The sequence below is a fragment of the Falco biarmicus genome, chromosome 13 (assembly GCF_023638135.1).
Source record: "Falco biarmicus isolate bFalBia1 chromosome 13, bFalBia1.pri, whole genome shotgun sequence".
In the NCBI taxonomy this organism is placed as follows: Eukaryota; Metazoa; Chordata; class Aves; order Falconiformes; family Falconidae; genus Falco; species Falco biarmicus.
In genome coordinates, this window is record NC_079300.1 from 4300397 (window position 1) to 4372485 (window position 72089).

At 43.4% G+C, this 72089-nt stretch overlaps 1 protein-coding gene across 5 annotated transcripts; it reads right to left on the reverse strand.

Moving 5' to 3' along the window:
* Positions 1 to 26246: 26246 nt before the first annotated feature.
* On the reverse strand, positions 26247 to 41556 carry SLITRK3 (SLIT and NTRK like family member 3). 5 transcript variants are annotated; one of them, XR_008825255.1, is made up of 3 exons: positions 36160 to 41556; positions 28731 to 28798; positions 26247 to 28074 (listed from the first exon to the last, which is right to left on the reverse strand). XR_008825255.1 is itself a non-coding variant. In XM_056359027.1 (2 exons), exon 2 carries the CDS (start codon positions 39184 to 39186, stop codon positions 36367 to 36369), a length of 2820 nt encoding a protein of 939 aa, XP_056215002.1. In that variant the 5' UTR covers positions 39187 to 39204; positions 40867 to 41556; the 3' UTR covers positions 35133 to 36366. The 5 variants fall into 5 exon arrangements, 3 of the variants coding, with proteins under 3 accessions (XP_056215002.1, XP_056215000.1, XP_056215001.1); XR_008825254.1 differs by having other exon boundaries at positions 26247 to 28798; XM_056359027.1 differs by lacking the exons at positions 26247 to 28074; positions 28731 to 28798 and having other exon boundaries at positions 35133 to 39204; positions 40867 to 41556.
* Positions 41557 to 72089: the final 30533 nt, after the last annotated feature.

Sequence of the window (72089 nt, forward strand, 5' to 3'; positions counted from 1 at the left end):
GTTTATTTCTTACAGTTATAACAGATAACACTATTAATGTTATCTGTAAGTAGGAGATGACCATGGTTCACCTTTGGTTAATAAGAAAAATATAACAGTAGCACTGAGAGCAATAAATACGTTGATTTTGCAAAGGGCAGCAGAGAAATGCTTGTGCTTTTTAAATTTTCTTTTTCCGTTCTCTTCAACTGAATGCCCATATACTTGCAAAGTTTGAATCAGTGACAGAAATGATGCCAACAGGTAGTTCCTGATCTCTGCAACATTTACAACAACCTCACCAAGCAGAGCTGAGCAGTTCCCACCCAGGGTTTTTGCTCTGGTCCTACACCAGCAGCAGCTACTTACCTGCAGTTTTGACACCGGATTCTCCTGATGCTAAAAGCCCAATGAGGACACAGGCTATGACTGTCACCAGGCAGACGATGACGATCAGTGTGATTTCCAGCCCACTGAACTTCCTCTTGCCCATCTAGACCCAGGGAAACACCGTTAGTCAAAGGAAAACACAAGGAACAGCTTTGAAAACTCATGAATTACAGTACCAATTTATTCAATTAGCAAAATTAATAAATGATTCAGGCTTTAAACCATGCCCCCTAATCCCTGCATTTAAACAAAACACTCCTCAAGGGCTACGTGCAATAAATCTCCTATTTATTCAACCATGTTTAACGATAAATTCAGAATAGTTCACACAGCACAGGTTACTGCAATGTTACACTAGTGGGCAATCACTGTGAAATGTATTTTCTTCCATGTAAACCCACTTTATACACAAAGATCAATTTTCTCCTGAGATTAACTATGGAGTTTCTTACATGCTACTGAAATGCCTGAAACAAAAAACAAACCTCTTTTTCTTTCTTTTATTTTCTTCTTTACAAGAACACAAACTATATTTTGTTTAATAAAGGAGGATGACAAAAGTATGACTTGACAAATACCTCTCATGAGCTCTAATAGCATGCCCATGACATTTGAGAAAAACAAGACATAGGTAACAGGCTAAGTTTCTTATTTGTGAAGAAGCAGAATATATCATGTGTATAAGCCCATGGGATTTCACGGGGGCTTCAGTGCAGTGAAAGCAGAACAAAATGCCATGAGAGCTACACTGATTGCTGCTGGAATCACAACTGAAATGAGGAAGCGTACGTCACTGGAGTCAGTGCCTTAAACTGCTCTGTAAAAGTCGTCTTTTTCCGGTATTACTTCTGTTTGTGAGGCACAGAGGAGCAAGGCACGCTGCGCCAAGGGGCTGCGCTGGCTGCACAGCCAGCTGCTCGGCCCCGTGAGACCAACGCCGTACCACGAACACTGAACTGCACACCAGCAATAAAACTAATTAAAACTAATCTCCAGCATCCAGATCAAGATACATTGACAGCTGCTACTGCATTTTGCATTTGGTTAAGAATATTTAACCTTATAAAACAACCTTAAAAATACATAGAAATGGTGGGGGTTTTTTAGTTAAAGCAAGAAAGTGTGGGAATACATGTGCATTGCACTGACACATCAAAATACGCTTACCTGTTTGTTTCAGTTTTCTGCAGCAAGGTGTTTGCAGCAGGAGGCTGAAGCAGCATCTTCTGTGAGACAAGACCAGCGCCTGCCTCGTATTGGGCAAATCCAGTCCCAGCTGGCTCCAAAATGGACCCATCTTTGGGCAAAGATGAGCCCACTGGCACTGCTGCTGGTGCCTCTGCAATAACATTTGGGGGGGGGGGCAAAAAAAACTTGCACAGCTGCTGTGAGAGCAAGATGTGAGGGAAAAATGTGAGAGAAACAGGCTTGCAGACACCAAGGTCAGCAAAGTACAACCCATCACCCCCCTGCATCACCCCACAGCCAGAGGAATGAAAAAAAGGTTAAAAGTAACATTAGCCTTTCAATAGTCCCAGAAGAGTAAAGCTAGTACTTACATAACTAAGTGCTTTTCAGTATGGTGATTAGTAAAGAAGCTTTTATAAATAGCATAGTGTTATTCATAATTTCTCCATTATTACCAAATTCTGTAGCCATTTTTAATATTAAGATTATTGTCATTCCCCTGGGGAATACTGTATTTAAAGCCTGCAACCACATTGCACATGGAAAAGCATACATCTTAAGGCCTGGTCTTTATGAGGAGGAAACGGTACTCCAGCAGTTCCTCTCCTGAGTTCCCTTTAACGTTGCCTAAATATATATCGACTGGGAGCCTTAAAACGCAACTTGTATGCGGTAGAAGGAATGACACACCTTAAAGCCCCCCTGCTTCCTTCATCTGCTGCTCTTGATTGTAAAGCTCAACACCAAAACCCACCATGCTTTACGCTTCAGTGTTATCAGCTCACCCTTTGCTATCTGCCCTACTAATGGCAGGCATGTGCCCCCTCACAGGCTGGTTGTCTTCCCAGAGATAGAGCTGAGCCTGACCAGCCTGTAGTTCCCTGCTTCTCCCTTCTTGCCCCTTCTGAGAGCCAGGGAGACATTTGCTGTTCTCCAGCCTTTAGACACATCTCCAAAGCCAGAGTCCATTCTGTCAATCCTGTGATCCCTCCCTGTCACATCACCCGAGGCCGCGGCCTGTTGGCCCAGCCTGTCTGTCTCCCTCACAGGGCTTGTGGCTACTCCCTCCCCGTCACTCTCAGTTTAAAACCACCTTGTTGGCAAGCCCTGCGGCATAGAGCCACTGCCAAGCCCAAGGTGGCTAATGGTGGCCTGGAGCCAGCTGAGACCCCCTTCACACAAACCCTGCGTGGGGCCTGGCACTGTGCTGGCCCGCCGGCCCCAGCCAAAGGCACCTGAGCCTCCCCGGCTGGGGGCAGCGGCAGGGACTCGCCAAACAGCTCCGAGTTTTATTAAAATGGTTATGAGACTATGAAATCTAGGACAAATAAATGAAGTTATTAATTTTAATATTCATATAAACAGACGCAATGGTATTCTAAAAATCAATGTCAAAAGCATAAGACAAAGATGAAGGAATACTGTGGAAAAGAGTTCACAGGGAAGAAGTTTCATTAATAATCGAAATATAAAACCTTAATATGTAACTGGGTTTTGTCCTTTCCTCACAACACAACTAATCTTAAAATTAAATATTTGTTTTCCAGAGAACAGACATGGAATAACCACATGTGCCATCTCCATTGCCACAGTCCCCTCCATGTCACTCATCCTACACAGTGACCTCGAAACTACAGCTTTGCAACTAGTGGCAATGCTTGTATCACTACCAAGAAGGATTAAATTCCTGAAATGTTAAATAATCCCCATAGATTCCTCTGCTTTACAAACACATTTCTCACAAATCCTTAAAGATTCTGATCATATTGATTTCAAAGTTTTCTGTTCAAAAAAAAACAGCTGGAAGCTTTTTTTTATAAAAAAACACCAACACAAAACAACAAAAACCTGGTATTTTTACTACCACTTGTAGGGGGAGTTGTATATATATCCAGTGCAGAGAACCTTCAGACTTGCTCTCATGCAAATATGTATGCATTGACTGATTTTGCTGAACTGAATTGCTTTCTACTTCCTGAAGATCAGGTATGTACAGTAGGAGGTTACAACTCACTGTCCCTCTTCCAGATGCCCAGATTAGAAAATGTGATCCTCTTCTTCAGCCCTTTGGATCTTCTTCTGTGAGCTCCATAGCTACGCTTATCCTTCCTTGAGTCCCAAGTCAGTTCAAAGACAGAAGCGGCAAACAACACCAAGGTACCTGGTGCAGAGCATTTGCTGGGCTGCTGTTCTCTGCCAATGTTTATTTCTTGACACTCCGGTTACATCATGGGTACTGCAACCATCACAAAAAAATGTACAGAAGCTGAAAGATATTAGAAGCAGCTCCAAAAATCAGAAGGTACAGTTTGCATGTGTTCAGGGAAGACACACCTTAAGATATTAACACCATCATTCATTAACCAGAAGTTTTATCTATCTTGCAGCTCATCTGAGATTCTTTAAAACCACTGTCACCACAAGGCTCAGCACCATACATTTGTACATTGCTCTATCCATTAATATACGTTGGGTTTGTTGGGTTTTTTTGTTGTTGTTTTTTAGGGCGTTTTGTTGTTTGGGTTTTTTTTCTTTTCTTTTGTTTGTCTGTTTTACCTTGATCTTAAGATGTGTTTACACTCTCCACATGACAAATCTCCCAGCACAAGTATATTACCTTGTGGCCACTTTATTTCCATCCTAAGGTGCTCTCTCATACAGCCTCCTCTCCCTTCAACGCCACTACAAAATCCTTGACTCAGGCTCTTGCCATTACTTAATATAAGCAAACAGGGAAGAAAATACCTTTTGAGTCAGTCTGGGGTAGGAAGCTGCCGGGACCGGGAAATACTCTCCTCTCTGATGGCTGCTGGGGAGCAAAGCTCCCAGTTTAGCCTGCAGCTAGATGATTTTGCAACTTGAGTGACCCCATGGTGCACACAAGGGTCTGAACAGAGTCAGACACTTACCTGGCCCACATCAGCACATCAGCAGTAGGCAATGGCTCTCAAAAGAGAAAAAAGCAGGGGAGACACACAGAGAGAATGGAAAGACAGAAACAGGGAACTAGCCAAAACCAAGGGGCAAAACCCCCCTCAATCCCATCGCTTTTGTAGTTTAAAATCGGTGTCCCTACAGGATGCAAAAGTGGTCATAGAACATTCTGGGAACTTTTGCCTGAGAGCAGGATAACTTTTAAGAGAGGTGCTTAGGCATCACCCATAAGGAGCCAAGGCTGCTACGCTGCCAGCAGAGGAAAGGAGTGTCTGCAACATCCTTGGGTGCACAGGAAAGTTATGGGTTATGCTGGCGCCAGGATGAGCTGGCAATTACTTTCATAGTGACCAGCGTGCAAGAAGCACCCTAGGAAATACCCCTTAAATTACCAAAATAACAGCAGCAGCTCTGTGAGAATTTAGTTATCTTATAGTTATATACTGCTTCTTTATCAACACTTTCTTAAAAAACTTTGTTCAATCTGTTTTTAACTCTACAGATTTAATAATGCATCACTCACATTCACAGAAAACTTTGTTTCATGGAAGGAGTAGCTTTACTGCTGCTGTAACCCTGTTGCGGAAACATTCTTGCTTCCATCAGATAAATTAGTCTTGCATGTATGAACCAAGATGCCTTTAAAAAGTGGAGGATATTACAGTGCCCTTTTTTTCTACTGTGACATTACTGGAAAAGCTTGGGTTTATGCTAGGTACCACACTGTTCCCTTTGAAACTATTATTCTCATTATGCTAATATCTGAAGAGACATATTTCTTTAAAATGGCCCCAGAACATTGCCTAAATTCTTTAAGGGCTGTATTTCAGGAAATGCGTGACTACATATTAATTTTTTTCTTTTGAACTGCTATCTGTTTTCAGCAGAACTTCTAAAATATCCTAGAAGCTTTTCAGGTACAGTGATTTTTTAAAAAAGTTATAATAAATCAAATTTAGTAAATTGCCATTGTAATTAGCCTATTTATAGTTTTATCAAAACAAACATTGACCAAATTTTCATTCATTCAGTTCACATTGAAACTGATGTTAAGCCATTGAGACCTAATCCTTGAACGAAGCCTTGAACAGAAACCCTGATATCCCTCTTCCCAATATTAATGCAAAAAAAAAAAACCCATGAAAGAGCTTCTAAGTATGCATTTATTGAAATGAAGGCTCTTACATAGCATTAGCACTGTACTTGCTCTGAAAGGTTAGTGGCGGGGGGAGGGGGGGGAGCCCAACACAAAAGACTCTTCTATATTGTCTGAACTTTTGATTAAGCTTCAGGTTTCGCACAAGCAGTTGAAAATAAACCAATTTTTGAAAGAAATGTTATCATCAGTACATTTTGCCCAGTGGCATTGGCTATTTGAAATCTGCTTCACTGTACATTTTTTCATATTTATCCGTTACTTCTTTACTTTCTGATCTTCTAGTTTTATTTTCACTGATTGGACCTACAATATCAGGTGCTTTGTGTACTCATTATTACTAAAAGGAGGATGAAAGACAGGCTGACACTTCTAGCTACGTGATGTTTTCTGTGGGGGACATGTCCTTTGGGCCTCAGTGGAAACAGTCATGGAAAAACCAAGATGCTGTCTTGGTTCAGTACAAACATATTGCGGTCCTCACTTGAAATAGATACTCTTTCATTGAGTTTTATATGTTATTCAGAATAAGACAGTAATTGAACTCTTTTTGCATGAAAAATAAAAGTGAAACACAATACATTCTCCCCTTCAAGTCACACTTTCAAGTCCATGGATAGATAGAAGTTGCAATATTTTAAAATTACACTTCTGTGACAGCAAACCATAAGCTGTTTTATTCAGTCCTTGTGATTTTTAAGATACCGCTTTGTATGAATACTACAGCCACTGGTTCTGCCTATACATGTTAGTAACATAGAAATAGGTCAACAATTGTATGTCTTTACCTATTAGCACTGCCCAGGAAGCTAAATGTGAAAGCATACAAAGTTTCCTGGCTTTCTTCACTGCAGACAGCATCTTGAGGAAAACATAGCTGGTGATTAGCGTGGGTGACAAAGTTTGCAATCCGTTAATTTCTTTGCTGTGAACTTAAAATCCCCAGACCCAAATTTTCAAGTTCAGGTACATATAAAATGCAGATTGCATGAAGAAAATACCAGGAGAGATGTTACAGTGAAATAAATAGGATCGAAGGGAAATCTTAATTACATGGAGAAAAAAAAAGGGGGACAAGGCATACCATGGTTCTAAATAGATGCTTGATACATATGGTAGGGTTTTGGTGCCCCTACTACAAATACAGGATAGCTTTAAATGAGAAAGATCTATAATAACCAAAATAGGAATGAATTACTGTGTAGCTTTCCCATTCTCTAATGAGAATTCAGATTCTGATTTAGAACTCAAATATATATATAAAAAAGTTGTTAACTCACACCTCAACCTTTCAAATCAATTAAAATACTGAGGTAGGAGAATATTTTCTTTGATGGCAAGGACCCAGAAGGAGTTACTCAACCGGACATGAACATCATGGGTGCAGACTACAATTTAAGAGCCTGAAGACAGCTTTGTTGTTTAGACCACACAAGCCCATTCCCTGCACTTTCCTGGTAGTCATCTAGGAGTGAACACATCTGGCTTCTGGGGGTGGGGGTTTTGTTAGAACAAGTTTCTACAATGCCAGAATACTTTCCTATACACAGCAGTCTTCACATACGACCTAGGGGACAGCACTGAAATCAGCAGCATTATTAATACCTTAGGACCCTTCGCTGCAAAAGTCATGCTGAACCAGCTCATAACTCCATGGACACCACAACAACCTTCAGCTGCTGCAGCTGCCTCCACACTGAAGGGTGAGCATTGCCTGCTGACTCAGCAACAGCCACCATAGGGAGGTCCTGACCATGCATTTCCATCACCCGGTAGCAGAAACAGGTCATCAGAAGGAACAACACAGGCCATCGAATGCTGTTCTCCAGAACTGCAACACACGAGTAACCATTCAAAAGCATTCTTGCAGCTAGAATCTTGTAGATTCTAAACATCCACAGAATCCTTTTGACTGAAGACCTTGAAAAGCTACAGCATGCCACAAGTAGAGAACCCGAAGCTGTACAACACCTAGGTCCTACAGCAGCAAAGAACATGTTGGGTTGAACAGCTCACATGAACCTGCTGAGCACATTCCCCTTCAGCACCTTAGTATTTCAGCAGAAACCTGGAGCTCAAGGACCTCGTGCCTAGACCCTTGTTGGCTGAGTGACCACATGGAGCCTGACCTGCTGGTGGGTGTTTATGTGCATGCCAAGTGGCTAGTCAGGCAAACTGTGCAATCTGATTGGCTGGGAACTGGGTGTGTTTCAATTTGCTGATGACCTGCAGCTTCTACAGACCAGAAGCCCAGACACAAAGGTATAGGGTATTTAGTTCTTCTCAAGGCAAGCTTGTGGTTTTAGGGGATAGCCAGATACACCAGCTTTGCTCACCCAAGAAGAGGCAGATACATACCCAGCACCTACAGATATTTTAGTGCATCCACACATTTTGCTATCAAAGGCAATGGGGAGAAAGATTTTAGAGATGCTTTCCAAACCCCTAAGGGATGTGGGTAGCCATGAAATAAGGTGAACTAAGCAATGAGGACAAAAAAAAAAAAAAAAAGACTCGCATTGAACACATTGTGAAAGAAAGCTTAAAGAAAGAAAAAGGGGGAAAAAATCAATTATGCTTGGTATCTTTCACCTCTAAAGCTTAAACAAGAAACTGAAGAAAGGACAAGGAAATATTTAATATTTCACCTGACCTAGTTATTTACTGAGTTGATGTTTGAAGACTATTGGAAGGAAAAATTCCATTCACCTGTAATTCCTGACTTTCACCCAGGATTGCAAGTCAGGGACCAGAAACTGCAGCCCCCAGAGGCCAGCAATATAATCGCAAATGAGATTATTTCTTAGGCACTTTGATGACCTGTGCTTATATATCCCCTTTTCCTGGAAAGATGATAAGGTAAGTGGTACCTGTCACCTGTGCTGCCACTAGTCCATGGTGCTCTGGCTCATTCATGGTGCTTCTGATACTGCATGAGAATTCCCGATTTTCAGAGCTGTCACTCCTCTCTGCGGCCAAGGGCTTACTGCTGCCAGCTTAGTCTACAGAAACATCCCAGTGTCAGAAACGTTCTGGTGTGATGCTAGACTAAATGAGACATGTCACTAACCTCCTGCCTGTCATCTTCCCTACCTCTTGCACAAAGAGGGCTTAGCCTTGTCTTTAGATTTGCTATTTGCTCCAGGTAAGGATTCAGACGTTTCTCATACCTTCAGCTCTCACTTTTCATATCGGAGCTTTCGGCTGTCTAAGGGCTTTCAGAAAGCTGCTTTTCACACCCAGGGAGCAGCCACAATTTGTAGTATCACACCTGCAGGCACAGAGTTGAATGACCTGGCCCTGAACTGGTGACATTGATGGATCTTTTTCTTTAGTTGCTGCTTTCTCATCCCTTTCTTTCTTTCCACACTAAAAGGACCAAGTGAAAAACTGGCTTCCTCAGGGTGAGGTGAAATCCGCACATCAAATTTGCTGGTGGCTTGCTCAGCTGAAACCCCGCAATGTGCATGGCACTTGGAGAAAAAGTGCTTGAAGCCTGTCCTGCCGGCACCCCTCCCAAAATGCTGTGGCTGCTGGGGGAACTGCACAACCAAATCAATTCAAAGGGAAATGATAACATTGTAAAACACTTGAACATTCAGTTGTTTATCTTGAAACTACTCTAATGAAACAAAGGGAAAAACCCAATTCATTCTTGCTATTTTGCAGTAGCCCATTAGGCTGAGATTTGGCATCTGCACATAACCAAAAGCATAGCAGAGACCGGCTTTGAAAATGCAGGGACGGTTCAAGTGCTGTTTCCACCTTTAGCCTGTGCAATCACTGCCAAAAGGCATCGGTTAGCACCAAATGACAATGATGGTGTAGGTACTTGGTCAGGAGGAATTTGACCAAGGCCAACTGCTCTAGTCACACAGAGAAAGATCCAGAACAACTCTTTGACCAGTCCTAAACTAAATTTAAACTTCAAAAAGCTGTTAAAAAGCCTAATTAACATGACTATTGATCTGAAAGTGAAAAGCATTATGTAATTGAAAGTTTTTAGGCAATGGCTGGTTCTTAACATGTAATGTTTCCTATCTGAAGACTAACACAGACTCTTTTTTTAATTTTCTAAAATAAATCCTACCACAAGAGTGAAAGCTGGTTAAATGCACTGTCAGAGAGGAGGGAGAGCATGCCTGATCCATATACATTTCCTGAGTTTACCTTGCATGTACCAACAGTTGAAGTAAAGAATCACCAGGGTCATGGGACAAAACTACCTCTTATTTTTCCTCACGTGAAATGTCATCCAGGAGACAGTAACAAACCTTTTCCTCAGCAACTCCCATCTTGGTTGCTTTTCTTTTACATGGATGTTCCCCTTGGCCCATCCCATAATTTCAGCTTGCACAATGGTAATCTCTTGCTGGGGTTTGGTCTTTTATACACACTTAGTCCTGGACTGTGCGGCCACAGCTGCTTTGTTTAGGTTGCTCTTGTCAATGAGTTCAAGCTCTGGAGAAATGAAATTCATGGGTTTTTTTCCCCGTCATTCTTCCCTGGCAGCAGAAAGGGGACATCTGGGAGTTCACAAGGTCAAAGCTTTGTTGCTAGTTGATCTGAAAGACATGCAGCAGCACGAAAGCTCAGACTTGTTTAAAGCACAAACAATACTGCAAATAAGTCTTGCTGGTATTTGAAATTGTTCTTTCACCTTGCTTTTAAGGTGACTGTAGTCTGACCTAAACAGTCATGGTCATCCATGTAGGGTTGGGTGGGGCTGTTACCTCTGAGGTTTGTACCTGTCTTTCCACTGTTAACTCAAATGTCTTTAAATTGGGTTTCTGCTCCTTGATGAGGAATATTGTTTGTCCTACCCACAGCTGGCAGAATCACCTCAAGGATGGTTGTTGTCACTATGCACAGGAGCTACATCTTCTGGCAGAAGGTCTGGTGGCATTGCAGCAATTGCTAGAGAAGGCAGATTTTCCTCACCCTGACTGCTTGTGCTGGTTTGCAACATGATCCCGTTGCTTCCCCTGAAGGAGTTGTTGTTGTTAGCAAAATGAATAACTAAGTTTTGTTTAGAGACTTGGAGGAACATCAAGTTCTCAGTTAGCATTTTAAGCATTTGAAAATAAGGAAAAACAGCAGATGCAAACAGATAAGCACACTCAATTGCCTAAGGTTTTAGTTATTTCTGTTGATTTAATAAGTTGCTGCTTGGTCAGCTATTGCTGCAACTGATGAGCTAGATCTATCTTTCAGGTATATACTTTTACTTTTCAGAAAAGAATATGCAGTTTAGGTCACAACATTGCTGGAGAACTGTTTTGTTAATTACCATAAGTCCTCAATATATATTCAGGATGTTTGCCCCTGCCAGAATTAATAAATTAATTGATAAAAAACGCTTATAGTTGGATCTAGTTTTAGGGAAAGATTCTTGTCAGTTCAAAAAGGATTAGGTTCTTGCCACCTCTTCAAGCAAACTTATATTGCATCTTAATTAAAAAGGAAACAGAAGAAATGTACTGAAAAGTTTGCAGCATGAGTCTTGGAAGAATCAGTCAGCTATTGTCCAAAGCCAGAAGGACCTCTCCCACCTGTCCCTCCCACACAGCAGGCCTGCTTTCAACAAAAGCTCTACAAAGCCAGGAAGCCCTTCAGATGACAGCAACCCTGACAGAGACACGGGAAGTTCAATTTTTGGAGAATTTTACTGCCCGTCTTGATGTTTTAGAGTTCCCTGTCAAGATTCAGATCTTCAGTTTGAAGTTGTGGCCTGGAAACTATAGAAATCTTTCAGGCTTAGTGTTTCTTTGTGTGGTTTTGGGGTGCTCAAAAAGTTATCACTGCAGCTGAAAAAGCCCCATGCAGACCTGCCTTAATCCATCTATACTTGCACAAATTCTTCACTACTGGAGTGTTTTACTGAGTGAAATATTTGATGTTTGTGCTTTAGAATCTCAATTCCATTCAGCTTTGCCCTTGTGTGGTACTTGCACAAAAAAAAAAAAAAAAAAATCTTAAGAAAATGACTGTTTGTATGTAAATACAGCATATGTGTTTTTTAAACATGTATTAAACCCAAGATATTTCCTATAAGTGCATTGAAATCCATGTGCCCAAACTCAAGGCTAGATCCCTGTCACATTTCAAGTTTGTGCTAAAACCACTTTTTAATTAAAAATCTGTTTTCTCTTATGTTCTATGCATGCTTATCTTAGATAAAAACTGGAGCTTTTGGGGTGTCATTTGCTTAAGGCTGGAAAGGGAAAATAATGATTTGAGAATAAAAAATTTCAATCTGAAGACTGAAGAAAAAGGACCTCTGGTATTACAACTGCTGCACGCTTTTGATTCACCAGCTACAATGAGCAATTCATTCACATCCTTTGGGAAAGATCTAGTTGGAAAATTTCACTTGTTTCTGACCTTTATTTCCTAATAAAGTCAGCCTCTAACTCTAGAAAATATATGAAGTCTTAAATAAATAAATAAATAAATAAATAAAAGGAATGATGAGGAGACATTAAGGTGAACTCCACTGAAAACCCGAGTTCTGCAATTAGTTCCACCAGCGAGAGGAAAAGCTCAGGTTTTTTCTGTATACTAATGCTATCTTAAGAGAGACATCACCTGTCGAAGATTAAGTAGACAGTTTCCTCAGTATGATTTTCAAGTAGGGGATTAGATTCCCTTCTAACACAAACCTATTTATGGCTAAACTCAGCTGAACATATGTTTATTTCCAAGGAAAAATGTTTGATGACAATACAAGGGTGTAAATGCGGTGAGCACTCAATGCAACAAATGCCTGTTTATAAACCAAGACAGCACGTTGGGAATTTTCTCCTGACAGTTCAGTGCTTTGCCTCAGTTACATCACCTGAAAATTAACATCAAAGTAATTCAGCTCATTATAGTGGTGTTTCAGTGAAGGCAGTCTGCTACATCTCTGTAAATTAAAATGGAATAACTGTTATCAATTTTATATTGACTGTGTTACAATTAGATTGTAAAATATGTGATCCAATGTAGAGAAATCTTTAAGGATATGCAAGAGAAAACTGCCTGAAAAAGACAAGAAGTTGGTTTTACTTTCCTATTATGATATTTAAAAAATAATGAAACTACCATAAGTACAGTACTTGAAGGAAAGTAGAGAGTCCACAGCATGGTCCTAAAGACAGTAACATAGGGCTTAGCCAGTACTATATAGTATTTTCTTTAGTTAGACAAAATGCCCAGTCAGGGACATCAGGAAACAGTGACAAATCTTATAAGATGACAATGAGCAGAACTTGGCTGGCTACTATGAGCCAAAAAGATTTTGATCTTTCTGGAGAACAGTTGCAAGACCTACAAGACCTACAGATGTTTTGAGGTCCTTAGGACATCTGCAAAATTATTGCAATAAGTACGTTTTATATATAGTTATGTATATATAAATAAAATTTTAAGATTTTTTTATACATAGTTCACAAATAAAAATGAGTGAATTTTGAGAAGTGTCTAACTTTTCATTTGATGGAAAACTGCTTCAGTGTTGCTGAAATGGTCTGGGTCTTGTGTGGTTACTTTTCCTGAAATATCACATGACTTTTATGTATTTTTTTAATTTAGTTTCACAATTCCAATCAATAAACAAGTACAAGACTTATCCATTGATACTAATGGAGATTCTCATGTAGCAAGATATTACTGATTCATAATCGTGACCTCACTGTGACAGCCTTGATTTGGCTGTTTTGTACTTATTTTATGATTTGAAAATCAGTCTAAAACTATAAACATAAGCAAGACTTATTTTATAGGCATATTCTCCAAAAGATATTTGCCCAGTATTTCTGAAAGCTTGCTATTTTATGCTTCTATTTCCTGGAGATATTTAAAGAAATAATCAGAACTAGGAAAACGCAAAACTACTACTTTTATTAATAATGCAAGAAATTGTGACATCCATCAACTAGTACACAGTTACTTAGAGCATCCAAATGCTCCAAAAGTACTCCACAGGTTTTACATTAATATTATTTTCTTGAAAACTTTAATATTCTGGATTTTCAGCCAGTCAGGTTCTCTCAAATTATCACTACAAACTCTGATAAAAAAAAAAAAAAAACAACAAATGTGCAAACTTTGTATGGACTACAGTTTTATTTTTTCTTCTCTATGAAAGAAAAATTCTTCTCTATTCTCTAGAAAAATGTCTATGCATTTTTCTGCTGAATGCATGCTTTGCATTACAGTATATGCTTTATTCTGCTCACTGAAATATAACCTTCATGGTCAATACAGCATCAGTCTTTTAGTCACTCCGCTTACTTACCCTCATTGGAAATTCTGATCACACAAGAATCCACACCATCTATGAGGTTTTCCAACCCTGCAGATGGAAAATTCTATTGAATAATACTAAGTACTATTACAAAAAAGACAAAACCAACTGAAACCTGACCTTTAGTATTGCAAACTTTTAAAACACAGCTAGTAATTTTGGGCATTTTTTTCCCCTACATAACTTTTATTAATTTTTACTTTTTTCATCAGTAACACGCACAATCTGGCACAATATGATAAAATGGTAAGCAAGTCCACCAGGAAATAATTTTAGTGATTTTTCTGAATGTTGCAAACTGCTTTATTGGCTTTAAAGAAACTAATTTCATTGAAAGGGTTCTTCTTGCATCCTGTTTCTATGAATTGCTATGCAGCAGTCAGACCTCACTTTGCTGGGGCTTTGTGTGTCCATAGGGATGTGCCCCCACAAAATCATGTGAGGAACCATGCCCTAGAAAAGCAATAATCTGAAGAATGTCTTTCTGCTTGTAACCCTACCGTTAAGTGGTTATTGCTTCTCAAATAAACAGAGAAAGAGGAAATGCATCACATCTTTGTTCCTCTTTTCAAGGGCTGTTCTGCCGTCTTCAGTTCAAATTTACTTGTACAAAAGTATTTAAAATAAACCACAATTATCCACAACGCCTTCTAGCCCAATTTCATTCAGTGTTGACTGATGATGCAAGCTGACATTCACAGTGACTGAGGACTAAGTTTAGCCTCCAAACATGCATGTTGCATGCAGTTTTATCAGCATTCCCTGCAGACATGTATTTGCCTTGACTTAGAGGGATGTAATCTGTTCAGTCTGGCTAAGACATGCATGCTGTTTCTACGACACTGGAACAAAGATCATCATCTGTGGCAGCACCTCCAGGCTACGGTGTAGACCTGTATGTGCAGTGCTGCTGCTGCCTGCCAGCCATGCTCCCCCATCCCTTGGCACTGCAGGTGCCCGCGCTAGCCCCAGCCCTTCTTTTTGGCACCCAGAGAACATACTGTCGCTGCACAGATATTTCCCATAGGGTATCTCACAGGTGGGAAAAATAAAGCAGACACTTTGGCCTGAATGCAAATTTCAACCATGGTGGGAGGGAATCATTTTCACATTGATTTAGTTTTAGGCTGAAGAACAGGGACTTTTCATCTCTATCGCACTTGAACACAATACAGACACTTTCAAACCCCTAAAGACAGGCAAAGTTATTAATCAGATCCAAAACATTCTTCCCCTTTTAATTTCTTCTCACTCCAGCTGGCAGAACACTGTTTTGAATACAAACCCCCATCCTCTTTCTCACCATCTTTCTTGGTGGACATTGTTCTTGTAGGGGACTTCAACCTGCCAGGTGTCTGCTGGAAAAACAACACAGCCAAGAGGAAACAGTCCAGGAGGTTCCTGCAATGTGTGGAAGATAAATTCCTGACACAGCTGGTCAGTGGGCCAACCAGGGGAGATGCCCCACTGGACCTGCTGTTTACAGACAGGGAAGGACTGGTGAAGGAGGTGGTGGCTGGAGGACATCTTGGCCACAGCAATCGTGAGATGACAGAGTTTTCAATTCTCAGAGAAGTAAGGAGGGGGGTCAGCAGAACCGCTACCTTGGACTTCTGGAGTGCCAGCTTTGGCCTGTTTAGGAGCCTGGTTGACAGAGTCCCTTGGGAGATAGTTCTGAAGGGCCAAGGGTCCAGGAAGGCTGGGCATTTGTCAAGAAGGAAGCCTTAAAGGCACAGGAGCCGGCCGTGCCCACGTGCCAAAAGACAAGCCAGCAGGGGAGACAACCTGGCTGAACAGGGAGCTTTGGCTGGAACTTGGGGAAAAAAAAAAGGAGAGACTGTGACTTTTGGAAGAAGGGGCAGACAACTCTGGATGACTATAAGGATGTCATGAGGTTATGCATGATCTGGACAAATGGGTCAAGTGCACCCGCAATAAGTTTGCAGATGACACCAAGCTGGACGTGAGTGTTGAGCAGCAGGAGGGCAGGGGGCTCTGCAGAGGGGTCTGGGCAGGCCGGACCAATGGGCCAAGGCCAGTTAGACCAGGGCGGTGACTGTGCTGGGCACTGGTGGGGCCGCCCCTCGCACCCTGGGCTCAGTGTTGGGCCCCTCAGCGCAGGAGGGACCCTGAGGGGCTGGAGCGTGTCCAGAGCCGGGCAGGGGCTGGGGCACCAGCCTGGCGGGGGGCGGCTGGGGGGGCTCAGCCTGCAGAAAAGGGGCTGGGGGGGATCTTACCGCTCTCTGCAGCTGCCTGGAAGGAGGCCGTAGGCAGGTGGGGGTCAGTATCTTCTCCCAGATAACTAGCAACAGGACCAGAGGAAAGTGTCTCAAATTCCACCAGGGGAGGTGTAGGTTGGATATTGGGAGACATTTTTCCCCACAGAAAGGGTGGTGAAGCATCAGAACAGGCTGCCCAGGGAGGTAGTGGAGCCACCATCCCTGGAGGTGTTTAAAAAACCCACATAGATGCCATGCTTGGGGACATGGTGGACTTAGCAGTCCTGGGTTAACAGTTGGACTTTATGATCTCAAAGGCCTTTTCCAACCTAAATGATTCTTTGATTTCCCAGCATTTCTGCAGAGCCGCTCTGGCCACTGTGTCCCCACTCCCTATTTCTGTACCTCTGCTCTGTGGTGGTAGTCAGGTCCACAGTATTTATCTGGCTCTTGGGGACCAGTGTGTCCTCTTTAGAGCAGATGTGACTGATTCCCAGCTTTTATGTTACACTTTCCATACACTGATTTTTGCTTTAAAAAAGGTGTTAGCAGCGTTCTATAGACGAAGAGCAAGAGGCATGCAAAAGCTGCAGGATTTTCCCAAGTAGCTGATGCAGGCTGAGACCTAGATCTCCAAAATTCAAGTACCTCACCCCAGCTTGGGCCAAGCTGCTGTCTTACTGTTTTCCATCTTGCAAAACATCTCTATTCCTATTTGCAGACTTAAAGCAAAGCAATGAGCTATTGATACAAGGAAGCCAGTGGCTGGGATGGTAAATAAATCTTCCATGCCATACTGCTGCCTCTGAAATGAGAAACTAAACATGACATGTCTCTCATTACTTTGTGTTGTTTCTTATATAATTTATGAATCTACATTGCATGTGCTTTGAGTCATAAATGTGATCTGCATCTATATTTGACATACGGCATACAAAGGACAGTTCCCAATAACACTGTTAGTCGTTTATGTGCAGCATTACAGTAAATAACATTTAATGTGAAATACGTAGTGTCATAATAAACATGACAGTGGGCTAAGGTTACTTATCTGAGGATGCTGAGACTACTGACAATGAGGTGCACTGATAAGGAGCTACGTCAATTACTGGGGACCAGGGTCCATGGATTCTTTGCAAACTGCCAACCTCTTCCTGTTTCTAAAAAGGCACTCAAGGTAAAACACTACAATAAGATTGTTTTAACACTTTTGTTACAATAAATTCTAAGAGCTCTGTCTAGATAAAATAATATCCATAAAACTCCATTAAAGCTCCTCAGAAGCAGCTCCAGGTAATCGAAGCTAATTAATCAAATGAAAATGTGGACATACCTCATACACTGGTAAATATGAAGACATCTCCATCCAGGGAAATTTTTCACCAGATTCAGAGACTGGTCTCAGCATTCTCTCTAACTGCCTCCTTAAACCCAAACAGGAGCGCTAAGCAAGAGCTTGATCTTTTCTTTCAGGGTGTATTTGTGTATCAAGGTAACGTGGGACACTAACCACTGCAGGATGAAATTCTCTACGTAAGGCATTGTGCATAGTAAAGAGCTTCATCTACACAGCCTGAACTGTAGAAACCACAGGAATCAATTTCAATCCTAAACCAGAATTAAAATGCTATTTTTTTAATTTCAGAAAAAAACATTGTAGGTAAATTCTGCTTTAAATTACACTCATATGAACCTATAGAAACTCAACATCTGATCCTACAGTTTCTGATGTTTCCTGAGGTCCACTGGGAATCTCCTCTTTATAAAGCTGTGCCAGTGCCCAGCAATGGTAATATTTATTTCCCATGCCACATAAGATGTGTTTAAAAGGTCAGCTGAAAGTGAAAATACCTGTATGTGACTGCACCAGTGCCGCTTTTGATAAAGGTATTGCCCAGCTCTTCCCTGGTGCTAACCTTTCAGCAAGTGCACAACAAGTCTAGAGTTTGTTTATTTGGGGATTTCATTGCAAACATTTAGCTCAGTCTATAATATATTATAAATATTTCTCAAGACAGACAGCAGCACTGTATATTTCCACCATGCCTCCATGGTACAGAGATAAGCATTCTACAGAGAGGTAAACTACAAAAGCAATATTAAAGGATTTATCTAAATCCATACAGCAAATCAGTATCAAGAGCTGGGAGGGAGGCAGGAGGTCCCAGTTGCCAGATCCTCGCTCACTTCATCCGGTCAATAGCAAGCACTTGTGTATCCTTTTTTTAAGTAATTATGGAAAAATCATTGCAGCAATTTCTGATGTTGTCTACGCTTGCTATTCTGGTAACAGTATCCATCAGGAACGGAATGTGATTTTCCACAAGTAACATCTCTCCTGAACACACCCAGTCCTCCACATTTCAGCCATTATATATAACCAAAATAGATGTAACGTCTAATCACAGTTTTCAAAACTGACTGTCATGACTTGTGACAATATGTCTCATTTCACAAGATCTTTAGAGACTGGATAAAGAGAAACATGTACCAAGCTGCCCATCATAAAGCCTAGTCACTGCCTTCCCCCAAAACTATAGTTATATTTAAAAATTTTGGCTTCTGATCCTAGTTTTATGTTGTCAGCCCATTACTTTAGCCTTCTTTGCAAAGCACCTGGTAATAGCTTAGAAGCACCAAATCCAATCTATACACATCACTTTGAATGTGTTTTTTTTCTCTGCCTTTCTCCAAAAGCAGGCCATCAGCCAGGTTCATGCCCAAAGATATACTACATCTCGTCTGAGTTTAAAAAAGGCCACATAATTAATAGAAATGTGCTAATGCATTTCTTTTTCAGAACTTCTCTTTGTAGTAGCAGTTTCTCTTTTCCTCTGATTCCTGAGCCTGTATTTAATCCACTTCAGTACTTCCCCTAGATTAAATATTTTTTATTCAAAAAACAACTTGTTATTGACACAAAAAGTAATTAATAGCCTTCTCTGAAAAACCCGTTTGAGGATTTTGGAGGTAGCCTCTCTCTCAAACATAATAAACTGCAGTCTTCTTTTATTGCTCTGCTATGTGCATATCCAGGGTACTGTGAAGGTTTTGGAATAGATAGTAATCATTACTTCTTTTTTCTTTTAATTGCATACAAGAGGGGCTAGTCTTTAAGAGCCTGCACTTGGCTTCCACTTTCCTACTCAAGAAGTGTTGTAGAAGTACTTGCTCTTTTCAGTTCCATTGAAAAAAAAAAAGTTTTCAAGGGTGTTTACTCAAAAAAAAAAAAGGAGTAGAAACTTTGGTTTGTAGTTTTCAAAAATACCTGATTTGGGCCACTCAGCTTAAGAAGACATCTAGTGATTTCAGAGCTAAGGAATTAAATGGAAGTAGCCACCAGCATTGCATGGACCACCAGCTGGCTGTCGGCTTTCAGTTACCAATCACTCAAGCAGAAGAGAACTTAAAAGGCTTAAAATATTACTAATTTCTCCCTGAAGAAGCCAGATTCTACCTCCTAACCAATAAACAAACCTTGTTTATCCTCCAGGTCTGAACTACAGTGCTAAAAATTTTAGTAATCAAGTCAATGTGCTCATTTCGGTGACCCTGAGTGACGCAGAGAGCTCTTCTATTCTTTGGCCCAGCTCCAGCTGCTGTCTGCAATGACTCTACACTTTACTGGTTTCTCCCTCTTTCAGAATTCAACAAATCACCCGACACAAGCAGAGCTGTGTCTTCTCTACTCGCCTCATGCCTGTCCGCTCAGTCTGCAGTATATTGTTTAATCAGGGACTGTCATCCTCCGTCCAGCTTTATGTTCCCAGCGTCAGACTCTTCTCTATTGATTTATGCTTTGGGTGCTTCCACTCACTAGATTTAAGGATTTTTGTGGTGTTTACATTGTAATAAACTAAGGCTATAAAGATATACAATTCTAAATTAATATTGTGGTTGATTTAGCTGGGGCCCGATCCTCTGAAATCATTAAGAACGTGGGAAAAATTCCAGGGACTTCCTCACCTGTCAGATCACAGGCATGGATGTATCCCCCCCCCCCCCCCCCCCATCTGATGGAAATTTCACTTTACAAATGTAGATTGCATCTTAAACTCAGCAGTTTCATTTCAAGATAACCAGTGAATTTACACCTCTATCAAATGCATTCTGTGCAACAGCAATCAGCCAGCGCCTGAATCAAAGTCCACCACAGTGAATGGTAACCAGCTGCGGGAGGCTTGGGATATTGCTTAAATGAACAATGTCACAATATTCAGTCAAAACTAAACAAAAACAGCTATGCTCCATCAGAAGCAATATTCTTCAAGCACAATCACAAAAGCCAACACTTTCAAACCCCGAGAATACTTCCTACACAAAAACCATGACGCCAAGGGATTAATTCCATGCTGGGCGAGTCATGCATTTATTTACTCAGACACTGGACATGGGTACCTGCTATGAATCCAGGGGCCCATGAATTGGCTTTCTAAGCTTTCTTGAGCTTATGCTACTAAAACATGCAGTGTTATTTATGACAGTCACTGTAAAAAATAATACTGCTATTTTTGCATGAGGGATAATCAGATACCATATCGGATATGGCAATAGACATTGCTTTTAAGAAGGATATATTTGAAGTTATGATTGCCTTCACTAGTACTTACCTGTAAATAAACACAGAGCTGGTTCATGCTTGACAACTGACTCCTTATCATCCCCAAATAATGTCAATCCTAACATGTGAATTGTCACAGAAACATTTAAACCTTTAAATGTTATCATGCTCACACAATATCCAATTCAAATGTAAATTGTCCTAAACATTATAGAGCTAGAAGGTTATATGGAATTTGAGAGGCGCCAGTCTTACTGAGTATCAGTTGCAGAGCTCGAGAGTTTGAGATTTCTGGATATTTGAGTTCTCTTTACTTCCCACGAGGAGCTGCAACGTTAAGAACTAGAAGCTAGTCCAAAACACAAGCAACTTTTCATCTGGAAGGTTTCAGGGCTGGCAGCTTTTTTTTCCCCAACCCCTGTTTATCTCCAGTAGCACATTTCCCTGTTTGGGCTCCCTCCACCCAGCCCTGCACAGCACCAGGCAACTTGGAAAACTTTTTTTCAGAGAATCCTCACTTTAAGTTTTTCTTGTGTCCCGATTTAGCTGTGAAAAGAAACAGGCAAATCTGAAGAGATCTGCCCACTCCAAGCACAGTAATTATAGGTACTGAAAATCAGCCAATAATGAAGGTAAGAAAGGAATTCAATGCATTAACAGCTTAATAATGTTCATTCTTTTAATGTTTACCCACACCTGCAAGAGGGTACTGCTCATGCTGTCTTTGCAGTGCTTAATTTGAGGAGACTAAGACCATGGCTTTGCCAGCAAGTGTTCATTTATAGATGTATATTATGCTGCCATACCTGTCCTATGGACAGATTTTCAGCCTGTATGATGCTTTATGATTCATGCACAAATAAACAGATGAAAATCTATTTGCATGCACTCCTTCAAGGACCGTTATATTATTCAGGACTATAGATGCTGCACAAAACCTACAAAAAAAAAAGGTCATTGAGACTATTCTTCTGATATCAGAGTGACAATCTTTCTGTGAGGAAAAAAAGGATCTGTAAAAGAGGAAAACTTCAGAAAAAACATCCTACTTCTGGTGTTGACCATTGCCAGCAGTCAAAGACCGGCCCATACACAACTGAAAGCTGGCATGCCAACTAAAGGAACACGTTTGGAGTTTTTTCCTCCTCTCCTCTTGGTAATTGTCATTCAATTTTACTGTTACTTCATTAATTTTGATATACGCAGCGTAACATTTGGTTTTAGTGTTGCAAATCACTGGAAAAGCAAAGTAATGGCAGCTTTCTCAAGGTTCTACTATTGCCACTCTTTCATTTTCCCACAACTATTACTTTTAGTGATAACAAGGTGGACAGCAACAAAGGTTACAAACTCATGCAATAACATAATAAAAGAAGTGAGTAAATTGTCTGTTATTAATTCAAAAGAATTAAGCAATCACAAGCCCCTGTTCATTACACCCACACTCGTTGACAATGGAAGCCTAGTTCTGGAACTTTAAGCCCTTTGCCAGCAGTCCTTCTGTTAGTCTTTCCTCTGATACTTTGTTCATTTATTATCCAGCTTTATCTCTTCCTGAAGCAGCCAATTACTGACATTATAGAACATGTAATGTCTTTTATTACAAAAATTGATACAGATAGACAGTTTTTGAGCACAGGTAACAAAACTTTCATGTGCCTGAGTGTTTTTTCCTCCATAATACCAGCAAGATTAAAGATACTATTTTTTTCCTACAAACAAAATTTACACAAACTAAATCACATAAAAGCATATTATTTGTAATAAAAGAGGGGAAAAAAAACCCACTTTATTGGTAGAAAGTCTTGTTTAAAAAGTTTTCTTCTAGATTAGTATTATTTTCAGAAAGCTTCTCTATGCTTCAAAAAGGAGTTTTCTTAAGCTGAAAAATGTGTTCTCTTAAGATGAAAGCAATGTTGAAAAGATTTTGGTTTGCAGCAACATTGAAGGAGTCACTTTTTTTCAGCTACCAAATAATCATTAAAAAATAAAAAATACCAGTTTTAGGATTTTGTTTTCCAATTAAAAGCTGATATTTTTCAGCAGAAAATTTTGGAGGTGAAAAATCATCATCACTATCTTAACTGTTCAGAACTTGATCCTTTTCCATCAGGGCCTAACACTGTCACCTGAATATCCAGAGCTGTCAGTGATTTATTACCATAGCTCAGTGTTTTGATAAGTTAATAATTATTTTGATAATAATGATTTAACTTGTTTAATTTTTACATAATTCTTAAAATCCCTTCACTATAAAAAAATACCAGTAATGTACTTGTTCCATTTTTTTATATATATGCAACGTTCTGTTAAATAGAGTATCTGGACATCTAATAATACACATTATACTCATATTAATTTTATGAGATAGGAATTTTTTGCTGTCTTCCCCATGGAGACAGGAAATTGGGAACAGAAGCTTAGTTCCAGTTAAATTCTAATTAATTTTAAATATCTAAACTTTTAGATACAACACAATCAGCCAAAGCTCCAGATAAGATTAACGGGCGGGATAGACTTCTCTGTGGGAATGTCTTGCTGTACTTAAGATATGAACCTCTTAAGATCACTTTCCCATACACTGCTTGGGAAACAAATGACATATCATTAAAGTAGGATGAGCCTGTACCAATATGATTTAGAGAGGAAAGAGGAAGAAAAATAAAGACACTGTCAGAGAAAAAATGGGTAGGTGTCTCATATTCCAGACAAGACCTTGGCGGTCAGTACCTGCTTATTTGTTAACGAAAACGTGTTATATAGAGCTTTATCATTATTATTACTGTGAATTATTTTTTTTTATACAGTTTTCTTTTATAGGAGTTTAACACATCCTTTAGCAGTAAAGCAGTGAGATCTCAGGTCCCTTTTCAGGAAGGCACTTACCACCTGCTTACGCATGAGCCAACGCTCGCTGCTGCATTTGAGCCAAGCTTTGCTGATTCAGGGCGGCGTTTTGAGCAGAAGACTGTGCTCTCCAGGATTACACCCCTTCTGCAAACACAACCTCCATGGACAGGGAGAGCAACACCTGGGGAGAGGCTGAACAGCAAGGGAGGGCCTCACGGCTCAGGAGGGACACCATGAAAGAATAAGCAGACACTCCTATCTAAAGTCGGTAATAGTCATAAGGAGAGTATCTTTGTGCTGTCCTGGGCATAAAACCGCCACAGCTTCCCTGATGGCTGCTTTCTCTGCTCATTGCTTTCCTTTATAACCAGCACAACTGCGGCTTCGTGAGCGCAGCCGAAAAGCTGCATCTAAGGTTGTGCTTTTTTTGTTGTTCTTTTTTGTTAACATCAGTACTCAGCTCCAAAGCTGTTCAGTCATTAAGCGCTTTACAACAGATAATTATTCTTTGTGGCTGGCCTTTGAGACATCTTGTTTTCACATGAGTTGTGGGAGCCCAATTCCTGTAAGTTTACTGCATATTCTATAGTTCTTTTGACTTCACAGTTACTTTAAGGATTGGTTGAAACAGGATTTGGCAAAGGGAGATTTTCTGGGGGAATTTGTGTTTTCTTGGGGGGGGGTGTGTGTGTGTGTTTGTGTTTCTTATCCCCCCAACACACAAGGGCAGAAGCAGGCTTTAGGTGGTCATAGAAGCTTGTGCAGAAGTTGGATAGGAGCCTGGGTCAAGGCTGTTCTCCTTGTGAGTGAACAGCCCATCCACAGGTCAGGCGATACTGATGCTGCCAAAGATGATCCCATCTCAACAGCTTCAGCTCTTTGCAGTCCCACAGTAAGAAAATAACCAGCTGGGTAAAAAGGGAGAAGACTGCCACATGCAGGGTCAAGCTCCCCACCAGCACCGAGCAGCCTAAGCACTTTGCTGGGCTGACGCCAGCTCACACTAGATGAGAAGCTGGGCTTATTTATTTTTATACTTACTTAACAAAATACTACTGGCTACATGGAAAGCCCTCCAGAGAAACTGCTACACCAGCGGGTATCAAACATCTTTGAGTCATCTCACCAGCACAGGGATACAAGCACTGCTGTACTGAGAGCAACAGAGCTGCAATGATTCACGCCAGTGGAGCCTTAGGCACCTACATGCTTTAGGTCATGTAATTTATGTGGATGTCTATCTATAGCAATAACATGATTTTGTATGTCTGATCCTCAAACCACACTATTCCTTTCCTAAAGTGGCATGGCAAAATTCAGCTATTTAGAAAGCAGGGCTGGTTTATTGTTTCTTTAGAGCAATAGTGTGTGTAGCCCAGGTTCATTATAGATGAAATTCATCCTGCGAGGAAGATTGCTGCAGAGTATGAGATTTGCAAAATTCCTCATTCCTTTACTGGCTTCAGTCTGTGGGCTTCCTGTATGAATGGCTGCTTCCCCAAAGATATGGGCATCTAAGCATCTTCTTTAACAAGTGACATCAGAAAAACTTAGTTCCCAAAGTCTCCAGATGCTCAGCAAAGCAGTGGCCCTCTGAGCTTTGTAATACACTCTGCTCAAATTCTCATGCTTCTGGCTGAAAAAAAAAAAAAGTTAGCCATTTGAGGATGATGTTCCTCTGCGTGCCCCAGAGACACCGTTTTCAAGTAGTTCACCTGACATTAGGCCTGCATGAGTTAATTGAAAAATAACCTTTTTTCCTGCTCCCCTTCTGGTTGTCTTCATTCAGGAAAATATGCTGAAATCACAGAAACAGCAAAAGGATTGCTTTAACTAGAAGATAGTATATGAATTCAGCATATTTTCTGCATAAAATATGACATTTGTATGGAAATGACCTATTTTCTTGAACAGAGAGCTATGTATCACCGAAAGTTTCACTGTAACATTTATGCAAAAAGGATTGGGAAGCACTTTCCCACAAGGTGCTTATTTCCTCCAGATGAAATAATAAGGCAAAGCGTAATCAAGAAGCTTAAAAGAAATGTTTCATTCAATATCCTATGTTTTAAACCACTGGGTATTTATTTTGATTTCTGTGATTATTTCATGTTTGTTTGCCTTGTGCCTTAAAGGAAGCAAAGGACTTGGAAAGAAAATCCACTCTTCCCCCTTTTCTTTTCTAATCACATTACCATTTGCTAATGATTGTAGACTGGCAGTATGACAGATCCTCACTGCTCTAATAGCCATGACGGCGTAGGACCGCTCGGTGTTGGAGGCAGGAAGATGTTCCTCTGCAGCAGCACCAGCCCCGAGCATGGGGCACCTGTCCCCACACGCAATCAGCACAGGAGCCAAAAATCATGACAAATCCACCTTACCATGAGCTACATGTGTTCCAGCACAACACATGCGGCAATTCAGCTGTCAAAAATCATTCAGGGTGGGGAGCTTAGGGGATGCTGATGAAGATCATTACGTTGCAGCTTTCCCTTTGAACTGCAGCATACTGTGGTGCATTCTTCCAGGGGCTGAGCTGGTTCCAGCTCAAATCAGGGGCAAAACTTGGAGAAATAATCAGCAGCCCAAAATCCAAACCCTTGCCGATACCCAGCAACTGTGTAAAGGTCTTACCAATAGAAAGATGTTACAAGCATAGAATACATAACTAGTAAGTCATTTTTAGGCTTGCTTTTATTACAAAATTACAGTTTTAGTTAATATTTGCACAACTACAAGATTGTTTTAATGTCAGCACTCAATGAAACACTCTGGTCTGATTCAACCTCACCAAAGCCAAGTGCAAAATTCATCCTGATATGAATGGGTTTCCAGCTGAGAAATTCTTTGAGCTTATCGTGAACCAAGGTATAGCTTGTTCTGATAATGAAGTGAAATTACTTAAAATCAGTTATAACATAAAAGACACATCTTGAACTAGATGTTCACTGAACTAAGATTCTTGATTTACAGCCTAACATCTTAACCCTAAATGGAAATCCATACATCACCGAGTGAAAGTAATCAGAATTCAGATAACTTACTTTAGAGCAGGAAATTCATCTTTTTTTCCTCCATTCAGAAGCCATTAGCAGTAGCTGGGACACTAACAGCAACAAACTTATGCTAGTTACCAGCATGGCTATTCCACCATCAGACCTCTGTGAGCATAACAGAGCTTTCCAAAACACAACCAACAAACAACTCTCTTCCTTTGCTTTTTAAACCAGCCCTGAGTCATTTTGGCCACCACTTATATTTAACAAATGTAGAACAGCTGTGGAGCAGCTAATCACCTACTCAGAGTCTGCTGGAAGAGTAAAAACCTTCTAGGCTTGTGCTCAACCACAAAGCAATGCTCCTTTCTACGTAGAAAAGATAACTGAAGACATTTATGCCAGTACGATATTAATGGATGCAGCTTGTTGTGGGGTTTTAAAGGAAAGGACACACTGTTGAAATGTGATTTCCCATAGTTGCATGACTATTTATATAGAGAAATATAAATTTATATAAATGTATACATATCTATAGATACATATATTATACATTGTAGGCATATACATAGATACATATATACACGCAGTGTTATATACACATACACAGATTTGCATATACATATATATAAATATATATATATATACACACAAATGCACACACAGCTTGCTTCTTTTTAGCTAGCTATAGTTATAAATTCTTCCTCCCCCACGGAGCCAAGACGATCTGAGTTGCCTCTGCTGAACTCCCCACGGTTGCCTTTCCATCCTGAATTAAATATAATACTCATTATTCGGCCATTCTTATTCCTGAGAAACTTGGCAACCTTTCTGAATGACTCGAGATGCAGCAGTTTCTCCTGCATTGTCTCTACTAACCTATTCGAGGAGATGCAATATGCTGCTAAGATTAAGTGTCCAAAATGCTAATAAGTCTGAGAAGTGCCTCCACTGACCTACATTGAGAAAGTAGGTCTTAATGTAGCTATTTTTAGCTTCATAACCAAAATGCCCATCTTGTTAATAACAGTCCAAAGCAAGCCGCATACCTGAATCTCTCAGAACTTTCCCAAAATCAACTTTGACGCTTTAACATGCTAGCACATACACGTATGCACACATATATAGACACACGGTATATATGTATATACTGTACATACTTAGTACCAACACTTCCATTACACACATTAGCTGCCCTGTTCCAGTAGAAGTGACAACATCGGAGGCAGTTACTACTGTTTTGACTGAATAGCAACTAATTTTAGGTTGTTGCAAATGGAACATCTCCACTTTATCCCTGATGCATACCTGTTAGAGATCCATCTGATCAGTGTTTTGTGCTCTGAAGGCTTTAACAGACTTTGGCTGGCTTGTAGGGGCTGGCAAAGCACAAGGCATGTAATACCACCACGGCTAACCTCAGGAGGCTGCTTACAAAGCTGAGTTACAGGTAGGCAATCCAGTCGACACATCTTACAGAATGAAGTCTTGAGGTGCAAAACACCACTCTATAGAAAAACCCAACAAAGATAACCGTATTTTCAATTGGTCTCCATTTCATGCACATGGTTAATGTGCAAACTGATGTGCTATAACTTCTTGTCAGCCAAATGAATATCTGTGCATGCAGATAGGTAAAAGCAATGCTGAGAATGCCAACAATCTGGAGGCTGGTTGAGAACTTGGGCCAAACGCAGGTAACAGAGGATTCTGTAAGATATTTGTTTACCTGCTCTAAAAAGAGAGGTTTCAAAGAGAATTGCGTGTTGTTATGAGCTGTCTCTAATGCAGTGAGACGCTTGACTTTCAGGTGCCGTTCGCATTACTAGCCTTGGCACAGTTCCCACTTGCCACCGCTCAACCCATCTCCCAGAGATGCCAATGGCATTCCTTCCATCATCATCACTGGCTGTAGTATCATGGCCCCTCACTGCTCACAGGAGGAATAGCTATATATTTATAGATATAAATTAGATACATTCACATTTCTTACTTTGTTGGTATAAAAGAGAGAGAATTAAATGCAAATTGAACGATGACTGACTCTTTGCCTGAATCGCTGCCTTTACTTATTCTCAGTGGGGCCTGCAGAACAAGGAGCCAACAGCTATGACTTGCCCTTTCTTTGAAGAAAACACTAACACAAACTGGATCTAAAAAATACCTTTACTTGCCATATTTCTTTGCTTGCCAATACTATCCACTTTCCAAAGCAGCCAGGGTTTGGGGTCACTGCAAGAAAACATAACAGAAGTGATGCCACAAGAAACGATGCTCTCTAATTAAGAAGAATGCATTAGCTATACATCTCTTTCAGCAGTGCTTTGACCAAGACTGATCAGATGTGCCCTTGCAGGGCAGTTTAACAGCACCAGAGAAACTCTGGATGAGTTTTCTAAAGAACATAGAGACAAACTTCTAAATGGCCAGCATCCATTACTGATGTCCAGTTTTTTTAAAGTTCATTTTTCACTGAAAAACTGCAACTTGATGTTTCTGAGTGCTCAGCACTTGCCTGCTCCCTGTGCACACAGGATGGGTACCTCCAGTGGTGTAGTACCCCAGCTACCCGATTGCTCAGGGTGAGAGCTAATGGTGGAACAGACCAGCTGGCCACATCTGACCCTGTGACCTCAGTAATGGGAATTTCTTACACCTTCCTTTGAGTCAGACTGTCCTGGGCACTCTCAGGAACAAGTGGACACAGCAGAGTGAACACATTTCAACCTGAAGCCTGAGTGGCAATTCCTACACTCTTTGGACCATAGCTCCTTCAGTTCTCCAAAGAAAAGAGAAGAAAGAATTAAATTTGAAAGTCCTATTAAAAAGTGTTGTCTGGTGAGAATTTTCACACTGAAATGTTTTCCTGTCTCCAGTCATACTCGGAATAAAATCAAACCAAATAATCATGGAACAACAACAACAACAAAACAACATTAATTAGCCATAATTTGCAAATCCGAAGCCTCCAGAGTTCAACGACACACTTTGGTTCAAGGGTTATTCATAAAATGGACATTATATATATATATATATATATACACACACACACAGATAGATAGTAACTTAAAGACCAAGTACAAAACCAAAGGTTCACATAGCTTTCTAGAAGACTCATGTCAGTTTAACATATCTACTGTTGTGATAGATTGACTTTGTTTTGAAAAAGTATGATCTGAAAAAATATTAACACATACATTCCTACAGTTCTTTAACATGCAAACCAGTCACTGTCACCAGAAAAGCAAAGTAAAGCTCAGGAAAGCAAGAAACCCCCACCCACATTTTCCCATTATCGGTATCCTAATGTCCCTTTAACATTTGGGGAAGGTCATTAACTTCAGATGAGAGGGTCCTTGTAGGACAAAGACTCCCAAACCTTTCTTCTGCTTTTGTTTGTTAGTTTCTTTGGGGTTTTTTAGAATTACTGTTACAGGAGTCCCCACCAGCAATGGTATCAGGTCCCACCATCAACAGAGGGATGGCAGCAGAAGCAGTAGCTCATCTCAGATCTCTGCCAGTCCAATAGTGATTTATCACAATTCAGGAACTCCTGCTTGAAATTATTCAAGCCCTACTGCAAAATCTCACCACTACAGAGAACGTCCCTTACTGGCACAGTGCTACAACAACATGCCACATGCCACAGCCAGGAATATTCCTCCACCTTTAGTGGTATTTGTTTGAATTCCCAAATACAGAGAGGGTCAACCCTTGGCTAACCTAAAATATTTCTTCAGAATTCATAGACTATACAGGATATTCTTGAGAGATTTAGAAAATTCTAGTAGAAAAATAAAGATGTTAAGAAAAGTAAACGGACATTAAAGATTTAGTATATGACATATGAACTGAGTTATTAATATTTTATATTGTGCTACGCCCTCTATTAATTATTATCTATTCTCTTTAAGGCACCCAGCATCTTAGTATTGCATATACATACATCTTCATAATGTCTAAAAGTAACCCCACACTTAAGATTAACACCCTTGACATTCAAAAATATAAAAGCTGTTGCAACATCCACTCCACAGAGACTAGCCCGTACGACCGTGGAACAGGGAATTCCTATAGCAATGCCAGTGGCTCCGTTCCTTCGAGCCTTTTCACACCGTTTTTCCGCAAAAATGACCCACCTGACACTTCTGAAACCCACCTCAATATCGACCAGTTTAACAGAAGAAATGCCACCACAGGGGAGTGTTTCCACGTACTTTCACAGTGATCAAAGATAACCTGCTAGTTTCACCCCAGCAGCCTTCTGGGGAACACTGTATGCAGCAAAGCTAACGCTTCCATCAGCACCCCCCCCAGCTCCTCCAGCAACCCAAACAAAACTGCATATACAAGTATGTCATCTTAAAAGTGGGAAACTATAAGGATAGAGCAAAAAACATTAAAAAATAAAAGAAACACAGTTGTCAGTACCTGTTCATATTCTGGATTTTAAAGAAAAAGGTAATAGTGATAAAGTATTTCAAAATAATTTGCAACTGTTACATTAATAATCTTGTTGGCTGGTTGGTTACCTATGACATGAGCTCTAAACTCTGGTACCAGTTTCCATGTTTCTTGAATCTGCTGATAGGTGCTCATATTTCTTTTTTTATGCAAATACTGTCTTGTTTGGTTAATTTGTGAATGACATCTATCAGAAAAATTACTAAATTGATGGCAAAACCATTTTCTCTGTACTGTTACTCATCTTATTCTGAAACAGTCACGTGGAGCACCTGTCTGAAAATACTTGAGTCCACTTAATACTTGCAATTTTCTGAGACCAGACTTTGCTCTTCATTCAAGTCTGTTGAGTAAAACTGAGCAGTAATGTGGTATTTCAGCACTGGCTTCAAGGGAGCAGAATTAGGTCTTCCAGTACAAACCCACACAAAGCGTTGGTTCCATGGGCATTCCAATTCCACTAGCTCAAACAGGCTTCAAATTGGGGCATAGCTACACTATTGTCCAAATAAAACAGATTTTTTTCAAGTATTGGGAAAAAAATGTATTTCCACTCACATCAGTATTACAATATATTTTAAAAAACAGCACAATTTTGTACAAAGAGCTGTTGTTAGCACAAAGAAGTTGTGAAACTACATATTGGGTGAATTTACTCTTCACTTCTCCCATGGAAACAAGTGCATTGTACTGTATAACCCATACATAAATCTACTGTGAAACTCAGTTACGAGGAAATCAGATTTAGAATCGAGTCTTGAAAAACTCAGAAAATAGGAACATACAATGTGCAGCAGCCTGATTTCTGATTACATAAATCCACCCTGCAAAAGCTAACGCCTTTGGAAGAAGTGCAGTTCTGGAACAAGCTCACACCTAAGTGGTTGGAGCGTTGCCAGAAGTCATACTCTTTGGTTGAGTGACGTAGCTAAGCAATGAACTTCCAAACTTACAGCCAAATTCTACACACTTTTTTTTCATGTGAACATTTCCATCATACCTAAAGCCAATTCCTCATGCCTTATTCGTGTGAACAGTTCATGTGGAGTAGGTACTAGCACAAAGCAGAAGGAGCATAGCACTCACACATTCCTGCTTGCACACATTAGTGCTTCAGAAACGTAGAGTGTTGCCCACTGACATTTTGTAGAGACCTTCCTGTCCTGCTGCTGTAAAAGTTTACAGCAGAGAACACACGTTGCACATAAGTGTGCATTTCTAGCTTGAAACCAAATGACCTGTGATGTCATGCTCAAAAGCGGCTTTGTCTGGAAAGGACTCTGACAAAATCTTGAGCTATCACATCTTCACCCACATTCACTGAACCTCGTAAGAAATGACCTGTCTGTAACAGTTGCCCGACTAGAGCAGTACGGTCCTGGCTTGCTGCAACAGACATTCAGAGACGGATCTCTTTCCAGAAGTCAGATTATTCTTCATACCATAAAAATTAACACCTTTCTCTCACTATTGAGACAGTTAAGAGATCCATGAAGCAATCAGAAGTCTTAAACAAATCTTTTAACGCAGGTAGAATAAGATGGTGACATCAATGACAATATCCAGGAAATACAAAAGAGCACTGATAACTGGGCACCATTGTTACCCATTCTGGTTCCCTGTAGGCAGCTGTTCTCAGCTATCACCGGGACTTACCTGGCCTTTTTTTTTCTTTTCCACCTGTGGGAAGAATTTCAATTTTAGTCAATGAGTGAATAAAACCAAAGTGATGAAAGATTGACTGCCAGGTTCTGAGCACCACCACAATCTGAACTGCTGAAGCCCATAGCCGGTACTTGTTGTACAACAACAAAATAAGCTAAAAATATATTTATTTATTTAAAATAGCATCCCATCAAACAGCTCTAATGTAAATGCAGATCATTTGACTTTATTTGATTCCTTCCCAATATCATGAATGCTACCAATAATACCGCTGATAATGGTATAATTTTCATTAATGCTCCCTGTTCATTAGGAGTAACCCAGGTCGAAGCACGTAAAGAGTCACCCACCACAGATCAGAGATGATGGATCCACTTTTGTTTCCTGCAGTGGCAAGTAACACTACCACCCACTCAGCCTCAGCTCAGGCAATGAAATAGCAAACTCAAAGTCATCATAACACACATTAGTTATCACAGTTAAACATTGTCAACACTTCCAGAGCGAATCATCCCCAAATGATTTCAGTACACAAGGAAAAGGAAGTTTCCTACACAAGGAAAGAAAAATAACTCAACGTAAGCCAAAAATTATCTCTTTTAATACAAAATTCCATTCTCATAGAACAAATTTATTTCCACTGAATAAATAGATTTCTTCACCATTTGCGGGTGAGGTTACTACCTATAGTTATGTTGAAATTCTCTTGCCTTTCTGCAGTTTAATTAAAATATAAACATTATTTGCAACTGGCTTTACTATATTTGGATACAAGTATGAACACCTGGGGGTTTGGTGACATTGCCAAATGTATACAGCACCACTCTCACTAGGGGTTGTACTTTAACCAAACTGATACAGCTCTACGCACTACTTGCATGTAGTCTTATCAATGTGATTATTACGATTATCATAAGAAGGATCTGGCCTTTGCACTCTGATGTTTGTTACTTTTAACACGTGCATGCTCTTCTGCTAGCCATAAAAAAAAAAAAAAAAAAAAAAGGCAAATGAACAAATCCCAACAGATTACAGCTGAAGGCAGTAGTAACAAAATGCTATCAACTCAACAGAGGAATCTGGGAAATTCAAATGCATGATATTTTTACTAATACTATGGAGCAGATGCCAGAATTACAGCTATTGGGAGCTGCCTGTCCATCTCCAGACACAAACAGCTACCACCAGGGCTGGGACCCGACTTCTGTCCCACCCAGCTGCCTCTCCAAGACGACCTGACAAAAAAAGCCTGCGACAAGTGGACCCGCTGAAGCTATAAATAGCGACACTCGGGGTGAAAACAAGTATTCATGGGTTTAGCTCCATGAAAATGATTGTGCTGGGTGAAACCAGGTTGTTCCCCTGGAGGAAGGAGGGACAGCTGGGTCCGGGGGGGACACCACGCTCTGTACCCCAGCAGTCAGGGGTCCTCAGTCCCCTGACAATATCCAGGAGAAATGCCCTGGGGGAATACCTTTTTAACGCACTAGGGAGCAAAAAACTAACGCAGTTCACCTGGATAAATTACCGTGACCGCCATTCCGTTAAGACAAATGATTATTTGTAGATATATTGGATATTTCCGTATAAAACTCAGTAGGTCCTTAGGGTAGCGCCTCGGTGGCACAGGCGCCCCGCTACGGGCTCTCCTCTTCGCGACCCCGGTGTGAGGCACCCCGGGGGGTACATTCAGCGGGCCGGGAGCGGGAGCGGGACCGGAGCGGGAGCGGAGCCGCCCGGGTCCCCCCGCGCTCCCGCCCCGCCGCGGCCGCCAGCGCTGGGGCAGCGGCGCCACCTGGCGGCCGCACGGAGCAGCTCGCCGCCGCCTGCCCCGGCCCGGGGCCCGAGGTACCACAACGGGGACAAGATACCAACCGGGACCTTCCCGGGGATGGGAAATCCGATCGTCTTTGGTCTCGGCCCGGTCTCAGCGGGGAGCACACGGCAGGAGCGGCGCCGCCCCGGCTGCGGGGAGGGGGGCCGGCTTGACCCGAGCCGTTGGGATCCTTTTCCAGACGGCTTCACCTTTTCCCAAAATCTGAACTGCGCTTCAATTCCAACACCCCCCCCCCCCTCCCCCCCCGCCCCTCGCCCCACCTCGGACCGCTCGCTTCGCATTTACTGCGAGTGCGAGGAGGAGGAACACCCGCAGCAGTGCCTTCCTCTGTTACCGGGGCAGGACAGCCAGGAACGCCACGCCAGGACGGTCTCAATTTTGCTGCCGACTGTTAAATCCGGGGGAACGGCCGTCAGTACCGCGCAGCGGGGAACACGCATTGTAAATCGGATTTTTACAAGTCTCGGGTGGTATCTTGGCAAGAGAAGCTGTACAGGGGTTTTCTCTGTTAACATCACAGTGCACCGAACTGTTGTTATTAGTAAAATAGCTTTCAAGGTTAAGGTGGAGGAAGAAAACCTCAGTAGGGGGAAGCTGAAGTTTCAGGTTCAAGCTTTGTATTCCGATATATATATATATATGGGGGTGTATATATATATATATATGCATTTTTTTCAAAACGTTTTATTAGGAAAGCTATACCAGACGCATCACTGTACAATGATTAAACATTACCTTTACAATTTATATTCACTTGAAATTACAGAATAAATATATGCACATTGTTGTACCTTTGTGTCTGTGTGTGTGTGTGTATGTGTGTATGAGAGAAAACATTAAAAGTGCTTCCTACAAAGCTGTTAGTGATAGGTGCCCAGTAGCTTTTTTTTTTCTTTTTCTTTTTCTTTTTTTTTTTTTTTTTTTTTTTTTCCTGTATACTTGCATGTTGCTTTTATTAGGAAAGTGAGGATGTCCTCCAAAAAACCATGGCGTCATGACGAGCATCCCCTAGGTGTGTGCGCCACGTGCTTACAACCTCGGGGCTGCTCGGCTCCGGCTGGCTTCCCCCAGCCCACGGGATCCCCCCCCCCGCGGCCACCGGCACCCCGCGGCCACCGGGCGCTGCGCGGCGGGGCCGGGCTGGCGGCGAGGGTGGCGGTGAGGGTGAGGGCGAGGGTGAGTGTGCGTGCGAGGGAGGGAGAGAGACAAAAGTGAGACATTCGAGCAAGAACCTCCCCTCCCTTCCCTCTTGCAGTTTCCAGGCATGCAGCAAACTGCGCTCGTTTGCTTCTTTGCATTTTTTTTAAATAAATGTACAGAATCTGTGCCATGATGGGCAAGAAGAAAGCAAGCCACAAAATGCCATCTTCCCTCCCCCTCCCCTCCAAGGGAAAATATAAAGAAAGTTTACTGCAACGGAAAAGAAAAGCGAAAAAACCAAACAAACAACCGAAACACCAGAAACAAACAATAAAACGAAGAATAAAACCAACAGTAAAGGAAAAGTAAAAAAAAACAAACCAAAACCAAAAAAACAACGAAGAAAAAAAGAGAGACACACATAGAATTTACTTAATCAGGATCAATACAAAGATCCCCGATAATAATAATAATAATAATTATATACCTTAGACATGGCACAGTCAAAGTCTCAGTTTCAGTATAAAAAATAATGATTGATTAACATCTGCTGGCAAAAGTCTGCGAAGGCACTTCATCGATTAATGATCTGAGAACGGCCCTTCCCCGCGGCGCGCACATCTGGCGGGGGAGAGCACACAGCTGTATCCTCTACTCGCATGCGGCGGTGCCGGGGCGGGCGGCGGGGCGGCGGTCAGAACCGGTACGTGGTCTTCTCCAGGACTTCGAGGTAATCCGGCTTGGTTTGGAGTTTGGCCCTTAACTCGAGGTATTCGCTTGTGGGGGTTTGGTGGTCTGAGAAGCCCTTGCCGGCCGCGAAGAGGAGGGTTTCTTTGAGCCTGGCGTCCTGCTGGAGGTCCGGGTATTGCATGCCAGGGGGGTGGACGTGCAGTTCCTTCAGCTTGGGCACGGTGCCGTACAGGCAGTCCACGAACCCTACGGCGCAGGGCGGCGGGCGGTCGCGGTCCCGCGGGCCGCCCCCCGCCGCCGCCAGCCCGCCGCCGCCCGCCGCCAGCCCGCCGCCCGCGGGGTGCTGGGGGTGCACGGCCACGATGGTGTTGAGCTGCGAGCTGGACACGGCCAGGCTCCACTCCTGCTCCTTCTCCAGCAAGGTGCGGTAGTTGGTGCCCGGCTCCTGCCCGCCGGCGGCGGCGGCGGCGGCGGCGTGGGCGAAGCGCTCGCCGCCGCCCCGCAGCAGCTCGGCCGCCTCCCCGCCGCCGCCCGCCACCTCCTCCTCCTCCTCCCGCGGCTTGTAAATGGGGTTGTTGCACATCTGGGTCACCGGGTGCGGGATGTAGTCGTAGACGTGGCCCGCCGGGGGCGCCTTCTCCGGGGAGCGCTCCCCTCCGCCGCCGCCGCCGCCGCCGCCGCCGCCGCCGCCGCCGCCCTCCTCGAAGAGCCGCGGGCAGCGCAGCGGCACCCCGCCCAGGTCGGCCGCCTCCGCCCGCGGGCCGCGGAACGGCAGCTTCCGCCGGCGGCGGCGCAGCACGAAGGCGAAGAGCCCGGCGGCCACCAGCACGGCGGAGAAGAAGAGGACGAGCAGGCTGAGGATGAGGACGGAGAGCGGCACGGCGGCGGCGGGCGGCGGCAGCTCGTAGGCGGCGGCGCCGGTGGCGGCGGGCGGCGGCGGGGCGGCGGGGGGCGAGGCGGCGGCGGCGGCGGGGCGCAGGGCGGCGGGGCAGAGCGCCGCCAGCTCCAGGGAGCGCAGGTCGCGGCGCGCCAGGGGCTCGGGGCTGGCGCACAGCACCTCGCCCACCACGCTGACGGAGCTGAGCGCCTCCAGCCACTGCTTGAGCGGCACCAGCTCGCAGGTGCAGTCCCAGGGGTTGAGCTTCAGGTCGATCTGGACGATGGCGTGGAGGTGCTCCAGCACCCCGGCCACCGGCAGCGCCAAGAAGTGGTTGTTGCGCAGGTTGAGGCGGGCCAGGGAGGTGCCGGCGAAGGCGTCGGTGGGCAGGGTGCGGAGCAGGTTGTCGTTGAGGAAGAGGAGCTTCAGGTTGGGCATGAGGCTGAAGGCTGCCGGCTGGATTTCCCTGATCAGGTTGTACTCGAAGTACAGATAATGCAAACTCTGCAGGCCCCGGAACATGCCCGGGGTGAGCCGCTCGATGTCGTTGCCGTTCAGGTAGAGGCTCTTGAGATTCGGCAGGTTGATAAAAGCCCCGTCCTGCACGTAGGAGATGCGGTTGTTCCCCAGGTGCAAGAGATCCAAGGAGGAAAAATTCCAGAAATCGGAGCGGTAGATTTTCTGGATCAAATTCCCGCTCAGGTACAGCTTCTTGGCGTTCAAGGGCCTGGGCAGGAGCTCGGAGATGTTGTGGAACCCGCGCTCCTTGCAGTTGACCGTCAGGCCCAGGTCATTGATGTGCAAACTGCAAGAGCAGCCGGTCGGGCAGATGATGGGGATGGGGGGCCGGGTCTGGTAGGCAGCCACCGGCGGCTGGTTGGGCCCGGGGTACAGGCCGCGGGACGTCGGGGGGGGGCGAGGCGCCCGGGGCTGCTTGGTGGGCTTGGGCTGCTTGTTGGACGTTTTGTACTCAACAGAGGAAGCGGTGAAATGGAAGGAGGACAGCATGGAGGAAGGCTTCGTAGGCCACGCGTTCTCCTTGCTGGACGACAGCTGGGGGATGCCCAGGCTGGCTTCCACCTCCGAGTCGGACAGCATGGGGCAGAGCTTACTTCTCTTGATCTCCCGCAGGTCCTTCCCATGGAAGTGGAAGGGGGTCTCGCAGGTGATGTCCCCCACCAGGGCGGTGTAGGGGATGCGCTCCAGCCAGCTCTTCAGCTGCACGATCTCACACGTACAGTTCCACGGGTTCTCCTCCAGCTGGATCTCCATCAGGCTCCGGCCAATATGGTCCAACATCCCACGGTACGAAAGGACTTTTAGCCGGTTCCCGCGCAAGTCCAAGTGGGTTAAGGACACAGACTTAAATAAATTGGTGGGAAGCATGGGGATAAGATTGTCATTTAGGATAAGGACCCTCAATTTGCTTAGGTTTCGAAATGCCCCGCTTTCAATCCGTTTGATGACATTGTAATCTGCCTGCAGATATTCCAGACTTTCCAAACCCAGGAAAGTGTCGTTTCTGAAAATGTCCAATTTGTTTTCGTGCAAATACAACCTCTTCAGGACTCGGAGCCCGTTAAAAGCCCCCGTCTGAATGTCCTGCAGTGCATTGTTCCCAAGGTTAATAGACACAGCATTGTTCAAGTGAAGAAAACTGTTGGTGTACAATTTCCTCATGGAATTCCTCTGCAGATAAAGTTTAAAAGGTCTCGACCACGACTCTGTTATCTGACTAATATTTATAAATCCTTTGTTGTCACAATGTATATGGAAAAGGCTCTCTTTCACTTCACAGTAACATGGATCAAAGCAGGGCTCATCGAGTTCCTCCGAGTCCTCTATCAAGGGAATTGGTGTAGTCCATGCTAGAGCAGTTGTGCTTAGAAGAATTATCCACAACATCCTTCCTTTATGAAGCGTCTCTGCCGTGGAAGGTTTCATCATTTGTTGCTGTTTACCAAACTGCAATGGGAAGAAAAATGCACATTTCAGTATTTCCGTCCTGCCCCGCTCTTGTCACTAAGCCCCTACCTGCTAGACTTCTGTTAGGCTCCTGGAAAGTTCAGCAATTGTTGGGCAGACGTTCACAGCCAACTCTAGGGGTGTCGGATGGGTGAGCCTTGCCCTGATTTATACTTAAGAGATGTTAGAAGGTTTAATCACGCGATATCAGCCTCCCCTGTCCCCCCCGCCCCCCCCCCCCCTTTGGTAAATGCCACCTATAAAGAGGACAGCACATGCAGACCCACACAGCAACATGAGCACACAGGCTGAACGTGTTGCGTCTTTACATGTTTTCCACTGTCGGACCGGTGTTTAGAAGTACAGGTATTTCATACTTGTTCGCAATTTGAGCTTTGTAGCCATCGTAGCCCGCATTAACTACGGGGAGGGGGGGAAATAACCAGTGGGCAGATTTCTCTGGTGTCGCACTACATCTTTCATACATGCAAACTCCCAAAGTTATTGAATCCCAGTCCTTGAATCCCTCTCCCTCCCAGCTCGATATATTCCATACGCAAGTTCACAGGAATGTGCAAGGTTTGCTGATGTCCCTGGCAAAACGGTTCCCTTCACAAATCCCCACAATATCTTTAAAACAGTAAATAGTTAACAACCCCGATTTAAAAGAAAAGCTTCCCGTTTCAAATGCACCGATGAATTAATGCAACTGGTATATTATCAGATAAATACATACCACATATTAGTCATTTTAGCTGATTAAAGCATTTAGAGATGATTAATCTTTCTAAAGCACATGCCCATGCGATCAGCAGATCTAAAGGGAAGTGACAGCTGAAGAGGCACCTAGGATTGAAACACTCAGCCTGCCTTGGATTAGGGTATTTTGTGCCCCCAGGACCAAGCAGGAGACCCGGTTAAAAAGCTGAAAGTGGAAGAAAAAAAATACCTTGACACTTACCAGCCGACAAATTATCTATCCTACTATATACGTTTCCGAATGAGGACACCATTCTTCTCCAATCGGATGAAAATAATACTGTACTAATGAGATGCAGCTCCTTCAACATATGGTTTCACCCTTCCTTTCACCAGATATTTTAAATGTACGGGCACAGAGAAATGCTAAGGATGGTAATAATAACGGCGGTGATGCAGCCTTCCTTGAATCACTGAAATGCCCATTAGAATTATTCAGAGCGATCGTTGCTTTTAGTCTTAATCTTTCAATAGAAAAGGTCCTTTTTGCCTTCCTCGTGTAAGAACTAGAAAATTTTGCCCTCCATCCGCAAACTTGAGAGCAGAAAGATGCATTTAGGGGAGAGAAATGCCAGAGGAACAGAAATCCTTAGGATCAACTTGCAAATGAAACCCTCCCCTGTGGGAAAGAGGAGATGGTTGAAAGCATGAAAAGAGAAATACCCTCTGCAATTAAAACCAGCATCTAATTGGGAAGAAGGGAGAGAGATGAGAGCTACATTGCAGTATCAGTCTCTCTGTCTCCTTTGCAAAATATTAGCCACTTAAGTTCTTTCTCTTCTGCAAAGGCTGTAATAAAAAAATAAAAAAATAAATAAAGAGGATTATTATATCTTCTTTTTGGAAGAGGGGGTGTCTTTGACCCTAGGCGGAAACAAAAGGATCCAGAAAGGTTGTACTTACCGGTTTGCAGGAGAGATTTTAGCACATCTTTACAAAAAAAAGAGGCTAAGGGGAAAAAAAAAAGCTCGAGTTTAAAGATTGCTGGTTTCTCTCTGCCTCTCCCTCTCTGTGTCTCTCTCTCTCCCTCTCTCTCTACTCCTGCTGAAGCTGAGGCAAAAGGAAAAAAAAAAAAAAAAAAAAAAAAAAAAAAGAAGCAAGCCTGAGACGTGCTGGGAATGCAATGAGCCCCTCAATGATCTTCTTTAGGATGCAGAGCTGCTGTTTGGCACACTCAATGGAGGAGGGAGGAGAGGGGCTGCTGCAGGCTCCAGCGCCGCCGCCGCCGCCTTCCCGGGCCCCGGCAGCGGAGCGGCAGGGCTGGGGCGCGGCGGAGCTCGGGCTGCGCTGCCCGGGCCGTGCGGGTGCGGGTGTTGGGTGTGTGCGTGAGTGTGCGTGTGCGGGTGTGCGGGTGTGTGTGTCTGTGTGTGTGCTGTTGTTGCCCTGGATCAGGCTTTTCCACGTCATGAAAATGAGCTTCAAGAAGGGGAACAAATGAAGGGGGCGCGCTTGGCACCAGGTCGGGGGCGCGCATTTGGGAAGCCCTGACTATACATTTCCCCCTCCCCCCCCCCCCTTCCCTGCCTTTTTTTTTTTAAGAGGAAAGGAGGGGGCTGGTTGGCGGAGGGGAAGGAAAGTGGGAAAAGAGCAGATGGGGGAGGAAAAAAAAACCCCAAGAAGAATCAGAGAGGAAAAAAACCGCCGGGATGGGTCACAATTTTCACCCCCCTCCCTGTCTCTAAAAAAAAAAAAAAAAAAAAAAAAAAAGGAAAGGAAAAAAAAAAAAAAAGAAGCCCAACTAGGAGGAAATCAAAGATGCTCTGACCGCAAGCACCAGCCCAGCTGCCGGGGGGGCTGCTGCGGCAAGCAGCTCGGAGGGTCCCGGCGAGGGGCAGCGGGGTCCCGGCCCGGCGCCCCCCCGCGCAGCCCGGCGCCTCCTCCGCCCGTCCCCCCCCGGCTCTGTCCCCTCCTGTCCCGGTGCCGTGCCGCGCCTCCAGCCTCGTCGCCTCGCCAGCAGCCAGCAGCCTCCCGCCCGCCACGCCGGCAAAGCCAAAACCCTCGGGGGAGACACCCGGCACCTCTCGCATCCTTCCACCCGGCGCGGCCGCCTCCGCGGAGTTTGCGCGCAGGCGGAGGGCCGCGCCCGCGGAGAGCAGCGCCGGCGGCCCCTATCTGCCCGCCTCGAGCGCCGCAGGCAGGTAACGGGGCAGCGCGGGGGGCGGTTGGCCCCGTTGGGGCGGGGGGGGGGATCCGCGGAGGGGAGCGCAGCGGGAGGCTTGCGCGGCTTCGCCCGTGGCTGAAAGTTGGCGGGCGAGATGCGGCGGGGAGGTGGGAGCCCGGGGTGTAGGGTGTAGCGGTGTGTGTGTGCGCTGCGGGGTCTCCCCCCCCGGGTCGCCCCCCCGCCGGGGGGCAGGGCTGCGGGCAGGGCAGGGAGGTGCCCCCCCGCGACGCCTTTTGCATCCCCGCCGTGCGCACCCGTGCGCGCACCCCCCCACCCCCCCCGCACGCACAGCCGTGCGCACCCATCCCCGCGCACACATTTGCGCGTATCTTTACGCACAGCGGGGCTGAGACGCTGCGCACCCTGCGGGAGCCGCGTAACTCCCGCGGTACCCCCCGCCCGGCCCCGCTCCGCGCACGCGGGGGCGGCCTGGGGGGAAGGGGGGGGGGGGGGGGGAGCTGAGCTGGAACGGCGGGTCGGGAGCGAAAAGTTGCCGGGCAAAGCTGCAGGGGCGGCCGGGCGGGTGAGCCCGGGGGCCCCGCGGCCTCCAGCCGCTCCGACGGCCCTTTCCGCGCCCAGGGGCGCTGCCTCCGCGCCCGCGGACGTGCACAATCTTTTCCCCGCCTGCGAAGCTCTCCTTTAGCTGTTGCAATATGGACGCACCGCTCCTTCCTAATTAAATTGCTGCATCATTCATTTTGTGACGCGGGAGCAACACGGGGTACCAGCAGGCACCATGCTCCTGACACCCGCCTTTGAAAAAGAGGGTCGGGGGAGAAAAAGGGCGAAAAGGGAAATCACAACAGTTTGTTCTCGTGAAACTCGCGCAGCGGCTTTAGCAGCAAGTCAGAGGAACGATCTATGCAAGCTGCCCCCCTTGCACCCCGCTGTGTTTTGGTGGTGCTCCGGCTGGGCGGGGGGCCGGCGGGGGGGCTGCACCCATCCTGCCCCGCCCTTGCACTGCCGCTCCCCCCAGCCGGCAACTTTCCGAAATGCCCCCGAATAGGGCTCAGCACCCCTCCAAGGCTCCTGCCTGCAAGTTTTGCAGAGATGGGCTGGGGAAGGGGGGGTGGGGGGGGTGGGAGGGGATGGCCCTTGAATGCAAATCAGAGAGCGCTGCAGGGCTCCTCCGGGATGGCAGCGGATCCCCCGCCGCCCCCCAGCCCTCCCCCCCCGCCCCCGCCCCCGCCCCCGCCCCCGCCCCCGCCCCCTGCCTGGCTGCGCCCCCACGGGATGTCCTCGGGGGGAGCAGGGACACGGTCCCTCACCGCCCCCGGGCATCCTTTCTGCCGCTTCCACTGGCAGCCGGCTGAAGAGGAGGGGGGGCTCCCCTCAGGTTGGGCCGGGTTGGGGGACCTATGTCCCCTGGTTCCCCCAGCCAGGAGATGGGAATCACGGAGGTGCCCCCGGACCCCCTCCCGCCATGCAGCCCACGGCCTCCCTGCCCCTGCCCCTGCCCCTGCTGCTACAACCTGCCAGAGCAGTACCAGCCTGAGTGTGACTGGCAGGAGCTCAGGGTACCACCAACTGATGTAACCACGATTAGGACATCACTCGGTTATTAATAATAATAATTATTATTATTATTGGCAAGCCACCAGTTTCCTTGCAAAACCCTGTCCTGGAGCTGTGGAGCCAGTGAAGATGCATGTCATCTGGGTGGGAGGCTGGCAGGTGCCCTCCCACCGGCCTCCTTCCAGCCTCAGTTGTAATTACTGAAACGAACCTTCCTCCCCCCCGCCCCCCCAACAGCCTTGTGAAAATAAGGGAGAGAGAAGCCACAGACAACCTTTGTAACAAATTAGAAAAGGATGCTCGAACAATTAGTGTACCTTTCCGAAAGTATCATTACAGCATGACGATTCCACTGGAGGTGACCATTCCCCCCCGCTGCAGTCATTGCAACGCAGCCGTTTAATGCTTCGTTCAGTCTGCGGCATCAATCAGCCCCTTCCCTTCCTGGTAGAAGTGGCAACGGCTGAGAAAAAGAGGGAGTTTTCTACCAAAGCTCACCCTGCCTGTCCAGGAAGAAATATTCGGCTCTTTAATAGCCTCTTCTGTCTCAAGCAATGTATGGTAAGGGCAAAAGCAATAAATAGTGCAAGGGCAAGGGAAACTCTTTTGTAATTATTATAGATTGGAGCTGTTTCCTGGCTCTCTATATTTTGTTAAAGCCAGGGAATAGTTTAGAGGTTCTGGATCCGAGTGTGGGACGGTTGGCTTTAGGTGCAGCCAGCGCCTGGGCTCCGGCTGTGTTGCAATGACTGCAGCGGGGGGGATTGCCCTGCACCGCTGGCAAGGAGGACGGGGGATTGCCTGGAGCTTCTGGGTTGTGTCGGCACAGGTGAATATGGGGGAACCTCAGCCTGGGAGGGGGAGCAGAGAGGCACGAGCAGGCGCTGATGCTGATTAATCCGTGACGCAAACCACACATGCACTTGTTGGGGAGAGCTGCCAGCCGGGTGCTCCAGAGGGAGATGCTCGTGTGCCCCTGCCAGGGTGCAGGGCGAGGCCTGTGGCTCGGAGGGGGCTTCCCGTGGGGCTCCCCACCTTGGGGGGCTTCATTGGTGTAATGTGGAAACCCTTGAATTAGGAGGAAATGCCAGAGCACTGGGCTGTGGAAAATACAGTGCTGTAACTCTCCAGCACACAGAGTGGTCCTGGGCAGGAGCATCCGTAGCTGCAGAGGCTGGGAGAGGCAGACATCTGGTAACGCCTTTAGTCTGCCTGGACTGGGCTCAGAGCTGAGCCTCCCAGAGCAAGGGCTTAAGATGCCTTCACTGGTCTGGTGACCCCTCCTGTGTCCCCATGAGATTTCCATTTGTCTGGTGTCTTCAGATAGATAAATTTTAAAATGAGATACCTCCCTCCCGCTTCATATCTATATATATGTGTGTGTGTGTGTATATATATGTATATGTTTTTTTAAGGAAGCTTTCAAATATTCTTGGGTTTGTATATTACAAATTGTTCACACTGAGGAATTTTGGTGTCTTTGAAAATGTGGATAGAGGAAAATCAGAGTAGAGGATCTTCTCTTTAGAGCAGTTAGTGAAACAGTTTATGAGGCTGAACTTTTCCCCTCTCTCTTACTTAGTCATTTATCCAGCAGACAGAGAAACAAAACCATCAGGTGGAATTACCTACAGTCCTTCTTTGGAAGAGAATATTTCTGTTAAAATCAATGTCATGTTGTTCCAGTACCCTTTTTAGGGACCACAGCCTCCCTTGCTATCGTATCAACGGTTCCGACTCATCCCAAGGGGACGGGAATTTGCTGCAGAGGGCTGTCCTGCCCCCGCCCCCGAGCCAACGCAGGGCTTTCACTGGCTGCTGGAGCATCACGTCTGGACTGTGAGCACTGACCCCAAGGCTCAGTCCTGCTTTCGGCTTCAAGGGGAGCTGCAGAGGCCCTAAGGTACCTTCAGCCTGTCGCTGCTGCCCAGCTGAAGGCCGGTCTCCCTCTCTCCGTACGTCCCGGTGCCCGACGTGCCGTGTGTCACAAGTCCGGGCACAGGTCATCTCAGCTGCCTGTGTGCTGGTGAGCGCACATGAAATGGAGGAAATGTCAGGATTTTAAACTGGGCTTTACCAACTAGGATCCTTCGGGCTGCTGAGCTTCTTATGTCAAAGTGATGCTCCTGGCCATGATTTTTACTGTTAGTTACCTCATTAACAGTTATTTATTATCCTATGGAACAGCTCTTCATTTTCCCCAGGGAAGTTACATCCACTATAACCGATGCATCATTTTTAGGTGAAGTTAAGAAATAGCAATGCACCGCATGACATTATCGCAGACTACTTCTAATGTAAAGTTCTCAGCGACTCTGAACTCCGTAGGACACTGAAGCTGCAGAGAAACCCCAGCCATGCCCTCAGTAACAAGCCATGTGTAATTGGTTTTTACTCATGGGAGTTTTTTCAGCAGAGAAATTTGACCCAGTATTTGATGATGTGTGTAAATATTAAAAAGAAAGGAGGAAAGAACTAATGGGTAGTATTAAAATAGAACAGCAAATACTGTCAAATCATGAGTGCAGTATCTTTAATGGATTGTGATTAAAAATAAAAGAGAAAAGTAGGCAAAATAAAACGGAGTTTTTAACGGACAAAATTGACAGTTCTGTTATCCTCACCAATTCCTGACATTTCAAGATCAGTTTTTTATCTAATGATTCAACAGCCTCAGATATTTCCTTCTAGTAAATCAGACACAGCTATAGCTTTTTTCCCACCTCAGGCACCTAAGCCTGCATTTTTTTCTAAGCGTGCTGATATTTATTATAGCCAGTGTCAAAAAACTTCACATTCCACTTATATATGAGCTTCTCTTTGGCCTTTGTTAGGATGATCTACAGCCATGGTTAGGCATGCACAGCTTCCTTTGACAGCAGCCAGAACTTCATGTGTGGATCCAAGGTAGAATAATTCCCTCAGGGTGATCTCTTCCCACCTGAACAGTGGGGTTGGGAGCTCTGCTCCAGTGTGGAGAGGGGCTTCTTCAACTCTTCCCACGCTTCACGTAGGCAATACTGCGGCAGTGCAGCTACCTCCTCCTTTATGGAAACGTACTATGTCCTTTTTAAGCTTTTTTTTTTTTTTTTTTTTTTTTTCAGCGGAGGGACTTATTTTTACCTTGTAGCACTAGTACTGGTTCTGATGTCCTTAGAGGAGGCTGAACATGGACCATGCAAAGGAAGAACGCAGAACTGTGTTTCCTAAATCTCTCCATCCATTGCCCAAAGACCCCAGTGGCAGGACACAGACCTTCAGATGATAACTGCTTTGTTCTCCCATAAGAAAAGTCTTAGATAACACAAAAATAGCATGTGAATTCTCTTTGCTGAAACACTTGTTGCAGACTAATTGCTGCGGTTTATTTTTACACATACACGCTCCGCATGTAAACATTTTCTTTTGCAATTTCTAGTTTGCTTCACTTGGTTTCCTTTTCACCTTGTGGGCTACTCTTGCATACGTCCTGATTCCTTTATTTTGCCTGGGCACACGAAAATGGAGATTACCGTACAGCACGCACTGTAAGCAACAGCATGGATTTTCAGGGCATCTGGATTTAGAGTTGCCAGAATTAGAAACATGAGCCCGACGAGATCATGCTAGGGCAATTCCCCAGTACTGGGCCATAAAGCCAATCAATTTAAAATGTAATAGAAGGCACTATTACCGTACCGAGTTCTGTGTGAAGGAAGGCACTTACCGCTCATTTGGAAAGAAAAGCTCATATTCTAAATTGCTTTTTAGATCAGTCTTGATCCTACTTTTAGTGATGTCAGTGGTGACATTTCCGTTCAGTCCGGTGGTGCCAGTATTTTCCATTTGCTGTTAACTACTCCTCTTCCCCCTCTCCTCCCTTTCCTAAGCTCCCTGTCAGCACCGCTCCTTGCAATTCCTCTTTGAGGACAGTTAAGACATAGAGATAGACCTTATCGCTCGGCTCAGAGGCAGCAAGTTGGATCATCATTTTAATCTCTCAGAGAAAGTAGTTCAACCGTCATGGAAGAGATGGTGAGAATGATGTCTTCTCTGCTTTTGCAAGTCTTGCCCTCCTTTCTTTTTACTATCGATGACACAAGCCTTATAGTAGCCCCTGGTTATGAGTAAGAGGTGATCTTTCATCCTAAATGGGCTCGGCTATGAACTTCAAGATGAGCTGACTCACTCTGATTTCAGTTACCTGTAATGGAAGTTGTGGACTAATGTATGTCCATAAAAATGCCAAAGGAGGGTTGGACATTAAACTCGTGGATCTTTTCTAATGTGTAATATTGTACTACTTGGGTTTCTACCACATGATGCATTAACACACTAGCATGCACTTAAGGTATTATTTTTATTATGCTAAAACTATTAAATAGCAAGAGGCAGAATCAGCTGAAGTACCTGAGTGTGTCTTCCTCAGCCTTCAGCTCTGAACTGACCTCTGCTGGAACTCCTGTCCATCTTTCCCACCAGCCAGGGGGGGAGGCGGCTGTCCTAACTTCAGCAATGGAAATTGGCATAAAAAATTGAGTGGTGTGGCTATGCTTTACGTGTAGTAGTTCCCCGTTTCCTTGTCTGGTAACATTTTGTGCAAGAGGGAAAAGCTGAGAAAAATAGCTGCTTTTCATTTTTCAAATACCAAGATAGGTCTTCTCTCTTGTGGTTTTTTGGTTTGGGTTTTGTTTTTGGTTTGTTTTTTGTTTTTGGGTTTTTTTTTTTTTTTCATCATTTTATGTAATAGCGAATTTCTTTTACAAGAAACAGTGGGAACCACCATTTGTGGTCACTACATCCAGGTAGTCATTACATGTAGATGTATGAGGAATATCAGAGGTCCAGAATGTTAAGACTTGTGAGGAAAGAGTAAATTAGGACTGTCCTAAAGGGAAGAGGAGGAGAAACATGGTAATACTTTTGAGTTATACAAAAATATGTTTAAAAATAAAGGGAATACTTTGTTTTCTACAAGTAGGATCAGAAAGAGAACAAGAAATTGGTCTTAATTTGTAGCTGGGAAGATTTATGTCCAATATCAGGAGGATGTTTCCGATGGCAAGGATGGCAAAGACTGGCTAAGGAGGTTGAAGAGCCTCTGCCATAAGAGGTAATGCCTGTAAGAATGGGGGTGAGGTTCTGCGTCAGGAGTGTGAGAGGGCAACTCCCGTCACCCAGAGATGGATTAGGAGGTGATCCCCTGAGCATCCTCCAAACCCTACATTTCTGTGATTGTTCATATTGAGGGACAAATTGTTTGTGATTCTATACTATGCCTCTTAAAAGATATATCTCTTCATTAAATATGGTAAGAAAATTTAGTGAAAAACAGGTTTGGAACCAGATTCCAATAGAACACTGACATAAAAAAATGACGTGAAAGAACTGAAGGTTTCTAGGTCAACAGTATGTGCGTGGCTAAGTCATATACTAAGCGTTGTATATCTAAACTCTGAACTCACGCAACTGGCTAAAAACATAATCTTGAAAGTATATGAGTATGTATATACGTATACACAAATGCATGCATGCATGCAGACCTACATCCTTGGATGATTTTACCTATCTTGAATTTTTCAAAGTTCTTGTGTTTAGGGGTTTTATTTTCTATTCATTTTGTATCTTTCTGTACCATCCACCTATCTCCAGTTGGCTAGCTAGCTAAGAATATCAGTTTCTCAGGTAGTGACCTTCCAGAAACTTGAATTTTAGGAAAAATTTCAATATAAACAGGTTTACAAAAAGAATTGGCATTCCTGAATATAGATAAAAGTCTCAGACCTTAGTTTAAGAAGGACAGTACCACGCTGTAATGTAAAATCTGTAACAATACCCAACATTTCCTAACCACTTTTACAGTATTAGAAGTGTACCAGTTCCAGAGTGCAAGGGAGGCTTCCTCTTAGCTGTTGATTTAACTAGGCTTAAAATCCAATGAATAAATTGTACATAGTTCATCAGCTTGTGGGGTGCACAGTGCCTACACACCAAATAATAAGCTACACATCCCACTGTGAACAGTTTATGGCCAAAGGATTGCAGGAACACCACTGTGGAACTGTCAAAATAAAACATGTAATGGACTCATAAATGAAATGAACGGATATTGGTTTAAAATCAAGCCCATAAATATGTGTCACACCTGTCCTCTGGGTGGTCAGCAGCAATCAAGCTGTTATATTCTGAACATATTTTCAAGCTGATGCTGTCTGATTTGTCCTTCCTTCCTTGCTGAGCGATAGCAAGGAATAAAGTGAAAGACCTAAGCGATACAGTGCCATTCCAAAGGCTGCAGCCAAGGTGACGTTCATGTATCAAGCTAAATATACAACGGACTCATGAAAATTTGAGGCTAATTATGTTTTACCATGTTAACCCTTTTAGAAAAAAGATAGTCAATGAAAGTAGGTTTACAGCAACTGTTTTCACCACCCAGCAAGCTTCTGCACTTTCCCACGGAGGTTACTGTGAATGTGGAAATCATCTAACATAAGGATTAATATTAATAATAATAATAATAATAATAATAATAGTAATTTACACCGTGGGAGTGCCAAGGATTCCCTCCACGCAAGGCACTGTACGAACAAAAAACTACGCGCAGAACGGCTTCTGACCAGTGGCCAGTGTTTGCGAGTCTCCTTGTGATTCTTCCTTTTCCTACTGACAGCTCTGTCTCAGTGCATAAGAATAAATCCAGCTAAATTCTTTGTATGCTTCTCCCACAGGTTACTAATTTTAACAGCCGGTTTTCATTATTTTTCTAAATAAGCTGTAAAGGAAGATCCAACATTTGATGTCCCTCTTCAAAAGGTCCCAGATTATCAGCTAACTGGTTTCAAGGTGTATCCCATCCTGCTAAACCGGGGACTACTTTCAGCAACTGCTTAGGGGAGCCCAGTGACTTAGGGACTTCATGTACTTTTTAATGCAAAACTTTTTGTTCATTTTCTTGCTTATTTAATTTTTGAAGATAGTATTACTAAGTTGTTAAATTGCACTGTTTAAAAGTAATCTTTATTTTGCTGTTGAAGTAGCTGTCACTTGGGGAGAATCCATTCCTACTGAAGCCATTTGGGTCTAGCCTTACGTAAGTGCTAATGAAGAGTCCCTCAAACCTCAATGATTTCCCAACTTAAATAGACAAGCGAGACAGGGCCCGCTGTAACTCCCTGTCGGAGAGGTTTTTCTGCCGAGCTGCATCACTGCCACACTGGTGTTACTCCTGACCTGTAGCACGCAGGTCCCACCAGGGCTGACGTGGGATGCAGGGAAGCAGGCAGCTGCCCAGCGCACATGGGAAGCAGAGTGGCTCCATTCCGGGCTCTCTTTGCTCTGTTATCTAGAAAAATCTGATTTGTGCCGCTGATGTAAGATATTTAAGCAAGCAAAGAGCACAGGGACAGGGAGGAGATGCTGTGGGTGCACGTCATCCACCCCCAGCAGCAGGAGCCACCGCAAGCAGCAGAGCTTCTCATCTCCTTTTGGGATTCAGACCTCCCATCCCTTTGCACCCTTCTCCCCGCAGTCACAGGCCTCTCCCTTCTGCTCCTTGTCTGGACAGGTGTTGCTAAAAATTACCATCTTGATGTTAAAGTTTTCAGGTTGTCAAAGGGACATCATCAATATTGTCCAGGTAGAGACTGATTTATTTATTTTTTTTTAAATATATAACTAAAACATGTTGTACTGTTAAACTGGATTAAAACATGAAAGCAGGAGAATGGCAAAACTGCTGAAAAACCCTATGAAAGCACACACATTGTCTGATTTTCTGGTGTGCAATGCAGATGAAAACGGCAATATTTTTTTCAAACCATTTGCATATCTGTAATTGACTGCAAGGCAGGGTAGAAGGAGGCCAGTTGGATTCAATTAAAGTGAAAGGTAGAAAGCTTTTGCTTCTGATTTTCAGTTTACAATTTAGAGCACTGTCACATTTTTATTTTCCTTACAGACTTGTTAAAAAGGAGTAAAGTTCTCAACCACGCATCCCAAGTGTAGAAGTACATGTTAAACAGAATTATAAAAAAAAAAATACCTATTTTTATAGCAATAATTAGTGTTTTGTCTCATGCAGTTTTCCAAATGATCCACATAAAGCACATTTTAGGGCAAGCTGCTTAGCGAGATTTCAGGGGACACTAATCTGCAGGACTTTCGCTGACAACCTAAACACAGTGTCACGTGAAAGCCTTATCACAGCAAACCCACCCGAAGCCCATCTGCAGTGGCGGCGCAGTCCTGAGCCGCAAAGCTCTCAGACGTGTGATACCTCAGCACAGGATGCTTTATTTATTGAGGTTAGATGCGAGATTTTTGGAATGCCAGAATTATTTGTTATTTCCAGGAGAATAAATTGGGGCAGCGGGTTAGCAGCAGAGCTGCCTGCCAGCCCAGGATGAGATGGGGCAAGTAGGTACCTTCAAAGCAAACCTCATTCTGTGATTTTCATCTACCATAGAATAACAATGACAACAACAACAGTAACAACCTTTGACTAGTTCTTCATAAGTCTTGATCATTATTATATGCATCTTTCCAAACTGTTTCTTTTTTGTCCTTTGCTTTGCACTTCAGGTTGCGGCAGCTCTCGGCTGCGCAATGCCGAAGCAGTGCCACAGCATCATTTCTGCCATCCATGCACATACGCAGCCAGGCAAGGGCCATACAAATGGGGCACAAACCTGTAAGTGTAGGTGGATGAGAAATAATTGTAATTTCTTTATAGCCACTTTTACCTTACAGAGGTCTCCAGTTTGTCCTCATCCTGAGTTCCTGGCCTTTGCTGATGAACAGAATCCTATGAGCAGTTATTCACAGACAGTTCTTTTGTACTGGGTGCAATGTGAAGGTTGGTGAAACCTTCCCTCTCCCTTGGGTTGCTGCATGCCCTTGTTTCTCCACGCAGAGCCAGGGCTTAGACAAGCCTTTACCATAGTGGTGGATTTCCCAGGTACACAGGCGGCTGCTAAATTGCCCTAAAGATAGAGTGAGAAAAGGGAGAGCCAAGTAAGCAGAGCAGTGAATTCTCCGGGTTAAGAGGACAGACAGGCTAAGATGACAGACATTGTTCTCCCTCCTACTTAGTCAGCTGTATTTATTTTTTCAGCGGATTTTCTCCTGTTCTGAGTCTCACTGTAGCCTGCAATGTCAGGGAAATGTGTTAAGAAAGCTCTGCTACCCAGGGAAGGGCATAGCCTTACAACTTGTGCGCCGGGAGGACAGGGATATTTGGCGCTTATAGAGAGCTGAATACTAATGTATATGAACTGGCAGAAGAGCTGGAGAGAGAGTCTCGGCTGTCTGACATTGTATGTCGTGCCGGGGATGGAGACTACTTCCACTTCCAGTTTGTAACACAGGTGTTCCCAGCAACAAAAGCCACATATCCTGACACTGCACGGGGAGAAATGCTTTTGAGTTCCTCATGTGCTCCCGGTGAAGTCCATCGGTCGTTATTTCAGCCTGACGCAACTTCATAACCTCACCATGCATCATCACAGTTTGAAGAAACACCAAGACATCACAGTGCAACAACTCTGCTGTGCGCCCGACGGTGTCAAAACGATCAGCCCCTAGGGAGGGAGGCGTTCAGTGTGTGCGTTTCCAGCCTGTCTTCAGCAAACTACAGCAGGTTTTAAAGTTACTGCGACACTTACAGGATTAGAAAGGAGAAGGTTTCCAGCCCCCCTTGTGTAACCCCAGGGGCTGAACTAGAGCACTGGCCACTTGTGGTTTAAGGGTTGTTTCAGCCTAAGGCTCCTGAAAGCCCACACGCTAAAATACCATTTGTTCTTACTTCCTTCCATGAGGGGAACCTCGCCCTGACAGAAAGCCACCTCTCAAAGAATTTTTGACTAATTTTAGAAATTCAGGGCTAGCTCGCCCCATTTATTGCAGGTGTAAGGAGTGAAAGAGCCTTTCTGCATCAAACAGAGAAAAAATACTCTGTTTGTAACCAGTGCGAGTGAGGAAAGAGCCTAACTTTAAGAGAACAGATAAAAATAAAACCAGCGATGGACAAAGCCAATTATGTTCCCCATTGCCTAGGGATGGGCAACCTAATTTGCAGCTGACAGTGATTTGATGGACTGAACCATCCTTTTTCTGATCCAGCATTTGAAGTAATTTTTATTGTAAACCAATCATTACAATGTAGGACTCTCAGTACCATCAGTGTCACCATGACAAATTCCCTCATCAGTGTTAGTGTTGCTGCTAGGGCTTTTCCTCCCATCCTTCACTGCCTGACATGTTCTGAGAGGTGCTGGACGTGGTACACCATGGCCCCGTCCTCAGCGCGAGCCCTGGGCAGAGCAGCTAATGGGCCGTGTGAGAAGGGTGATGCCAAACGCAGCCGTACCAGCACTGGGGGACACGTTCCCAATCTCTTTGCTGTAATTTTGGCAGGGATGCTAAATTTAGTCCTCTGGTTCAGGACATACATATGGCACATTACGCTGGGAGTTTAGCAGTGCACATTTTCTCCTCCACCTTCATCTAAAATAATCTCTGGTTTTGCTCCTTTATGTGCTTTATAGGTCATAAAATAATTTCCCCACTCCTGAGGATCTTGTACTAGTTCGTGTCCAACATCTGTGCAATCTAGTAAGTCCTAAGCCTTAGTGTAGTCTCCTTATGTTCCCGGAATGGACATACAGGCATGGCTTCTGCCCAGCCGCTGTTGGACAGAACATCAGTTCATTAGAAACAGCTGGAATTTATTTTCACCAGAACTTTAGCAATTCCTGATTTAAAAAGCCAAATCCCTGATTTTTCAGAGCTGTTGGAAATTACCTGTCTGCACCGGAAAAACCTCCTGCTGGATCATGTAAGCTGTGGATCTAGAGATAAGGGGAAATTTGGAGAATGTGACCTGAGAGGATACACAGAGGGTGAAGTTCTGTTGCTCTGGCAGACGACATGCCCTATATTCCCCTTCCCAGCTTTGTGACAACACAGTGTAGACCCAGGATGCTCCATCCATACTTGTTTCCTCCTATTTCTGCTTAGCTGTGACATCTGCAATTTATTTCTTTTCTGCTACAGTATCCAGTAAAGACTGATTAACAAATGATAGACAGACACCTGCTATTGCTAATGGGAGGAATAGAAGCCTGTAATTTTCATAAGACAGATCACCAAGGTTTTGCTCTAATATTGGATAGTTTTACCAATACCTCTACTCCTGCCAAGGTCCTGAGTTAAAGGAGCATTATTAAGGCTGTAACGTCAAGCACAGAGGTGGTGAGACCGGCTGCGGTTGTGGGAACTGGTGCACATTTACTTCTGCTCCCTCCACACATCCCCTTCAGCTGCGCAGCCACGTGTGTGTCAAAGTGACTGGGTACTGAAGAGCGATGGGGAGCAAACCGTATGTTTCCTACTCATATGCTTTGTGCCTTATTATTAGATTGACTAAATATTTGTATTGACTGAACATACATATATTGATTTTGTTAGGTCAAAAACCCAGAGTGAAGATGGAGAAATATATTTAATCATTTCAGTAGAATTTGAAGCTGCCTAGCAAGGTGCTTCAGTGGCAAATCAAAGCATCAGTTAAGTGAAGTTGGCTTCAATGGGTTTATATTAGGAAAACAAATACTTTTTTTGTGCTTACTTATATAAGCCCTTCTTCTTCCTTGTATACGGCTTGGATGTGGCATCCTGGTTTAGAATATACAGATTTAGCTCAGCAGCTTTCCCTGAACAGGTAAACAGCATGCTCTTGGAGGCATTGAGGTGGAGGGACACCTACCCACGGAGGGGACCCTGCACCTGGCGGCCTCCAAGAGGAAGGGTCTTGTGACCCTCTGTCCTACCCCTGCAGTGCATCGGTAGGGGTGCACGTGTGGCTCCCAGCCTCAGTTTGGGGTGGGATTTGGTAGCGTAGCTGCCGGAGCAGCGTAGGATCTGCACTGTGTGCTGAGAAGAGCTCGTGGTTTGGTTGGCAGGAGCCTTCTGCGCATGGTTGGGGGGGGTGGCTGCATGGTCCCATGTGCAGGGCAGAGAGGCTGGGATGTGTGGGAGACACGGCTGTGATGGGGCTGTGGCAGCCACCAGTGTTTCTGGGAGCTCTGCATGGATCTGGGGTGAGAATTGTGCCCTTGTCGCTGTAGCGCCGATGGGAAGTGCTAAGAACAGTCCTTGTAGACCTGTTTCACGAGCAATCCTGTGAAAGGAAACAGATTGCCTCAGGCAAGACATTTAGAGGGTCTTACACTTCTCTTTATGCTTTTAAAGTGCATGTTCTTGCTCTCAATGAAATATCGCCTTTCCAGAACGGACTTGCACAGGGAGATGCTGTGTGTGGCACACGCCTGCTGTGTGTTGCATTGAGCTGTAAGCACTTGTTTAGGTCCTCCTCATACAGAGAAATTCATGTAAATGGGATGGTCGCCATGCATCCAGCTATTGCTGCACATCTTCCTTATGTCCCACCGTTCCTTTCTGGGTCAGGTGAAAGATTCTCTATACTCAATGTTTGCATTTCCTACAGCTGGATGATGCCTTTTCCCGACTGGCGCTGCCTACGCAGATGTGTCCGCAGTGCTCAGGGAGAACCTCGGTGCCATGTGGAGCTGGCTTTTTATTTGGGGAGGTTAGTTGTGTCCAAGTTTGGAGGCTTGAGGCCAAACATCTTCTTTTAAAATGTTAGACGATGCGGTCTGTCTGTGGGGGCTGATTCTGCTCCCCCCTTTCTTCAGTTCTCACATCGGTCATTGTGCTGCAGCTTACTTTGCATTCTACAGAGGTTCATATGGAAGCTGTTGTCACTGTGTCAAGTTCATGCCAAGTTCGCTGAAATTTCATTTAGGAAAAAAGGGGTAAAAGGGTCTCTAAGATAAAAATACATTTTTTTAATATTTAAATTTTGAAGCAACTTTCAAAATGAATTTCTAACATTTTGGGGTTGTATTATATATGTTATGGTGACATTAAAAATAAAATAAAACCCAGTGAAACATTTGAAGAGATGGAAAGTGATTTTCCCACCTTTTCCCGCATTTGCTGTGGAGAAATGTTGAAAATCTATTGCAGCTTGAAATGGAACTGGATTTAAAATCTTTTAAGAAACAGTTTTACATTCTCATATAGCTGTTTACATAAGTAAAGTACATTTGTTGTTGAATGTAGATTCTGGTCAAGATTTGATAAAACTGAGGCTAAAATTTAGGTTTCTGAATTCCTGTTCACACCCACAGGGTTTAGAGTTACCAAGCAGTCACGTTTCTCAGTTATTTCAATAGACGCGTTCCTCCCACCTGCTTAAAAGAACCTTTAAGACTATTCATCTTGCACCACTTTTATGTTTAGACACTTATTTTTAAGATTTTGCTTTTATTTTTAATGTAATCCCTCTTTCTGAAAATCAGAAGGCTTACTAGAAATATAATTTCAATTCCATTTCCCACCCCACATTTTTACACATTAATTACTCATACATGTTCTTTTGCAGGTTCTCTGAGTCATAGATCATAGCACAATGGCCACTCTCATGCTTAGCCTTCCCACCCAGTTGGGGGCACAGAGCTGGGAAAAAAATTAATTTTTCAATTATATTATAATTTTAATCACATTTTCAATTCAAACCTTAATTTTGGTTTTATTATGATAATCAGGTGAGACAACTGGCAGAAATCTAGTGGCAGCAAAGAAGTTCCTCCAAATAGTCACCCTCTCTAGGTCAGTCCTTTGCTATACGATAAACCACTATGTTGATTTTTAACTACAAGAACCAGTAACTAATTTCACGAGACTATTTCTTTAGAATATCGTCAATAAGTTTGCTCTTATTTTAATTGATGCAAAAATTGGTCAATAATTTTTATTATGTGATCAGTTTTCCTCAAAGTCTGCCTGCTGTATAAATTTTATTATATCTATATACCTTAAAACAGTTTTCTGAAAGGGGGGAAAACATTATAACTCATTTTGGGGATTATAAAAGGAGTAATTTTCTTGAAACTGGTCCTTAACATAGCTAATAGCTCTTGGCTTCACCTCAAGATGTTTAACAAGCCCGTCATTAAATGTGGCTAATGAAAAATTAATTAAACTTTTTATAATCTAATACTCGATGACAAATCATTATAAATCATGCCCTTGGTTATTCATGTCAGTAAAGTGAATAAGTTTGAAGTCCATATATATATATATATATATAAAACCCAGAACTATAAGCAAATACAGAATGCATTGTGCTGGTTGTCAACAGCTACTTCTTCAGTAGCTTTTAAAATTTCTTCCTAACGTTCCCAGAATTCTCACTAATGCATGACCCTGTGTATAATGTTCTGAAGATTTAACAGGAAACCTTAAGATGCATGTGATCAGAGAATCCTGGCATCTGCACTGGGGTTACCCACACCAATCTGAAGGTAACTAGCAAAACTGTGAAGATTTAAAAGGAAGACGTCAGAATTATTGCAAAGTTTGGCAGGACACAATTTAACAAGGCTATTTCACCGGATTTTAAACTCCTATAAGATGTCAATAGAAACAGGGAACTTTTTTTTTTTTTCTATTTTGAATTTGCTTAGGCTAGCTCAATAAATAAATAGAAGCAAGATCAATACATTTTGTCAGAAAACTGGTTTAAAAGGAGCCACATGTATCAGATGTGCAGGAAAAACGGGAGAAACTGGTGAGCCCTCAAAGAGCCTTTCACAAGACAGGTCACAAACCGTTTGGTGAATCCTATGGCTGTTTCAAAGATGCTGGGATTAGCTCACACACCCCAGCTACTGCCCATATATGACTAATATTGTTTGTAGCTTCTGGAGTGATGTAGTGCCAGGGTTGATGCAACCGTAATGCTTCTTATTTCTAGCTCAATATTTCTGCTGTCGAACTAGAGCACCCCAGGTGAGCTTCGGGAGGTGCAGGCACCAGGCGCTGCCCCGGTGTTTGCAGCATGGCGGGGGGAGCAGGACAGGGGTGGCAGGGCGGGTGGGCAGGGCAGGCAGCAGCCAGAAGCTGCTGCTGGCAATGACCCCTTGCCCAGGACCCCAGGCCCTGTCCATCAGCTCACACGGCTTCTCTCCAGCGGTCTGGTGTAGCTGCACACATGAAACCTTTTGTAATGATGAGAAAAGAGGATTTCCTTGAAAGTGACTCCTATTCTGTGCGTGATGTGCTCTCCATCCTTTTTTCAGGAGCTCTTTCAATCTTGCCCAGGCTATACCCGCTCCTCCTCCGGGGCCAGAGGACTCGACCTCTATTTGTGCTTTCCGCTTTGTTTTCTTTTCCTTCCCCTCCCGTAAGACCACAGTGTGCTCAGTACACGTTCCCTTCGAGGCCAGGCATCAGCTCCGCTTCCACTCCCTGGCTCCCCTGGTGCTACCTCAGGCTGCACCCCTGGTCCACCTCCCTGGTGCCTCTGACCCAGCTGCAGCTCAGCCCAGACCCGCGCTGTAGGGCTGCCGCCGCCCGCCTCACACCTGCCCCGCTGGCCGGCCTGCAGTGCTGCTTTAAGAGAAAAGCCATTCTCCCCGAACGTGTTAAAGACCTAAAAGTGACTTCTGTACATAAGTAATTGCTGTAACCAAATACAAAGGCATTTTCTGCCGATCCCTGTTACTTGAAAAAGCCCAGATGGATTTATTTTCAAATTCAGGAATCAGTTTGCCAAGTGTAAGAATATGTAATACAGCAATTATGGGCATTCCCAAAAGCTGCACTTAGGTATTTATGAAAAAACTCCCATGGGTAACATTTCATATAAAATATTTGACATGGAAATGCTTTTATTTTTGTAAGTTCTTTTCAGTATTCTCTTTTGAAAGCTGATGTAATATTTTTCATATCGTGCACTATTTCATTGAAAGGTCACATTCCGTAGCCAGCATCGCTGCAGCTTGCAATGCAAGACATTTAGACAGTGAACAAACTTTCTTGGTGACATGTGTAGCTTCTTAAGAAAAGCTATTTTGCAAATGAGATCACAGCATCACATCTATTTTTTTCTCCAAAAAACACTTTAAAACTGATTTTTGTTTTTTATTAGCTGTAACTCAGACATACCCTAAAATGTAATTAATTTTGATCACACCATTTCTGTGATTCTAGTGATGGATAACAAATAGGTTATGCTTATCCCTAATATAACAGTATTATATCAAACACTCGGTTTATTGCATTACAGATGATATCAAGTAATGGTAGTCATTCACATGAATAGTTCTCAAGTCTGATTGAATTTGATTCCTTATTAGAGAGAGTTCCACAGTGCGGAATATTGTACCAGGACTATAATACAGAAATTGCTTCTAGCATGTGAAATGTGCAATTATAATAAGCAAATATTTAACTCATACTATGCTCATGGGATCACAATGTCAATAAGAGACTTAAAAAAATTAATTGTTTCAGCAGCCAGAAGCGTCTGAGAAGGTTCTGTAGCCAAGGTGGTCTGCCAGGGATCCCCAGCATACCGACCCGAAGCATGGGTTTATGAGGAAGGTGATGATTATACTTCTAATAAATGAAGACTGAGATCCATTTTATGATCAAAATATCGAATGTAAAATTAATAAGCATCCAGTTATGACAGTAATAAATGGCAACGACACTCAGTTGATGGGAATGGCAGCAGACAATGATTGCAATGCATGCGCAGGGAGCTGCCTGCCTGCACAGCCCGGTGTGCGTGCACGCCTGCCTGCACGGGTACCCTGGCTTCCTCGCCGCGGCTGGTCCCTTGCAGGCTGCTGTGAATTTTGCCAGCGAGGGCTCAGGGGCTCTCACCTTCACAGCTTTACTTTAGGGGCATAAAAAAGGGGTTGTCACTGCATTTAACCAGTCACAGAAGGTGTACCTGTTGTCCGGCTGTTGCTTTGAGAAGGAGAAAAAAAAAAAAAGATTTCTTTGTGACTTCCCCCTTAATATTCCTTCAAGGGCTTGGGACAATTTGCACCTGAGGAAGCCCCTGATACAAAATTAAAATAAGAATTGAATTTCTCTTCCTTCAGAGCCGTCTGCCTTTCACACAGCGTTGGAACTGCTCTTTGCTTTCTTACTGACTGGTGCTGCGACATGCCATTATTCATGAGCATTTTCAGCGGGAGACAGATGTGCGAACTCTCATTTTCTATGGAAGATTTCTTATGGAGCCAGCATTACCAAGCAATGATTAGATAAGATGACACCATGGGAAATTCAAGATGGAAAAAAAGCCAGAATGGGTATGCTGCAGAGCTATCAGTCCTTATTGAAGGGGCCTTCATCTAGGACATGCAGAGGAATTCTTTTAAAGGCACCAGATCTCTAATGAAGCTTAATAATTTTGATTTGACAATATCTAGCAACAGAAACTGTATAGATGCTTAATAATAGTGTAATCATTTTCTGTCAGCTCTTTGGTTTGCAGCAGAATACGTATACTTGCATTATTCCATTTAAGATAGAGATATTCATATTTATTGAAATTATATACTTTTGTATTACGGTAGCTCTGCGTTTATCTATTTTGCTTTTTTTTTAAGGCAGGGTTGCAGGGATTTATATTGACTAACACCATTGGAAATCTAGGATGAACCAGAGCCAATGTGTGAGTTAAAAGTAGAGCTGAGAATTCATCTGCTTCGCTTCCAGAGCTCTTTTATGGAAATCAGCTATCTAATCAGGAATCATTTATCGTCACTTTGTAAGAGTTTGTGTGTCAGGATAAATTGAGTCATTAATTGCAAATACACCAGTGAGATCTTGGAATATGTGTATGATGTATATGTATGCATGTGAAAAATGTTGAAGGAATGGAAAGTACAGATAATGTGAAACTGCAACAATGAAGAAATATTGAATATGAAATGTAAGAACAGAGGAATTTAGAAGTAAAAGGGGATTTTAAAGGAAAGGCAACTGTCATATACAGAAAAGGGGAAAACATAGATAAGAATTAAATGGTAGCTATTCCATAGGCTTTTAAACATAATAGTTACAGAAAACTGCAGTAAGTTTACATTCCACTGCATTATATGAAATGTTTGGATTTCATGGGCTTTCCACTCCTAATTCCTGGTAGGTAATGTAAGCTCCGATGACAGTGTGCAGCAGTGGAATGGCAAGATAAGGACTATTGGGAAGAGATGCTTCAGGGGGGTTTCAGGTGCTGCGGAAGGTGTCTTGCCTCTTGGAAGCTCAGATCTTCAGATTCTACTTACTTCAAATAATTTGGATTTATTTAACTGTTTTGAATGAATTGTGATGAAGTAATATAAACAGAAGGCATTTATAAAAATGTGTGCGCAGGTAATGGAACTACTGGATTTTTCAGCAGAGCACTAGAAAAATCACTGTTGTATCCTTTGCAACTCTAGCAGCAACTTTGATGGTGATGCAGTCTTACAAAAGACACTGAATCAGGCTGGCAGTTAACCTGAGTAGCAATGTGTGTATACATGAAATATTGCATAAAAGAGGAATTTTAATATATTATAAAAAATCGGTAATGTGTTTGCAAGAAATCTGTTAATTGGCATGTCTGCCATACATCTCTTTGAACATTCACCTGAAGAGAACCAAGGACGGCGTTAGCAATAATGTGATACAAAATAATTAGCTTGTTTTCAGGGCTTAAATAGTCATTACTTTCTTGTGAGGTCCCTAATTAAGCTAATCCTAGTTTATAATACATTAGCAACAACTATTTATGTAGAAGCTACTTTTTACAGGATAAAAATAACTTTAGATTTTGAAATGTCAAAATTATATGCAAAATTGTAGAGCTTGGGACAGGAACAATGCAGACTGAAAAAATTATATAAGTACTTGATTTATTCTTTGCTGCCCACGTGCAATTTGTTCACCTGAAGTCTGCAGATACAACTGTTTAAAGGCTTTCATGAAACATTTTTCCTCTTTCTGCTTTGAAAGCCTATGACAGCCTGTTACCATGATTTTCTTAGGAGGTCTTGCTATAGCATTACCCAATTATTTCCTAAAAAGTGTAAAGGTTTTTCCCTGACTCACACTATAATGGAGGAGTGATTTTCAGTTTGATGTTTGACTTCAGTCAAAGGAAAAGAACTGATAACATGAAGTTGGCACAAAACAAAGCACAGAGCCTGCGCTGTAGGACAAAATGTGCTCTGACCCTCGTCCACCAAAAAAAAACCCAAACAACTGAAAAGGTAGAAAAAGATATACTTTGGAAGTGGGAGATCCGTGTCTTACAGTTGCCATTTTCCCAAGAATTATAGCTTTCCTTGACTTTGAGCCTTGCTTGGTAGTTTACCTGAGGTCAGTTGGAGGGAATATTTAGTTACAAAGACCTCAAGTTACGCAGGAACGAGTTCATGTTGATGCAAGCTAATGAAGTTAGCTGAGGTCGGAAAATGCAGACTGATGTGGAATATAAAGGATTCCCCTCCTGACCAAAAGGAATAATTCATTGGAAAAATAAAAAAGCTGAAAATTCAGCCAATGAATCCTGCAAAGACATCAAAATGAAGCAGGGAAGCCTGGATCTCCCTGCCCTTTGGATTTACAACAGGCAAGGAATTACATTTCCCATTCAAAGACAGAGCTGAACTCCTCACTTAAATAATTTGTAGAAGCTTTTGTATCAGCTTATGCTCAAAACCTAAAAACTGGAAGAGATAACCACAGCGAGCAAGAAAGCACCTGAGATCATCTGGGTATGCACCGAGCAACGAGCCACAGGGGTTCTTACAGAGCTATTTACCCAGGCATCTAGCTGAAACGTGGCTGCTTTACCATCATGTGATATTCTCTCTTTTCCCCCTGCACTTTCTCTCCTGGTACAGTATCAATAATTCATGTACTCTTCTTATTTAATATGTTGTAAGAAGCAAAATATACACAGTATGTATAAAGGAAAAGGATTTTCTGCAAGAGGTGTTTAACAGACCTCTCAAGCCTAGGAGCACGGGTAAGGCAAAGCTCAAGGGCATGTCTCACCCAGGCGTGATAGGCAATTCCCTTGCATGCTCATTTTTAATTTTTTTGCATGAGAGATGTAAAATAGACTGCTATAAACAATTTTCTGAGAGAAATATCATCGAGTTCCTGATTTTAACCTGTGCAAGATAGAGAACAGATAAAGCACAATGCAACAAGGCACTGCAGTAATGTGATGTTGTGATCAGGGCAGGGGCAACGTGTACACGTGTTTGTTTGTTTGATTTGCCTCTGGATGGGAAGTCGAAGCCGCTGACTCCCTCCCTAAACAAGATGTTGGTAACACTGCCCAAGCCAGCGTGGCCGAGCCCCTGTTGCCACCCTGCTGAAAGCTGGGACAGGCCTTTTAAAATAAAAAGTCTTTAATACACACGTGTACGTGTTGACCAGCTTACACTTATTTTTTTATGAGCAGAGCACATTGAAGTTAGAAAAGATTAAGCAGAATTAAACATGGATGCCTTTTTTGCAGAGCCAGTTCCCAGAAGACATCCATTTTTTCAGCATTCGCTCCCAAAGACTCCTCTAGCAGTGTTAGATTTGACTGCAAATGACAGGCCGTACACAGGAACCAGACATTTATGTCCCTGTCATCGCTTATTAACTGTTGTTATTGTGGCTGACAATGTAGTGATAATAATAGGGATTCTTTCAAACCTGGCTTTAAGATGTAGGAGTTTATGACTTTCAAAAATATCTCAACAGAACTGACAGGTGAAGGCATGTTCAGAAGCAGTTTATATCAGGAACAGTATATAAAAGCTGTGCAACAGTGGGCTGGGACCTTGAGGAGTCTCTGTTAACCCTTAGGATTTGACTTAGGCATTGAAAAGCAAGGTCATTTTCTTTTAATAAGGTATCACGGTCTCTGTCCAGAAATCACACTCCCGTGGCAGAGCGTGGCAGTTTATGTAGGCAAATGACTAACGGGGAATAACAGCGTTGCAATAAACAGTATGAGAAGAGGTATGATTGAGTGAAAAAAACAGGAAAACTGGCTGTGGCTACTTTCTTGCCTAGTGCAAGGCACAAAGTGAACGTACCGAGATGCTGATTTCCTTCAATTTTTGTAAGATTTGAGATTCTTCTAAGAGGGGTTTGGCTACTGAAAGCCTCAAGCCTGGAGAATGGAAAATGCCTTCAGCATCCAAGATTGTTGTTTTATGGATAACTGTATATGAGCCTTTCAGGCACTACCTCATCCACAGCACAAAGAACTGGATCCTGTCTCCTCACCTGTGTGCTCTTCCAGTGTGCAATGGCCATGTGCAAACACTGGTCCACCATAGTCACCTCCCAGTCAATGCAGAGAGGATCCCTCATCACATGCAGGTCAGATTTCAATAGGAAAACATTGCTGTGAAGATCTGAAAATTGTTGATGTAGGCTAAAGTCATCCTAATCCTGCCAGTAAATCTCCATAGGACTCCAAAAGAAGGATTTAAAAACAACAACTCCACAGCCTGATGGAAGACCATCTCCACTTCAGTTGTTCCCAGACGGTTGGAAAGACAGCACAGACCTGAGCGGCCCTAAGCTGTGCCCGTGCCCCGGTGGGTTTGGGGGGACCTTAGCAAGGCATGGTGTGCCAGGACGTGGCCAAAGGAGCAATTGTGTTGCAGTGGTTTGCAACTGTTGAGGTCTCCCTGGTAAAGACCAGCGAATGCAGACCATGAAGTGTGGATACCCAAGGCACTGACTGTCCATCACAGGTACAAGACTGGCCTCTGAGGCTGCACAGCTTTGCAGCAGATGGCTCCATTGCGGCTCTGCCTCGCCAAGTCCTGGAAACCTCGAAGGATGGCAATTTCACTGCTCTGCTGAGCGCTGCATGCTGCACTATCCTCTTGCTAAGAGATCTTTTCCTGCTGTCCAAGGAATAATTCTCTACACATTCTCCAGACATAAACTAATGATTCAGAGTCATCAAAGTAAAATTACTTAACTAATGTGTTATGTGAAGTTGGAAGGCAGGTGTTTCAGTTGCAGTATGACAAACCAGGCAAAGGCAGAGGGGATAGCATTAGCTAGGCACTGTCTTGCAGGGTTAGAGGTATGAGATATAATATATATAAGGACCCAAGGGTGAGATTATCTCAGGATAATACACCCTTTAAGTTTTTAAGTTGCAGCCAAAGCAATCAAACCTGTTACCGTAGCATTCATTTTAATGCACAGATAAATTTGTAGCTCTTGTTTATATAGCTCATCCTCTGGAGGCATTAATATGATTCTCTTTAAAACTCAAGTTAATGAGAAAATAATGGAGCATTGTAGATATAAGCAAATTTTTTTTTTTTCACTATCACTATCATCATCTTTTATACAGCTAGATTGCTCTTTGAAAGTTTAAGTTGGATTTATTTTTTGTACCACAAAACCTTTAAAAATATTTCTTTACATCAAGCATTCTGATTCCATCCTAAAGCCAAAACTATTTACTGTCTAAATTTTCTTATAAATCAGTATATCATCCATGAATCTTACCTTATCCTTAATAAGAAATTTAAAATTGTAACTCTTAAAACTTTACCTTGGCAGCGTACGTTTTTATTCTACTGGCTTTTCTGGGCAGAAATCACTGATGAGATACTGTATGTGGCCAGGGAATAGGGATTGCATATCGGTTGCTGGGTGTAGTGAGCTGTGTAATGAAGCCATGTTTGTTTACTTGCCTCTGTATCCAGCACTGCAGTAAATCTCCGGCCATTTTCAAGATTTTTGGTGATTTCTTTTTGCTCCATCGGTTCTCTCAATTCTTTTGGACCAGCCGAGGAGCTCCGTTCCAATGGAATGTCCTCCTGTGCAAGGACTAGACATCGCTGACATTGCCATCAGCAAGCCTGATGCAAGGTGGTACCAAATCTCATAATTCATTTTGTCTGGAAAGGACTGGTGATATATACATAATTTACATTATCTAACATTTCTTATTCATGCAGATAAACAAACACCTACGTGGATTGGGTCTTCAGACATTCCAAAGCTATTAAGAGTTAATATGAATAAAAGGAATGTAATTTACTGGGACTGAAGTATTGCCCCTGGTCTCACTTGAAGACTGGGGGAATTTTGATTTGAGCAGAAGTTTCAAGGCTTCTGCTGGCTGTGCCTGCTGGTGAGGGCATGTCCTCAGCAAGATTCTTACTGCCACTCTGTAGCTTTTTTGTGTGCTTCTCTGCTGCCTTTTGTTTCCCTTAATCTTCTCTGAATTTTAGGCTGCTCCTGTTAACCTCTGCCTCGTGACGAGCCTGGCCGTACACCACACCATACCCGCTCTTCCCTGCAGCTCTGTTGTGGCTGTCATTGGGGATCCTTTGCGGCTGCTCTATCTGCAGGGTTAGAAAGGCATCTCTTCTGGAAGATGACCAAGTTAAATTTTCGTCTCCCTGGGGCACTAGACGCTGGTGAGCCAGCCAGGATTTTGCAGAGGTTTGTGAAGAAGAGTTGCAGGCATTTAGCTTCTGCCTTCTGGGCACGCAGGTTGGGGTGGTGAGACTGTCACCAGCCATGTCCCAAGGCTTTTCAAGCCTTGTCTTGCCACAGTCCAATATCAAGACTTGCAAGCTTGCTATTACAATGGAAATGTAATTATTGACTTCAATAAGAAAAATGCTGCATTGGGAAGTCGCTAATGAACTCGGTCTAAGACGAGTGAATTGGAGAAAGCATTGCATTGTTAGAACCTCTAAGAAATATTGTCTGAGTTGGCAGCAATGGCAGGAGAAAAAAGACTGCATAGCTTGAGTTGTATCTTACCATTTTTATATTAACATGGAAATACAATGTGACAAAGCTAACTAAATATTTAGACAATCGAGGAAACAGTCTGATCATATTAAAAGGCCAGTACTGGGGATTTAATAAAGGCCAGACCTAATTAACCTATTCCTTAAGCTCTGGACATCTCACCAGTGCATGAGATGCTTCCTCCAGGTTGCCCGGCTGCTGCTAGCCCATGCGATGCCAGACCTCCTCCTTCGCAGCCCTGCTTTCAGTAATGCCACGGGGCTGATACAGTTGGAGTCACACTCAGCCTATCCCACTGGGATCTGGTTGGGAAAACCATTCCAGTTTTCCTGCTGACAGATTTACTCTGAATAAGTTTATGTTTCAGATTGCCTTGGGATAGGAAATAAGTATGGAAAGATCTCAAGGGATTGGATAAGTAGTCTTAATTATAATGTGGCCTCTACGGAGAAGTGTTTCTTGAGAAACATTAAACAAATACACTCTTTTTTTTCTAACCCTGCTCGTTGTGTAGGAATTTTTCACATCTGAAGAAAAAGAAGAAGATAATTTAAATTTAATTGTAGTGTTTCATTAAATCTGTGTACCCAGTGTCATCTACTCTGTGCGTGCGTAGCTAACGCAGTGCTGTATTGTGGGGATCTTATCCCTGCTCCTTGCAAATAAGCACATGTAGTTAGAGAGGTCAGGGATTCACTGAGGTTGTTTTAGGTTGTCCTCGCCACCCCTCTGCAGATGTAAAATCGTCCTCCACACTGTGTTTCTAGTAGTTTCCCCAATCTAGCACTAGAGATGTCAAATGGCACTGTTTCTATTACTTCCCCTGAGAGACTATTTTAGTTTAGCTGATCTTGTTGCCGGGAATAATTTCTTTTTAATATTCCACTCCATTTCCCCACTAATCCCATTCATCCTCCTTGTAGCCTTACGTACCGCCCCGAAGGATCCTTCCCCTCCTCAGGGTGTTTGCCTCAGGTACTTTTAGATCACTCTTGATGTTGTCTCATAATTATAGCTCAGCTGAGCTACACGTATTCTATATGTGTGAGCAAACAAGGAAAACATCATGAATGAATCCATTCAACTGAATCGTTTTACTGAGCTTTCTCCAGCTCATCTCCATTTCTCTGCATTTGGTGTTTGGTCTGTAAAACAGAAATCCCAAACTGCAGCCCCAGGAGGGATATCCCACTGAATAGAGAGAAAGGATTATTCTTCATTATTATTACTATTATTAACAATAATAATGATAATAATAATGGTTTGGTTTTTTTTTTTTCTTGCCCAGGCAAATAATTTAGTTTTATTTCTTGGATGAATTTTAGCTGGAGTTGGGTTGTCAGAGCCTGAACCAAAGTCCAGTGAAGGCTCCTAGCTCATTTTAATGCATATTAGCAGCCTGGATTCTTAAACCTCAGGTCTTCAGTTTTCAAGATCCTGACTGACACAGATCAATGGATTTTATTCCAGAAACTCAGTTGGGACAGTTAATGCCCATTAAATTGGAGACAGTGGGGGCCAGACAGATGCCAAAGTGCTTTTCTGATTTGGATATTATTTGAAAAATAATTTTGTGGTTTGATATAAAATTATGGAAGCACTGTATTTAACTATTTGGTGAGACAAATCAATGAGATAAGGAGGGACAATAAATTAATGCATGATTTGCACATTTGTTGAATCATTAATTCAATATTTTTCACTCCTTCCAGTCAAGCGGGCCTCTATTTCATGTATAATGTATTTAAGACCCCCTTCGCTTTACAGTGAAATTAAACCTCCTCCCATCTGTGACCACAGCTCTAAATTCTGTAGGTAGCTCCGTGTTTCAGAAGGTTGTGGGTGTGACCTTGGGGGATTATGGTGTAAGTGGAATGAGGGAGTAGGATTTAAACTCTATTTTGTTTTAGGCAGTAATAAGATTTTAAGTGCCTTGTGTCTTCTAATTGCCTTTCATGACCCTTTGAAGTTGCAACCAACTGGTTGAGAGAAGCTGTACTAAATAAATCAAATTGTGACTTATTAAAATTAAATTCTCAAGGCCTTTCTCAAGGATAGTGCGTTTTTGCATCTTTTACCCTGGAAAGACATTACTAGAGGGACAAAACAGTATGCATCAGTGATGGAAGTGAAGTCCTGCCCCTTTGAGACACGTAGATTGGAGTCACCGTTGTTCTGTAAGGAGCCTTCGCTCCCACTCCTCCTCATCCCCCTGTGTTTTGACTGCTTGCTCAGCACCTCAGCTGTGACAGTAAAACCTTGTGCAATGAAACCAGCTGGAGCTGAGCAACTAGAGAGTGACTGCAGGTGCACCGCAGCAAGGAGCACCTTGTACAAGCCACCTCTGAGGTCTTGCTGTGTCCTCTGGTCCCCCTGTGCACACTGGCCTGGTGAGAGCATCTGCAACGGTGCCCGTGTCTTTCAAGTGTGATAAAACATTGAATATTTATCAGCACTCTGCCCACCAGTGTCTTTTTGTTGGAAATCACTTCTTTTCCAAACCCTCAAGCAATTTTCAATGACTCTTCATTTTTTTAAAATAGCCAGTCCAGAAAAAAAGGGTTCCTTCATTTTCACCTGCCTCTTTTACAGGATGGGGAATATTTAGTTCTGACAAAATGTAGAAGCTCTCTCAGCTCTGAAGCTGAATGTCTTTGGCCATCCAGAGTAGACCATGGATGTTTTTCTGTTCAATGAATACGAGTGGTCATTCCTGACACTTCTCAGAAAAGCCATGCTGTGTGTTCACAGTTTAATTACCTGTAGGACAGCTGTCTTAGGTCACATTCAGGGGGGTGCAGAATATATGAATTTCTCTTTCTCAAGACTCCAGAAGTATTAAAATTTACCTTCCAGTAGGAAACTGGCATTTTAAGCACGGAGATACAAGTAACAATAAATAACAATTCTTTTTTTTAAAAAAAAATCAACTTACCTAATACTATAATGCCAACATCAACTGGGGATGAAATAAAGGCTTACATAAGTAATTCAGTTAGCTGTTAATGAAATACCTGTAATAATACTGATATATTTACTGTACGCCAAAAAAGTACTTTTCACACATAACCATATACACATAATATATACCCAGAATTTCCTTGCTGAAGAAAAAGAAAGCAAATTTTTTTTAAAGGAAGAATTGCAAATAATGAGGAAGCATACAGCTGACTTATATAAATACATGAGCAAATACATGTTGATTGCTACTCCATGCTGATAAATGTGGCCTATTGAAAGCTGGGAGAAGAGAAAATGTCTGCTAAATGTTATAGTGTTGTTGAATACTAACCAGGAAAGAGATTTCAACTTTATTGTTGGGAAATCCCTGAAGCTTTTGCTGTGCTGCTTCAATAGGCAGCTGTGGCATACGCAGGACAAACAGAATGCTGTGCAAAAAAATAAATCTCTAACAAAGGAGCTGGTAATACAGACTAACATATCACTGGGGTAAAGGTATGGCTGGTGTAAATACATTGATATAATTGGCATTGTGCTGGTGGTGAAACTGCTGCCGTTAGAGCTAGCCAATTTAAATAAGTTAAAAATAACCCATAACAGGTTGTGGAGGGGTTGCTAATCTTTGGAAAGAGATCTTGTGCTTTAAAAATGTGCTTGAAAATACCTAGCAAAAGCCTGGATGAACAGCTAGTGACCTCTGAGCTTATATTAGATAACTGCTAGTCAAGCAACGAATGGATGCGTTCAGGTCACCTGATTTTATTTTAGGTCAAAGTGATAATATCTGGAGAAGATATCACTGGATATCACAACTGGATGCCATAGTTGTCACTGAACAGGTGGTCATATCGAAGAGTGAGGTACTTATCATAGAAATGTCTGACTTTGTAGAAAGATTTCATAAAACCCCCTTTTGCAAGCTTTCTCAGATTATAACCTTAAAGTATGTCCAGACCAAATGTGTTCTGTCAATGTTAATTCAAATATTTGAAAAGCTTTTTTTAAAAAAAAAATTTGTAGTCATCTGCTATGTTTACTGAGAGGTAAAAAACCTCCTTTTAAGACTTCCAGTATGTGAAAAGGAGCGAGTTGAATAAATCTTTCCCTCAAAGAGGAAATCCAGCTTTTCAAAATGTAATACCGTGGGTGAGGAAATGTATACACAACAGCCCTGGTGTTTTCCCAGCAAATGCGTTAACATGTTGGATAGCTTAAAAGTTTAAGCCATTTAAAAGTTTTGGCTGTTTTGCTGCCTTGAAAAACTGCATCAAGGGGATTGATGAGGCGGTAGTCGTGACCGGGAGGAAAAGCCACCCGCAAAGGAGGATGCAGTGGCAGTTGGGGTTTCCAGATTTTGCAGGTGCAGGTTCGTGTCACTGCGGTGTCACACACCTCCTGAGCCACCTGAAACACCGCCAGCCCCTCTGAGCTCCAGCTTTTTGCCCAGTAGAGGTGACAACTGTCCCCTACGCTGAAGATTTGATACAAGGCAAAACATGGGCTAGACCGTGAAGCACCTCGAGGATGGGCAAGTTTTACAAGCGCATGATCTGTCAAGTTTCTTTTTTGGAATACACATTGCAAGTTCACAAGCGTGTAAAAATGTCATTTTCGCAGCACAGTTTTCCTGGTTTGTATGAAGATTAGCAAACAAAAGCTGAAGGCATGTCTGGACTAAGTGAGAAAGTGTTCCTTTAGTGAAAACCAAACTCAATGCTTTTCAAGCTTTCTGGGCTGCTGGATCCAAATGTGAGAATAATACCTACAAACACATGGAAAATAAGGGAGCAGCAGTGTGGAAATTAGTGTATTCTAATGGGAAAATTAT

What these genes read in the sequence shown, in the direction of transcription:
- SLITRK3 (XM_056359027.1), bottom strand. Translation starts at nt 39,186, where the DNA reads ATGATGAAACCTTCCACGGCAGAGACGCTTCATAAAGGAAGGATGTTG.